Source organism: Elaeis guineensis, chromosome 1, assembly GCF_000442705.2.
Source record: "Elaeis guineensis isolate ETL-2024a chromosome 1, EG11, whole genome shotgun sequence".
Taxonomy (NCBI): domain Eukaryota; kingdom Viridiplantae; phylum Streptophyta; class Magnoliopsida; order Arecales; family Arecaceae; genus Elaeis; species Elaeis guineensis.
Window position 1 is genome coordinate 180,104,202 of NC_025993.2, and position 60,948 is coordinate 180,165,149.

Here is a 60,948-nt window from a genome sequence, read left to right on the forward strand (position 1 = left end):
TTAAGGATCGCATCCTTACCGAGCTGCTCATGCAGGGGAAAGTCCAGTTTACTTAGGCGCTCAATTATTTCGATCATGTACAGTACATGATCAGTGACTGAGGCTCCATCCCTCATCCGAGCATTGAAAATGGCACAACTAGTTTTGTACCTTTCAACATCGTCAGGCATGCCAAAGGGAGTCGTTCAATATTTGAAGCATCTCCTGTGGCTGGGCATTCTCAAACCTGTAGCTGAACTCATCATTCATTGCCGCCAGCATAATGCACCGAATGGTGGTGCGGTCGTTGAGCCACTTCTGATAAGTGTCTCGGACCGTCCCTCTAACGTTCGGGGCTGGCTCCTCAGGTGTCGGATCCGTTACTACATAAAGGATCCGCTCATGCTCAAGGATAATTTTTAATTTTTGATACCAGCTATCGAAATTAGGTCCCATGAGCTTGTCATTATTTAATAATGACCGGAGGGACAGGGTAGTGGCCATAGCTGCATAAAGGAAAACCAGACCTCTATTAGTACATAATTATAAATACTAAAGACTTGGACTTTAGTCTAAAGTTTCTCTCAGTATTTTTACGAACTGGTAGCCTCAACCTCCAATTCGAGGAATTACTTTAATTCTTTAGTGGGTACTAGAATCCACACAGACTACACACGAGCCCAACTTTGGTTGGTCAATCCATGTGTATCTATGGGTAGGTTCATAACCAGTTGTTTGTCTAAACAACTTCTAGTAATTGATTTTGCCCCAGAACCTAATCAGTAGGCTTTGGCCTCCACTGAAAAGATCTGGTTAGGTCCAACCATTAACATGATTTGATTTGGTGAATCGGATCAATAAATGATCAGGCCCGACTTTGGCCGGCCAACCTGATCACCATCAGAAAGACTCAAACCAAATTATCATATTATGAATGATAATTCTATTAGTCAATAAGCACCAGGCCTTTGGGCCTCCAATGATTATTAAACTAATGGACTCATTATCACTCACTTAATGGGAGGCTATGACTTAGTTATCATATAACTTAATCATTTTTAGGGACCTAATAATTTTTGAGGATTTTATTAAAGGATAGATGAGAAGAAATATCCAGCCAATTTCAATCCTCCTACTGACTTCACCAAGTCAGATTAAAAAGGATTTAATTAAAGCTGGCATTAGGAACACCTAAATCAGTCAAACTGATTTACCTAATGACATGGGTGAGCCCTAATCACCAAGTGATCTAATCAAAACCTAATTCATCAGGTTGGCCAGGTAAGTGAGATCAGTGGTGGGATAGCCATTAACTCGTCAGAGATCGAATCACTGCGAGTAGCTCCCGCTTAAAAACCACTGGTCAAACTGCCAAACTTACCTTAGACACTAACCGGTTTATTAGTTTTAATTTGATCAACTTAGTAAATAGGATTCCACCGTATAGCCATGATTAAGTCCATCTTGGTCTAGTTAAAGATATAGACCCATTCAACTACAACTATTGGAGTTGAGTCTAGAGTATCCTTGACCTAATCTAATTCAACTTTTGATTAGATTTGACCAATTACTCTAATTTAGTCTATTTCTTTAAGCTAACCTTAGGTCTAACCCAATTATGGACCTAATCCATCTAACCCATTGACCCATAGTTTATGCAATTTCTTAGGTCTTAATTCATAATTCTAGACCTACTAGACAACACTTAATTCTTTTAATTAAGTATTTGGGCTGATGGGTCAGGGTTTGGCATTTCAAAAATAATTTTCAAATTTAAAAAGTTTTATTTTTTTGTTCACCAAATATGTTGACTCATTTCACAAATAGATTAGCATATTTCATAAATAGCAATTCTATTGCTAATTACATAACAGAAAATAACTTAATCAAAATAAATCATGAATATTTCTTTAGATCTAATCTAACACATTCATGATAAATTTCACAATTGAACCTTTACATCTTAATTTCTTTCGCTGCTTCATCTGCATGGGATATAATTGCAGCGGCACCACTACCGTCATAGGAGACCCCATTGAATGGGAGGAGAGGGCTTTTAAATCCTACTTTTCTCCTATGACCGGACGGCCATGGCAACCAACCCAATTCGATTACTTGCTACTTGAATCAAGTATATCTAAATATACCAATTTTAAAATTTAAATTTTAAATTTTAAATTTTAAATTTTAAATTTTAAATTTCAAACAATTTCAAATTTTAAAATTTGAATTTTAAATTTTGAATTTCAAATTTTAAATTTTAAATTTTAAATTTTAAATTTCAATCAAATTTTAAATTTTAAATTTTAATTTTGAAATTTGAATTTTGAATTTCAAATTTTAAAATTCAAATTTCAAATTTCAAATTTAAACTTTTAGATTACAACTTAATCTATGCATGCAAATATATATATCATATCTAAGAACCCGCTCTGATACCATTTGTGGGGAGAAATTCAGTACAGGGGTAAAATGATAATTTTAAAATTTTTTCAAAATCATGATTTTACAGTGAAAAAATATTAATTAATTTAATTAATTAACATGAATTTATCTTACACTAGGATCTAAATATGATATATAGCATGCATGCATTTAAATTTGAAATTCAAATTCGAACAGTAAACACTTTACTGTAATGTGTTCAGAATACAATACCTTTGTGCGGGTAGTAGATCGCCGTAATCTGATTACCGTCGGAAGAGTCTGATCATCGTGACGTAGCCACACAGTATTTCTAACTTCTGCGGATCATCCACACGAAGCTCCCGGTCTGATCGACTCCTCACGAGTGCTAGCTCGTTGTAGAGCCCTTTTGACTGCCGATGCTTATCAAACTCCTTCGATCGATGTCTGTCAATTCTTTGGATGCTCTGAATCATCAACAGACGTGCTTGAGAGGATGTTGAAGATCTCTCTGAGATTTTGTGGGCTCACGACACTCGTAGCTCACTTTCTCACTTCCCGAACCCCAGACTAAAACTCTAGGGAACTCACCGGAAACCTTGCACCCACTTTTCTTTCTTTTCTTTCTTTTTCTCTTGAAAGGATATGGACTTCCTTCTCACGCACAAGACTTCTCATGCCCCAGAATTTTTTTTCAAAAATCTTCTTCTTGCACGCCCCACTCTCTCCTCCTTTTATAACAACGTCAAATATCTTATCCAAAAGAAAGGATAAAGATGAGTAATTGCACATTTGAATTCAAATCAAATTTTGAATTTAAATGGACACCAACTCATCCCTTATCCACTAAAGGCATGAGGCGTGACTTAAATTATGCATAGAGTGATTTCATGAGAAATTTTTTCTCATGTAATAAATGGGGCGTAAAAAATGGGATAAGGTGCAAAGATTGATTGCCCATTCAAATTCAACTTTATTTTGAATTTGAATGACCAACCAATCATCCTTATCCATTCATATGGCACATTAAAGTGGGACATGGAGAGGGCTTGGTGTGAGAAAAAATTTCATGAGAAGTTTCTTCTCATGAATTCAAATGGGTGTAATGGAAGTGAGGTGGTGCATGGAGATTGGGTCAAGATGGTTTAATTATTTAAACCAACCTAATTGAACCAAATAAGTTAGGTCTAATTAGACTAATTTAAACCCAACTAGATTAGGCTTAATTGAGCTCAATAAAATCCTAATCAAATCAAGAATTGACTAAGCCCAATCCTGATCAAATCAGGGACCACCATCTCGACGATTAGGTCAACTCTTAACCTAATCGGGTCAAATCCAACTGAATCCAATTCAATTAGACTTGATTCAAAAATAATTACTCAATCAAATTGAATTAATTAGTGATCAATTCACTAATTAAATCTCTCATAGATACCGAGTCCAAATCCGATGGACAATCAGGCATCAAAATTCATCGATATGTAACCCTGATCGAAAAGTCCCAACCAGTGGGACTCTTGACCTTGGTACCCATAATGTGTGGAACTCGTGATAAAAAAATCTTGATTCTCGATCACTGAGTCCCAAACATGTAGGATTTTACATCAACCATCAGATCAGATAGGAACCTCTAATGTGTGTGACCCCGCAGGTTCGAACCTAAGTCGGTAGCACAGGAATCAATTTTTGTACTAATCGAAGTGACCATCTAGCAATGGTATCCGACGTCCAGATAGGTCGAAGAGTCACAATCGCAACACTCAGAACCTACATGAATATGGTTACTGTATAATTCATCCTTTTGACCCCTGTGTTTAAGATGACTCAGGATTAAACTGTTAACCCTGATCAGATCATCCGAATCGTGCTCAACTCAAACAGTCCTGTGACTCCTCACAAGGACTACCCTGGTCAAGATTTTGCTAAATTGAAACACGACTGTACACAGCTCATAAACTGGAGTGGTCAATCCCATCTTGACACACGCACCGACAAGTCAAGTACTTGACTACACCCAGCAGCCTTCCGTCACTGAATTAAAAATTCAGGTAGTCCAGTGCCTAAGTGCAGTGAGTTACTTGTAAGTCACCATGGCGGTCTCAGGTCGGAAGGATATTTATATCCATATTCCATCGGAGCAAATCTTGACAGCAGAAATAGCTCCGAAATCGATCACGTTCAGTGCAGATGTACCTTTACATCTCACCTGTATGCCATACCAGTGTATCCACACTCATTGATTAAGAGGACAACTAACTTATATAGCACACAACGACCTATGCTTGATAAACGTTGTCGTCCTTGGTAACAACGTATTATTTGGTCGCGAACAGATTTAAGGACTAAACGATAAATCCTCTTTGTCGAGTCTAAATAGTCCTAAGGGCTTCACCACAACATAGGAGTTCATTAGAAAATGAAATATTTTTATGATGAAAAATACTAAAATAATTTTTATTAATTCATAATTCATGTACAAATACAAAAAATGAGCACAACCGTCAACAGACTGACGATTGGCTTTGGGATACTATTCCCAACAACACACACATACATACATACATATATATATATATATATAAAATATGTATGTATGTATTTATACATATGTATGTATGCATATATATATCTATGTGTGTGTGTGTGTATATGTATGTATATATATATATGTATATATGTGTGTGTGTGTTTATATATATATATATATATATATATATATATATATATATATATATGTATGTATGTATGTATATGTATGTGTGTGTGTGTGTTTGTGTTTGTGTTTGTATATATATATGTATATGTATATGTGTATTTGTATATATGTGTGTGTGTGTATATATATATGTATGTATATGTATATGTATGTATGTATATATATATAGACACACAAAATATATATATATATATATATATATATATATATATATATATATATATTATATGTATATGTATATGTATATGTATATGTGTGTGTGTGTATCGGATACGTGTGCAGCTCGAGCATCTGCAAATCCATGATCATCGGTAGTGGTGAATATCTATCCGTGTTAAGGTATTGAGATTCGATCTCATATTTTTTTTTTAAATTTCAGATTATATATTTATTTTTCTTCTGGACTTGGGTAGGATTGGATTTGATCTTATGCATGTGGGGTTAAAGGATTTAACCCGTTTATTTTCTGCTGCATTTCAAAAAATTTTTTTGAAATCTACACATGCTACCTATCCGATCTTCTAACAGCTGGTTACTCATAGCCACACACATGTCCGGCCTCTACAGAAAGTCCACTTGACACTTCGATCTGATCGATCTTTTCAAAAATGCTAGTTCACGTGAAGACCATCTTCTTGGCTGATCTGGATTCTTTTTTCAAATCTCTCAAACTTTTTCAGAGATTGAAGATAAACATTTGGAGGAGATGAAGAGGAGAAAGAAATGTGGAGAGAAAATAATTTTTTTTTTCTTATTTTTCTCTCTTTCCAAAATCTTAGGAAAAAACTCTAGAAAACTAGGTTTTGCGCTCATCCAAAGAAGAAGGACTCTCCTCATCTTTTTCATACCATGAACTCATGCCCCAAGCCTTCCAACGTGAAGAGCTCTCTCTCTTCTCTCTTACATGCATAAAAGTCAAAATAAAACCTTTTTATTTCAACATGTAAGGAGGTGGGATTGAAGAGTCCATAAAAAGTTGGACTCTATCAAGTGTTGTCACCACCTTCTAATAAAACTCAAGCCAAAATATTATGGGATGCCTCTTCTCATTATTTCTCACAATAAATCAGATCTTTATCTGATTTCCCATGATGAGAAACCTCCATATTGTCACACAAAATAAAGGAATAAAAGGCATGGGCGGCTAGGTCTTGTAGATAAGGTCAAACATTATCTTATAAGGTAACCAATTCAAATCATATTTGAACAAACCAAATAATACCAGATCTTATCCAATTTTGGATGTGAGAAAGGGAGGGCAGAGGGCCTTTTGGCATGGAAAAATCTCACACAAAAAATTTCTTGGCATGATGAAAAGTGGGTGTCCAATATTTGTGGCGCATGGGAGAAGAGTCCATTATTTCATAGACTCTTAGTTTTTTTATTTGATTTCAAACCAAATCACATCTGATTAAGCCCAAATAAATAGATGAAATCTAATCTAATTAGGTTCATAATTTTTTAATCAAATCTCAATCAAATTAAGAATTGATTGAATCAAAGTCCTAATCAAATCAGGGATAATTCTCTCTTAGCGATTAGATCATCTCATAACTTAATCGGGTCAAACCTAATTGAATCAAATTCAATTAGATTTTACCTAATCCTCTTTGCTCAATCAAATTGAGTTAATCAGCAATCTAATTGTTAATTAATTTTTTATTAATTTACTAACATTCAGTAAATAAATTCATTGCAATTTTTGCATAAGATTAACCATCAATCCAATTGACGATTAAATCCTTGAATGATTCTCAATCGTTGATCAGCCACATGATCAGTCAAAAACTTCTTTTGAGTATGACCCCATGGGTTCGAACCTAAGCTGATAGCACAAGAATAAATTTCTGAACCAATTGATGTAACCATCTAGCAATAGGACCCAACATCCGGATAAATCAAATGATGGCGAAGCAACATTCAAGAACCTACTGGCATATGGTTACCATATAATTCATCCCTTTGACTCTAATACTCAAGGAGACCCAAGGTTTGATCGTCAACCTTGTAATAAGTCATCCACATTGTATTTCAATCTTTCAAATCTATCACATGGATTATTCAGGCCCAAATTTTGCTAAATTAAAATATATAACTCCTATTAATTCAGAGGATATTGACTCACGCACCGACTTGATAAGTACTTGATTGCATCTAAAAATTTTTCATTACTGAATTAGAAATTCAGTTAGTCTGGCATCAAAGTATAGTGAGTTACTTGCAAGTCACCATGGTGATCTCAGATCGGAGAGACACTTATATCCATATCTTTCGCGAGCTACTCTTGACACCAGAGTGCTCCGCAGTTGGTTACATTCAGTGATAATGTACTCCTACATTTTACCTGCATGCTATACCAATGTCTCTACACCATTTAATTACGAGGACAATCAAAGCATATGGCACATAACGACCTGCACTTGATATCGATATTGTCCTAGTAATAACGTATCATTTGGTCGCAAACTAGTTTAAGGACTATGCGATAAATTCTCTTTTATTGATCAAAGTAGTTCTAAGGACTTCATCACAACTCAGGAGTCGATAGAAGATATAACCTTGTGATAAAAAAAGATCAAATAACTTTTATTATTTTTTAATTCATATATATTTATAATTAGCACAATCGTCAAACAATTGACTTTAGGATATATTTTCCAATAGGGTGTGCATCTACCATCCTAGGATGTGGTGTGCCAGTCGATCTATGATGGGGCCCTCGGGATCCAATCTCTACTGATTAGGAGAGAGGCTATGCTTTTCAGACATGCGGTCAGGTTTCTTACGTAGTCCGATTGTTTGTGGAGCCGTGTGATGAGAAATCGATACGATGATTAAAGCTAGGGGTCCTAGATCTGGAGTGAGCGGAGATGCTCCTTCATCTGGAGAGAAATTTGTACTCATGCCCCTACTGTGGTGGTCCAGATGAGGTGGCTGATTGGTGATGGTGTTTCGATCAATGTGACCCAGGAGGTCTGGATATCCAGTTTATCGCTTTTTCGATGGTCGACCTTTGTTAGCATTGAGGTGGACGACCATTTGCGGGTCTGCGACTTGATCGCTGATGAGGATAGATTCTAGAGGAGATAGCTGCTCACCTATCTGTTTAGAGGTCAGCTTGCCAATAGGATTCTCGACATCCCGATTCCTGTCCATCGGAGTTATGATGTGAGGGTGTGGGGGCAGTCATGTTGATCCACGATGCCGGCTAAGGAGCTTATCGACTTACACAGACCTATGCCATTGAGGAGGATCGATGCGGCGTGGATTTGGAGGATCGGGGCTCACCCCAGGGTCAGGCTCTTCCTCTAAAAAGTCGTTTGGAATAGACTTCCAACGCACACTCTTCTCAAGGATAGAGGCATGGAGATTCCATCCGACTGCCCCATCTGTGGCTTGGAAGAGGAGACCACGGAGCATGCCCTCCTCCACTATCCTATAAAGGACTTGATCTCGAGGAGGGCGGGCAGCCAGCTGTGGGGTGCGAGCACTAGCCTTTGGCTTCCTTTCTTTTTGGAGGCTATTCATCGAAGTGCTGGTGACGGGCCATCCGGAGCATGTCGGCTGATGTAAATTGCCTATCAGATCTGGCTATCCTGGAATAGCCTAGTCTTTGATGCTGAAGTTGTGTCTGCTAGACATATCTTGGAGAGAGCATGCTGCTTAGCTATTAAGTATCGCCACTTCGACTCTGCTGATCTGACCGCAGCCGACCTAAGTTCCTGGGGCTCCTTGGCTGCACCTCCAGCATCTCAGAGGACCCTGTTCATCTCTTTGGAGCCCCCACCCTTTAGGTTTGTTAAGGTCAACTTTGATGGTAGCATCAGGGATGACAGAGGTGGTTCAGAGTTTGTCATTCGGGATCCAAATTTGTGGATGCTGGCTGCAAGAGGTTCACCGCTTTATGAGACGCCCGTGCTCGGTGCTAAGCTTCGTGCTGCTTGGACTGGCGTCATCTGTACTATCCAGAAGCTGTAGGCACAGAGGATCATCATTGAAGAGGATTCTCTGACAGTCATCCGCTGGATTCAAGAGGGGACCAAGCACCGTGATGCTCACCCACTATTTGGCGATATCTGGAGGGCCACCAGTGAGTGCATTGCAGTGTCTAGTCAACATATATATCTGAAGGCCAACAGTGCGACGGACTGGGTGGCATCTTTTGTTGCAGAGCACATTAGAGAGTGGAGATGGCACCAGGGCGATAACTATTCATGGGGCTTGAGGGATATTCTATTTTCTGATTTTTTGGACTGCTCTCGGACTAGACTTGTCAAAAAAAAAAAAAAAAAATGACCGGCAATTAAATCCCACTTAAAAATTATATCCAGGCAACCGGTTCAGTCAATTACTTCCTCAGTTTTCTTATCCTACGAGTGTGGATGAGAACGAGAGGGCCGGAAGGTTATATATTAAAAAAAAAAAAAAATCTTTTTGAGAGACGATAGATTCCGTGGCCATTGTTATACGGAGTTTAGTTCCTTCAGCAAGATCAGAGGAGAGATGGCTGAGTATGTGGTTTCCAGTGTCGTGTCTCAGCTTACCAACCTTATCATACAAGAAGCTGCTTTCTTGCGTGGGACGAGGGATCAAGTCGAATGGGTCAAAACAGAACTGAAACGAATGGAAGTCTTCCTCCAAGATGCCGAGTCCAGGCGGAGGAGGGGAGATGCAAGAGTGGAAAATTGGATACGTGAGATCAGAGATGTGGCATATGAAGTGGAAGACATCATTGAGACGTTCAAGTTCACGGCTGAGAGGCAACGTCAGAGGAGAGGCTTCATGGGTTCCTTATCAAGGTACTCTCACAAACCTTATGAATTGACCGCGCTCCATAAAATTGGTTCTGAAATTGAAAGAATAAAGGAGAAGATCCGTGATATCTCTGAGTGCACAGCCAGATATAACCTGAGTGAAAGAGGAGTTGAGAGGAACAGGGACTGGGATGATAGCCTGCAGGCACTGAGACAATTCTCTCCTCATTTCTATGATGATGCTGACGTCATAGGCTTGGAGGATGATAGGGGAAAATTAGTGAAACGATTAGTTGATCCGGAGAATAAAAACCGCAGCGTAATTTCTATAGTGGGTATGGGTGGGCTTGGCAAGACCACCCTTGCAAGAAAAGTGCATAATGACCCCGCAATTATTTAACATTTTGATACCATTGCTTGGGTTTCGGTTTCTCAGAACAACCGAGTTACAGAGCTACTGAAGGGCATCGCTGAAAAAGCAATGGGAATCAAAAAGAAGGAAGAAACAACTAGAGGAATTACATTAGAAGACTTAAAGCGGATGGGTGAAGAAGAAGTGCGAGAGATGCTCCATTATATCCTTATAGACAAAAAGTATTTGATCGTGATGGATGATGTATGGACTGTGAATGTTTGGAGACAAATGGAACCAGTCTTTCCTGATGGAAACAACGGCAGCAGAGTGCTGCTTACTTCCCGTAACATCGAAGTTGCAAGACATGCCGAGCCATGGATTCCTCCATACGAACTGCATCTTTTGAATGACGCACAGAGTTTGGAACTCTTGTGCAGGAAGGCATTTCCACCAAGTCAAGATGTCCCCACCGAGTTGGAGGAATTGGCCCAGCAGCTTGCAAAGAGGTGTGGTGGACTTCCTCTGGCACTGGTGGTGTTAGGGGGCCTTCTATCCAGGAAAGATCGTAGCTACGGTACGTGGTTGAAAGTTTCTCAGAGCATGAAGGGGGAATCCACTGGAGATGGGCAGGAATGTCTCGATATAGTGGGTTTAAGTTACAATGACTTGCCGTATCCATTAAAACCATGTTTCTTGTACATCGCTGCATTCCCAGAGGACTCTATTATCTGTGTTTCCAAATTAGTTAGGTTGTGGATTGCCGAAGGTTTCATACCGCAAAAGCAGAGTCACACAATGGAAGACACCGCAAGGGATTGGTTGGATGAGTTGGTCCAGAGGTGCATGATCCAGTTTGCGGGGGGAAGCTCTACTCATGGGCAGGTTGGGAGGATATGCATCCATGATATGTTACGTGGCTTTGGCCTATCAGAAGCCAGAAGGGATGGATTTCTTCAGGTTTGCAGTGGTGACATGGAAGTACGTGATGGTATATCGAGTCGTCGTGCAGCTTTCCACGATCGTATGAGTGAAGAGGTTGTTGTTTCCTCATCACATCTCCGCACTTTGCTGGGCTTCCATTTAGTTTCGACTAATACGGCAAGATTTTTGAATGGGTTAAACTTATTAAGGGTGCTGGATTTGGAGGGCGCAGCAGATCTGAAGAAGTTACCGAAACGGATCGCCAACATGATTCATCTACGATACCTTGGATTGAAAGGGACTGGTTTAAAGAGACTTCCATCCTCCATAGGATGTCTCCTGAATCTGCAGACTCTGGATGTGAGAGATACAAAGATTTTATGGCTTCCAAAAAATTTTTGGAAAATTCGGACGCTGAGGTACCTATATATTAATAGATTTATGTTTCTAAGCGCACAGATGCTTGGTGATTATAAGAACTTGCGGACTCTAAAAATCACGGACTGTGAAGCTACAGTAATGGATGTCATCCGTTTTTTCAGCCATCCACCCATGAGATTCTTCAGAAATTGGGTTACTGCATCAGGCTTTACTAAGGAGGCGATGTACGAGACATGTGAAAGAATGCTTCGACAATCATTGGGAAAATCACTCGAGAAAATGGACAGCCTCGTCTCCTTGTCTATGAAATTCTTGCTCGATTATGAAATCCCCGCGGACATTCTTTTCACTCGAGCACCAAATCTACACCACCTCCGTTCGTTGGAACTGGGAGGACGGTTGTCACTTAAACAGCTCCCAGACAGCAGTCAATTCCCACCAAACCTCACCAAGCTCAAACTATTTTCTTCTGACTTGGAGCGAGACCCAATGCCGGTGCTGGAGAAGCTGCCAAACCTCATGGTTCTTGTACTAACTCGCAATGCATACCGGGGGAAGAACATGTCGTGTTCTGCTGTTGGTGGCTTTCCTCGACTAATGTTCTTGATGTTATTTAATCTGGAAAATTTAGAGGAATGGCGAGTGGAGCTTGGGCTGATGCCCAAACTCATCCACTTAGGTATCCGGGCGTGCTGCAAGTTGCAGATGCTTCTTGAAGGATTGCAGCACGTGACCACCCTTCGAGAATTGTTGCTGATTGTTATGCCCCCTGAGTTCAATGATAGACTCAGAAAAGAGGATGAATACAAGGTCCGACACATACCCTCCATCATATTTCAGGATCTTGAGGATAGGTCGTGGTATGATACCACCGTGTGTAAGTCACTCCACTCTCTTCTGCATTTGCTCTCTTATTTTTGAAAATAAACACATTCTAACATAATATCACCAGTACCCATTAGTCACTCCCTTTCCCCTACATTTCCTCTCCTTTTCTTGTGTCGAGATTGTAGTTGTTTCCATGTATCGAAGTTCCAATCATGACATTATCTATCTAATATTTATTTTTTTAAAAAAATGAATTCATTGGTGGAGAAAATAAAAAATTTGAAATATTCTATTCAATATATAAGCATTTCCTGTTAAATGAGAATGCAAGATTTGGCACAACTCTTCTTTTATAAATCATAGATAAGTTTGTAATTTCAAATATTATGCAAACTACTAACATATTGTCGGTACTATAATAATCACTCTAGATGTACCTTCATTTAGAATCCACGATGTGGGTAAAGATGAATACCATGGAAAGAATCTTGGTTTTTGCTTATTTTGAGTTTTTCCTTCATTAAATGCATCAAGAAATCTAATTCTATGTCCTTCTAAAACGTTGGGCTTTTATATATTCGTTAAATTTCCACTACGTCGAAGGTTGCACGTCTTGTGAACTATATAAAAAAGAATCCAGTGATTAACTTTATTATTTCCATCTAAGTAACGAATGTGTCGTTTCTTGTCTTGCAGGGAGATTTGTTTAATTGGCATTAGTTGAAGTAGTGATTCAGTCAATATGGTTCTCTGGCTTTCTTTGATATGTACAAGGCGGCATTCCTAGCTGCTGCTTATGGAAATATGGAACCTTGATTGTATTAGTTCTTATTGTTAATTTTTCCATTATGTTTCTTTAGATTTGATGAAGTTGTTAATTGTTTGTCAAGATCTAATAATGCTTTCGACATGAGAACTTCCATCTGCATTGGTAAATATTTGGCAATAATTTTAGATTCTGATGTGATCTTTTATGTTGTTTCTTTTTTTGGTAAACTTTTCTGTTGTTTCTTTGGTGGCATCCCTAAAACCACAGCTTTTTGCATTCTTCGAGTTAATATTAGCACATTCACTAAACCGTACCTAAGCCTCGCATAAAGTCCATGTTTCTCTCTTTTTTTCCCAAGAAAAGGAAGAGGAAAAGCCCCATCCAACTTCGTTAACATGATGATGTCAAGGTCATGTTCTCAATTCTTACACTTATTGCCAATAGCTTGGTAAAAAAAATCCTTGACATTTCGAAGGAAGATGCATGAGGAAACATTTAAAGTTCTTTATAAATAGGTCACAAAAAGAAAATTGTTTTAATCTGTGTCAAAAAAAAAATCTACACGCTATCACGCCCGTTGCAAGTATCAGCGACGGATCTATAAGAGAAAAGAAATTGAAGTGCTAGAAAACTCACCAAAGACGGTGTTGATGGGGTTCATGGCCACCCGGCTCTCGGCAGCTTCGCCACCCATTTCTTCCATCCGGTCAGAGATCACTCAACCAAAGATGCCCCTAATTTTCCCAATAAACTGTGCCATAGATTATATGTTATCTTTGAAGCAGGTGCTTTGTAACCTCATTAGGCCAACTTCAAATATTTTTTTTTATATTCCTTTAGTGTCTTTGCTCCTCCGATTAACTTTCTCTAAATCAGCTGGAGCTTTGTTGGCTGTGATTCATTATTCTGTGGAAACCATTGCAACCATCATCATACTTTGTTCTCTGTGCGTCCCTCAAAAATTAAAATGAGACAAAAAAGAAAAAAGAGAGAAACTTCTGTCAGATGAGAAAGGATGGGATGGGGAGGTTGAACTTTGAAAATTTTTTGAGCGAGGGGATGGGTGGAGAAGGGTACAATTGAGACTTCAGAGTGTGCAGGGATGGAATAGGAACGGCTGTTAGAGAAACAATAGCTCTGCGGACCGGCAATCACACGGCCGGTCAACGGGGAACTTAGGTTGACGGAATGGCCGGCAATTAATTAAATACCGGTTAAATATTGTATTTAGGCAAGCCGTATAACCGGTTCAATCAATTACTTGCATAGCTTTTCTTTATCTTACTCCTGTAATACGCGGATGGCAATGAGAGAGAGAAGTCATATATTAAAAAAATATATACGTTGCGTGTCTCAGCATAGCGTGGAGACGACAGATAATATTCCGTGGCCATTGGTGACAGATAGCATGCAGACAACATGCACCTTCTTCAGCAAGATCGGGGCTTACCAACCTTCTCACCAACCCTTTTCATGCGAGAAGCTGCTTTCTTGCGTGGGACGAGGGATCAAGTCGAATGGGTCGAAACAGAGCTGAAACGAATGGAAGGCTTCCTCTAAGATGCCGAGTCCAGGAGGAGGAGCGGGGATGCAAGAGTGGAAAATTGGATACGGGAGATCAGAGATGTGGTACATGAAGTGCAAGACATCATAGACTCGGTCAAGTTCATGGCTGAGAGGCAGCGTCAAAGAAGAGGCTTCATGGGCTCCCTATCAAGGTACTCTCACAAACCCTATGAATTGACCACCCTCCATAAAATTGGTTCCGAAATTGAAAAAATAAAGGAGAAGATCCGTGATATCTCTGAGAGCACAGCCAGATATAACCTGAGTGAAAGAGGAGCAGTGATTGGGATGATAGTTTGCAGACGCTTGAGACAAATTCCCTCCTCATTTCTATGACGATGGATGCTGACGTCATAGGCTTTGAGGATGGTAGGGAAATATTAGTGGAACTATTACTTGATCCGGAGAATAAAAACCGCAGTGTAATTTCTGTAGTGGGTATGGGTGGGCTAGGCAAGACCACTCTTGCAAGAAAACTACATAATGACCCTGCAATTAGAGAACATTTTAATACCCTTGCTTGGGGAAATTAAATTTTTTTTATCAATTTAATACAGATTCAAACTTATTTAGAGTAATGCAAAATAAAAAAATACCATTTAGAATGATATTTTTTACGGATAAAATACTATTCAAAATGCACAGCTCAAAAGAGCAGTTTGAGCACTCATCAAGTTCGCAAATTCGACTTTATCATGAGTAGGATCAAGACAGTGAATGTAGAAACTTAGAATTGACTATCTGAGTTGAAACCAGAGAAGTGGACATTGACACATAATGCCAGCATGCGCTATAGTGTTTTAACTATAAATTATTAGAGGTTTTTAACAATATCTTACGAGAAGCTAGAAATATATCAATTACAGCTTGTGTTCAAATAATATTTTACCATCTTATGAAATATTTTATTACGAAACGTGTCTAAGCTTCAAGATTTGTGCAGAAGAATCCAAATAGCTTTTTTGCTCCTTATGTTACAATTAAAATTACAGAAAATCAAGTTAAAGCTAACCAGCATACTATAACAGCATTTAATATCCAACAAAGCATATATGAAATGCTTATGAGGAGAGCAAATGCGAGGTAAAGAGCTAGAGAAAATTTTCAAACTATGACGTTAAGTGACAGAAAATATTCTTGTGAAAAGTGAAGTATCTATAGATATCCTTGTTCACACGTTTTAGCTGTGCATCAAGAAATTCAATTAATGTAACCATACTGTCAAGCAGATGGAACGTTGCATTCAATGTTCACCGTGTCGACAAAGATGGTGCGAGTTTATAGATATTAGCTGGATACATTGACTGATACACGTAGATGAATAATTTTAATTTATGTATAAATATCATTTTATAGTATTTATAGTCTATTTAAAAATGAGCTTACTAATCTAACTTTATTTTTAACTCTATCAATTTTTGTAGGAGCCATACACAGATCAGATATTGTCCATATTATCACAGATTTGCACGAAAGGATATGATATGTAGACTGCTAGGGTACCGTTTATTTATTTTGATGTGGTGGAGTGGCACTTTTCAGATCATGTGCTACAGCAGTTTGGTCGAATTCAAAACATCCCAGAGTAGTTTGATACCAGCCAGCGATTTCTTCGTATTGATCGACAAGGAAGAGCTCATATTGACTGGCGTATCAGACATATACAGTATATCACCATTTGGAATGCACGATGAGATCATATAGTTCATAATGATGACATATTGGGAGATCGTCTATATACCGAGGACTATATGACTTGATTTCTTAGCATTACAGTATCGATCATCAGGCAGCTTCAGTGTGTAGTTTTAGAATATGAGGGTGAGAGTTCTACTGTGTGCATGCTGGTAAAGCCTCAAAATTATGTCTTATGTCAATCTCATATTCAATTTCAATTTCATTAAGTCTTCATTTTACTTCTCATTGTTAATATAAAATATTTTATATAATTACATTATATCTTTGTTTTATGATCTATAATGTATTACTATTTTTTTTTGTTATATAGACTGATCGTTTGTCGAGTTTTATGTTGGACACTCGTCATGCTCTATCTACGATTGATAAGGACGAGCGGATCCGGATATTACGGGAGATAGAGAGATCATATTTAGAGACAATGACGGCGATTGGAGCATCCTATGCATCAGATATGAGATATACACTGTTACCACATGTTTCAGATATACCAGCACCATGTATTCCACAGATGTCATCACCACATGCTGCACATATGCCATTACTTTTTGATCCATAGATGTCAGGACCTTCATCTTCTTATATGCCCCAGATGACAGTACTGGGTCTGAGTTGGCATCATGATTCTTTATCTGAGTGATATGATCTTTTTATTACAAGCCCATCATTGGATCCATATGAGGAGATTAAGGGGGTCACTCAGCTCGTAGATGCTCCAACAGCACCTGTTATTCCTGATATGCATGCTCAGGAGACGTCCACTGATATAGGAGAGGGGCCATCACATGTGACACAGGAGCAGGAGTGACCGTTGAGGACCTTCGTGAGAAGGTCCAAGCGATCACGGGTACCACGACGCCCTTGTGGGACTTAGTATTTTTTGGATTTATAGTACTGTAAGATTTTTTTTGTAAACTTTATATTTTTGTTCTATCTTATATTATTAATTATTATTTCTATCAGAGTTTTAGATATTTTGCTTGTTTAATTTCAAATGTTAGGATATTATATGGCTTGTTATGATCTTCAAATGTGTCTCGAAAAAAAGTTGGGGAAGAAAATGTCATGTTAAAAGAGCTATCTAAATTAATTTAAAAAATAATATTATGCACCAAAAAAGTATAAATAATAATGAGAAAATATATCATGCATCCAAAAAAATTAGTTTAAAAAATATAAATAAAATATATTATGCATCGAAGGTTAAGGTGAAGAAAAAAATTACCTTAGAAACATCATTTGGACATATACCACCACTCTTTGATCCACAGATGCCAAGATCTTCATCTTCCTACATGCCCCAGATGACAGCACCGGATCCGAGTTGGCATCATGACTCTTCATTTGAATGATCTGATCTTTTTGTTAAAGGCTCATCATTGGATCCAGATGAGGGGGTTAAGGGGGTCACTCAGATCGTAGATGCTCCAGCAGCACCTGTTATTCCTGATATGCATGCTCAAGAGACATCCATTGATATAGGAGAGGAGTCATCACAGATGACACAGGAGCAGGAGTGATCATTGAGGATTTTCGTGAGAAGGTTCAAGCAGCCACGGGCACCACGACGCCCTTGTGGAACTTTTTTTTTTGAATTTATAGTACTATGAAATTTTTTTTGTAAACTATATATTTTTGTTCTATCTTATATTATTAATTATTATTTCTATCAGAGTTTTAGATATTTTACTTATTTAATTTTAAGTGTTAGGATGCTATATGGTTTGTCATGATCTTCAGATGTATCTCGAAAAAAAGTTGAAAAAAAAAATATCACGCTGAAAGAACTATTTAAATTAGTTTAAAACACAATATCATGCAATAAAAAAATACAAATAATAATAAAAAATATATCATGCATCCAAAAAAAATATAAAATATAAATAAAATATATCACAAACCGAAGGTTAAGGTGAAGAACAAAAAAAAAATTAATCTTAGAAATACCAGGTTGAATGGTGTTTTCTAGAAACGCATGTGAAATGGCACTTTAGAAGCACCATTCAGAATGGTGCTTTTAGAGGCACCGTTCGCAATGACGCTTTCAGATTTTTTTTTTTTTTTTTTTGGCGGGATTTCACGTAGATGGAGGGTATGGTGACTGGATCAAAAAAATGCTATTTGAAATGATATTTTCTCAAAAAAATATTATTTCAAATATTATTTTTTAATTTTTATATTATTTTTATAAATAAATTAAAATTTATATTAAATTAATAAAAAAAATTAAATTGCATCGGTACGGTAAAGGAGTCCTTGCTTGGGTTTCAGTTTCTCAGAACCACCGAGTTATTGAGCTACTGCAAGGCATCGCTGAAAAAGCAATGGGAATCAAAAAGAAGGAAGAAACAACTACAGGAATAATTACATTAGAAGACTTAAAGCAGATGAGCGAAGTAAGTGAGTGATACTCCAAGATTTCCTAGGAGACAAAAAGTACGTATGCGGCCGTGATGGATGATGTATGGACTGTGAATGTTTGGAGACAAATGCATCAATTCTTTCATAATGGAAACAATGGCAGCAGAATACTGCTTACTTCCCGTAACATCGAAGTTGCAAAAGGTGCCGAGCCATGGATTCGTCCATGTGAACTGTGCATCTTTTGAATGACACATGTGCACAGAGTTTGGAACTCTTCTGTAGGAAGGCACTTCCACCAAATCTAGATGTCCCCCCCGATTTGGAGGACTTGGCCCAGAAGCTTGCAAAGAGGTGTGGTGGACTTCCTCTTGCACTGTTAGTGTTAGGGGGGTTTTATGTCAAAGAAAGATCCTAGCTACGATACGTGGTTGAAAGTAGCTCAGAGCATGAACTGGGACTCCAGTGAAGATGGGCAGGCATGCCTCCGTATAATGGGTTTAAGTTACAATGACTTGCCGTACCCGTTAAAACCATGCTTCTTGTACGTCGCTGCTTCCAAATTGGTTAGGTTGTGGATCGCGGAAGGTTTCATGCCGCAAAAGCAGAGTCAGACAATGGAAGACACCGCAAGGGATTCATTGGATGAGTTGGTCCCCAGATGCATGGTTCAGATCGTAAATATTGAAATTAAATTTAATTTTTTTAAAAAAATTTATAAATATAAAAAAAAATTTAAAAGATCTTATAAATATAGAAAAAAATTTCTCTAAAAAATCCTACGAATATACAGGGACGACTGAAGGACAAAGCCACCGAAGCTCTTGTCAATGGCCCCCACCCTTAGGAAGCCCCCCGCTCCTGAGTCTCAAGTCCCGTCTCCGCCTCCACACTCCACCCCGACAAGGTCTCCCTGGCCCGACAAGGCAAGACTCCACCACACCTCTACCCCGCCCTGCCTCCACGGCTCCATGCATCCACCCCACCTCCATGGGAAGATGATTTTTTTCGTTTTTCGAAAGCCAGAAGGCCCCTCCCTGCCCCCAAGTCCCCCTCCCCCCCCACTCGTCTTGCCACTCCTGCGAGAAGATGAATGGTGCCGGGCCGCCAGTCACTGACGCTGCGCGTCAAACTCTTCCAAGGATGAAGGACCGAAGGCCCCTGCCCCTATCCTGGAAGATCGGTTTCTTTTTTTTTTTCATTTTTCAGAAGGCTCCTGCCCCAAGTGGCCAAGTCCTCCCTTCGCGCTTGGTCCATGAACGAGAAGATGAACGGCGCCGCTCACCGAAGGCCCTGAGCAGTCGCCGACGGCCAATCGGCCGGTCACAGTCACCGGTGGTAAGGAGCAGTGGAAGACGAAAGGTCTGTGGCGTCGGTCAATTTTTTTTTTTTTTTTCAGAGACCAGAGACACGTGGCAGATCATAAAAGGTTATATTAGCGGTAGCATAGGAGAAAATGAAAAAAATAGTTTTTAACTTTAGGCCTTCAAATGTGTTGAGCTGCCCCTGCGAATATAGAAGAAAGATTTCTCTATGGTCCTACGAATATAGTAGGAGAATTTTTCTATAAAAATCAAAAATTTTTATCATAAAATTTTAAAATATTCATAAGAATCATTATACAAATGCATACACTACCACAAATAAATGAACAAATAAATTGAGAATCAACAATGCATTTCATAACAAATATAATCCTTAAAATAATACCAATCTGCTATTATTGTGAAGTGCACATACCAATTATCCAAAACTTGAATTTTATTTCTACTACTCAACAGACAACAATATTTCAATGCATTATATGGAAGCCAAATGGTAATTATTTTCAATAGTGGTTTATTATAAACAATTTATAATCATTTCATAACATAAGATGCGAATTCGGCCGATATCTTGAGAGTAAAGTAATTTAATTCATTTCTAGTTTTAGATAAGTCGTGGTCATGTTTCCTTCCATAACGGAGCAACCGGTAATTTCATGCTTTCCATCCATGATGGAGCAATTGAGAGTATACCCTTCTGGTTCGTGATGGAGCAGCAACCAATAATGTCACATTTCTCATATATAATAGGGCAATTGTTAGGACCGTGCTCCAGATCATTCAAACTCTAATGGTATAGGAAACATCACATATCATTCAGACTCATGGTACAAGCAACTTCACACCATATCTTTTAACAAAACTGGAGGATATGATAGAATTGATAGCACTAGGATCAAATACACATGCACATAAATAGACCCTATCCAGATTATACCTGCCACAAATCATAATTGTTGACTACTACTTTATTCTTAAACTAAGCTAAAACCTACAAGTCATCGTGGCAATTATTGAGGATGTATAACATGATTGAAACAAAAAAAAAAAAAAAAAAAAAAAAAACAAAAAGTTATGTACAGGCATCCTGTAAGGTCAGATGAGTAATTTTTTGTGCAATACAGCAAAAATGACGTGAAGCACACCATCCAACCACATAATACAATTAATAATGGGACGGATATTTAATACCGTTCAATTTTTTTCTTCTCAAATATTTTTGGACAAAAATACTCTTTTTCTCTACAGAACAAACAAAGAACAATTTTATTACTTTCTTGTATGACTTCCTGCATAATATATATGACATCTTGAATAATATATATGATTTTCTGTGTATTATATGATTTTCTATAAATATATATGACATTTCGAACAATATATGTATGACTTTCTATAAATATATATGTCATATATATATTGTTCGGAATGTCATGTATATTCACAGAAAATTATATATTATTACTAAGGATGTCATATATATTATGCAGAAAGTCATACAGGATATCAAAAAGTAATAATACTATTTTTTTTTTGTTTTACGAAGAGAAATAATATTTATATCAAAAAAATTAAAAAAAAATATTGAATAGCATTAAATTTTTATTTTATTATTAATTATATTATGTGGTCTATATAATTGGATGATGTACTCACAATATTTTTACTGTACCACACATGGTACATAATGAATTTATCATCACGAGATATAGCTGGCTTATGGCTCTGCTGACCACATGTGAAACAGTTACCTTCAACTCACATGCATTCTCACATTCTCGTTAATAATAAGGCTCCCACATCTAAAACATCTGGTAAAACCTCAAGACACTAAATTCTACCATCCGAAGAAGCAGTTGTCGGCCTCTTAGCCTTTGCTTCAGTACCCTTCCATAAAGTCTAGTCTTCTTATTAAGATTTTTCTCTTCCTGCCTAGGATTCATTGAGCCTGCTCTCCACAATCAAATCTTTGTTGACCGACTCCTGTATGTGGTTAATTCAAGTGGATAATGCTGCATGATTTGGACTCCCAGGTCCATTCTCTTGTGACATCTGGAGTAAGAGTTTTTTTTATAAGAAATTTTAACAAAAAGGTATGAGCCCTCAATCCCATAGCAATGCATATATCCCAATGAAATACACAGCCGCCAGCCTGCCACCTGCACCAGGAAATCTATCAATGAGAAGCTAAAACCTACCGTTCGTTGAGGCTTATCTCATCCAGCATGGAAAGGGCACCGGGCCTAACTACAAATACAAGAAAAAAAAAAAAAGCAAGAAAGGGCCAAAAAAAAAAAAAAAAAAAACTATTTGTAGGATTACCTTCTTCTTCTATAAAGAAAAGGGTAATCCTAAAACAAGAAAAAAAGCCAGAAAGAGCCAACCTCCCAAGCCACAAGCCATGGCTCTCTCTTCCCATCTTTAGCCGGCCAGCCACTCCCTTTTGAGCCCTCAATCCGACAGCAATACCCACCCCAATGAAATACGTAGCCTGCATCAAGAATCTGTTAATGAGAAGTTAAAACTCTGTCGATTCAATTGAGGGTTATCACGCCCGATATGGAAAGCGCACAAGGCCTAATCACAAAAACCAGAAAAAAGAAAGAACCCCAAAAAAAAAAAAAATCCTGGATTACCCTTTTCTTCCATAACATCAATGGGGAAGAAAACCAGATTAAATTCAAAAATCTAACCCCGAAGCATAATTATGGTAAACAGAGGGATGTCATCAGATACGCAAGAAGTTAGCCTCAGACTCACCATATAAAAAGTAAGATGTCAGAAGGATAGTCTCTACAACTCCTGGAGGCAAACAACAGCCCCAAAGAGAACATTTACAGATTTGCTGGTAATAGAAGGTTGATTCTAGCAACCCTCGTGACATGATATAAAGCAAAATAAAAAATAAGAAAATATGTGGGCAACAACATGAACGAGGACATTCTCAAGTACTGCAGCCTGACGGATTTCCTTTATAACATGAAATGACCACATTTAATGATGATACTACGTAGAATATCACAAGTGTCAAATTTTAGATAAAGAAGAAATTTTGTAGAATTTGTATAGTGGCAGGATAAACTCTTATGTAAAGCTGAAATTACTTTTAATAAGGAATGAAGCATGCACCATATTTTCTTTTGCTGTTTATATTTGCATATGTTCCATGAAACTTCTTTAGTTATAGCAAATAAATATTGTTACAGGGGAAAGTTGGGCCACATCTTGGTTACAAAGACCAACTCAACCCTGAGCTCTTGGATTTTCAATGAATGGAAAGGAGAGCTGTTTTCAAACCTGAATCTGCATTTAAGTTGGCTGCAAGAATTTTCACAATATGCTGAATAGTTATCACCAACGTCTACCAGTTCCCTTTAAGAATAAATGAAGCCTAAGAATTGTTGCACCGAATCAGAATTATTTTCAAGACCATGGTCTTCAATACTCCACCACAAAGTTCACAACAAGACATAGTGTCTCTCAGGATGTCGGTCCATAAGAAGCCCGCAAGGATGAGAGCATTAATACTGGAACATAGAAAACGCTACTTGATTTTTTCAACAGTTAGAATAAAGGAAGAAAATGTGAGCGAAAAAATATTTATAACTATGAAAGAGACAATTGATGAACTTGAAAACCCTCAGCAGGTTTCTAAACCTGCAAAAGTAGTGATACTAGGACAACAAGATCTATTAATCCTCCTCATCAGAAGCATAGAACTCAACCATTTGCATGCCTCTTCCGCCTACTGCAATTTGATATCTGTTTCTTTTGCTGACCAGATAGCAAGAATCGATGATATATTAGCCAACCGAGTTCATAAAAGAAACATTAACCGAAAAGCAGGGAAGGAAGATCCTCAAAGAGCTTTACCTGTCAGAGATTATGGCATCCATTGTTTCAGGCTCTGGCATGCCAATGATCGAATGGGCATGCTCGGTTAGTTTACCACAATGGTCCAGCACCTGATCCATTGATCAAGACCACTAGAGAGCCTAAACACCATCTGTCCAGATACCCACATAACAAAGTGACCAACTGAGAGCCACATGCCCTTTTAAAGCCGCAGTGAGCACTCGCATTGCTGAGCATGATAAAAGTGGAAGGACTCCATGAGTCAGTGAAATAGCACAAAAACAGGAACAATTAGCACCAACTTTCACTTCTGAGCTGCGAACCGATGCAACTCTATCCTGATTTAGCATTTTACGCTTAGTTTAATTATTCAAACTGAGATGAGAACACTTCCTGGTGATGTTGGATCCTGCAAGAAATTATTTTCCATTTACTGAAATGCCAAGGAATGTAAGAAATATAATAGATAAATGCACATGTGCAATCACATACCTAATGGCTGGTGAACTGTCCCATCCAGCTTGGCACGAACTGAAACCAGGTCTATCAAATGCACTTCAAACTTAAAAAACCACAGGGCACTGCCTGATCATCTCCACCACTCAAGACACAGCAAGCTCCCTCAGATCTTGAATGAGAGCATTCCTTCATCTCTGAAATATGTAGACAATTGACACCTGATTGGGGAACAGAATTTAAGACACAGAAGGGTTGTAAGTTGCTTATTTCAGAAGCCAACGTATTGGAAACTCTTTCTGGCAGATGGCAGCCCCCCGTTGTTTGTCAACAACTTGTTTGACTGATCACAATATCACTTTCTTGCACCGATGAACCCTTATTTGCAATTTTATCTGGGCTTGGGCCATTAACACCATTGCCATCTTTAATTCTACTCAAAGCATGTTGCATACCTTTTTTGAATATTTGTCATTGATCCCCACCATTGCCCACCCTGGCTACCTTTTACTGTTTGAGGTTGTCTTCGACAATCAATAAGCATTTGCAGTTGAATCTCCAAAGCTAATTGCATAAAACATTCAACAATTTCAGTAAGATCCCAGAAAGTAGTGCTTCCAACTGTAGATCCACTAATGACAATATACACATCTCTGCCGTGAGCATCATCTGCAAACGGGCAAAGGGCATAGAATGGTTATGGAGAAGCAGTATGCAGATAGCGAGAGGCCCAAACATCATGGTTGATTCTGTATTTGAAACATTTTAAAATTTCATGTTTAGATGAACCTGGCAGCATTATTTCTTTCAAATGAAAACAGAAACCTGTTGATGCGCTCAATTTTCCCACATCTACAAGCATTCCCAGAGAAAGATGTTTAGGATGCCAAATAAATCCCACTATGGCCATATATGAATTCACATCCACAATTAACTTCAAAACATATCTAAAAAGAGCATAGACCTTTAATTGAAATACAAATACAAGAAAATCCCATTTGACTTTTGGTTCTTTGGGGCTCATGCTTTAAATATCTTGTCATATGGCTGAATCAAGGGCAGTACCATGGTGATTATCAAAGTTTAAATAAGCTGCTTTTTGACAACAAGGTGATAGCATCACAGATATGATAAATAGGAACATCATTTTATGGTACAGGACACTTTAGGAAACAGTTCCATATTGGTGCCTTGTATGACAAGTGGAGTACCATATGCAGGCCTTGACAAGTAGTCAAAGGCCAACACAGATCCCCCACATTACCTGATTTTGAAGTGAATTCTGATGGTATCTTTTGGTCACCACGACGACCTGTGTTCTAGTACAAGAATAGAGGTGTAATACCTCGGGCCATCTGTTCACGTATTAATTCCAGATATACAAAGAAATGATTGTGCACTTGTTTGTTTTCTTATCATACTATCATAAAAAAAAGGAAGCAAGGTTTTCCTTGTCATCCCACATCACTTTACCTCCACAATTCTTGGGCTTAATAATATATAACTAGAGAAAGGAGCTTGGAGATTGCAATTATAATTTGAGCGTCATCAAAATGTATGATGTGTTTATGCATTCATGATCGCACATCAGCACAGATTTTGATATGTTATGAGTAAAGCTTCACAAAAAAACCACAAGAATAAAACTACAGAGCTGCTTGCATATGTCAAACAAGAAAAACAATAACAATCCATATATGCATTTATCAAGATTAAAAGGGGAAAAAAAACCGAAAATTAAAGACAGTATTCTAGGTATCACATAAATTTAGTATCTATAAGCAACCTTGTATCTGTGACAGTGGCATTCATCCACACAGAATTTTGGTACCTAGCAACCTAGCATCTCACAGAAATTATTGATTAAATAAGTGAAAATTTCAGTGCAAAACACTCTTAAGGTAATATAATATACACAATGCAATGACATGATGACTTTCTGATAATCATATAAATGCATGTCTTCAAATAAAAAGATATTTTAAATTCCATCTTCTGCAGTAACTTACGGTTCTCAAAAATCTAACCAAGAATAACTTCATTAAAGTTAAAGGTCGGTGTCATACTGCTTTAAGGTAATGTAGTCAGGATTTTGCAAGACCGTACCCTGTGACCCCCATCTCATTGTACTTCCCATGTGCTCCTGAACCCAACATGCATTGCTGAAATAATAAGCTCAAGTTTTGATTTGCTCCAAAACATATTAAGCCATGCTTCACTAGCCAAATACCTCAGGCATGAAAATTACAACAGGATGTGGTGTTCGAGAATCAAACTCTTCATTGTTTGCTTTTTCCAAACCAAAAACCTAAAAGTGTTCCACCGAATAAAGAGAACAAGAGGGAACAGTGGGGGAGGAGGCAGGCCTGGTAGGCTTAGCATAACAACGCCAAAGAGAAAAAGAAGTTACGGATAATATACAATAGGTTTGCCATACCGTGCCGAACCGGCCGGTACACCCCATCTTGTACCGGACCGGCGGGGAACCGGCACGATTCGGCCGGTAAAATCGGTACACCGGCGATACCGAAGAAAAAAGAACGGAAAGTGAGAAAGAGAGAGAGAGGGGAGGGGAGGGAGGGAGGTGGGAGCCGCCGGAGGCCGTCGGTGGCCGGCTGCGGCCGTCGGTGGCCGGCTGCTGCCGTCGGAGGGCTTCTGAGCCCCGTATCGCCCGATAGGGCTTTCAAGAGAGCAAAAAAGAGATAGAGAGCACTCGGAGGGGGGACGGGGAACCTACCGGACGGACGGTGCCTCCATTGCAAGGCTTCCGGTGGCCGGCGAGCCGACGTCGACGGCCTGAGGGCGGTCGAGCGGGCGGAGCCCCTCCGCGGCTCCGTCCCCTTCTTTTTCGAAACAGACGACGTCTGTTTTGATTTTTCTTTTTTTTTTGTTTTAAACTTATGAAGTCGGCAATTGGGTTGCCGACTTAAGAATTTTTTTTTAAAAAAATAAAAATCGTGAAGCCGACAAATCATTTGCCGACTTCACTTAAAACCATGTTTTTTAAAAAAAATTGCGAAACAGGGGCAATGCCCCTGTTTCACGCCTGCGGCACCGTGCGCGTGGACTGCGCCTTCCGACGGCCACGACGTCCAGTCAGAGGCCGTCCGGCAGCCCCGCCGGCTCCTTTCTCTCTCTCTTTTTTTTTTCTTCCTCTTTCTCTCTCTCTATTTCTCTCTATTTCTCTCTTTTTTTCTTCCAATTCGGATCTTCGGTTCGGTACGGTATGAAACCATACCGAACCGTACCGACGGTACTGGTTCAGCATACCTTATACATATATTTCGAGAAAGTTCAATCACACAAATCTGCATCCCCAAGCAAATGCCAAGAAATGGAGCATTGTTTTCTGGAGCATGTTTTGCAGCCAATGTCATTCCTGGCACTGCATGGTTGCCAAATCCACCAGGCACCAAAATGCATGAAGAACTCTAGAAAATTGGATCATGTAACTGATTATTTTCTTTTATAGAAGCTTTGTAGGTGTTATTACAAACAAAAAGATGCCTTGGGAGTTGAGATATTTTCTACAGAATGTTTGCAATCATGAAGGTAATTGACATCAATCATATTCTGACCTTCAGAGCTTCCCATACCACAGCATGTGCCTGTGGTGTCGGTATTTGAAGAAAAGACCCAGCAAAAGGCATATTAATTTAAAAACGTAACACCAGATATCCTTTATTAAAAATGGCCAGTGAAATTTATACCGCTTTTGCATTTTTCATCTTTAAGATCACATGCTGCAATCCATTGAATTGATAATCTCAATGAGCAGGAAACGCATGCATGTAGAAGGGCCTGCCAACTGAAGTACAATGCAAAGCATACAATTAGACATCACTTTTCAACCTCAGTAGTCTTAGCTCAAATAACAGCTATATTCTAAAAGTTATTGTTTCATGAAGAGCCCTATCCAGATAAAACTTGTGAATTTGACTGAGATGAACGAGAATGAAGATGATAAACACAGTTGTAGCTAATTAGTGTGGTTTATAAAAAGAAAAAAAAAGGGGTAAACTGGTTTTGCATGTGGTAGAACTGATAAAAATTTTAAAAGTATGAAACAAATGTGATGTTAGGGAGATGTGAAGATAAACCTCATTTCCTTATAGTTCCCCCTATTTGTTTCAAAATTCTTTTCTTTCATGGTCTTTTCCACTTGAGAAACTATTCAAGTTATTGTTTCAGATAGATAGTTCAGCTTGTCATATTAGAAATATTGCCAATACCATCGATGCCATAGCATGTGAACCTGATTCAAACAGAAAATAAATAGATAAATAAATAGAAGTAGAAATTTTAGTGGCTGAGTTTTTGACAGATATGAAAAGCAACATGAGCAAATCATGTGTGCGCACATTCATTTGATTCCCAATCATATAGCCACTCGCTTTGCTGCAGGAACATGTGCTACTAATTTTTAACTAACTTTGTGAGATCACAAAAACTAAAAAGATTGAACCTGCAGCCAATGTTATTAGTTAAAGAAGAGTCTTAAACCGGGATTGAAGGCTTTGAAAAGGTGGGACTACAATAGATTTGATGGAACTAGTGAAATATGAGAACCCACTCCATCCTCAGACTGACAGGACTGGTCATCTCAGTATGTTGTGATTTTGTAAAATTATAAAAACAACTACTATATTGGTTGTGGCACTGGCAATGATGTTAAGTTCACAATTTTTATCCACCCTAATGCACATTACAAAACTCTTCACACACAAAAGTTGCAGTTTTAGGCTTTTAGCATCTCAAAACTGCAGGCTGCCATAATGATAGGTGGCAAGAGACCTTTCCACAGAAAAACCAAGTTGAAACATGAATTTACATTGTTGAAGTTGCAGCATCACTACAGACAAGTAAGACTGTAAGAGTCTGTCAGGCCAGCATACTTTCCAAACATAGCAATTTCAACCTGCAGAAAAATGGTGCCTCCGTCAGTCATACAACTAGAAAATAAAAATATCAGCACATAGCATGACAGGTTATTGATAATACTAACAGATTTGATGAGGTTTTCATATGCCTCTGCCATTGTTGTCCACCCTCTTAAATTTGTAGCAGCAGCAATACTGAAACCAAGATTCAAAATTAATGTTACAAGTAAGGTTTTACATCTCAACAGGACGAGGGGTGTCTCGGCCATCCCATCCAATTCCTATGAGAAAATAAGACTGGGATGGGCTCGAGACTCCAAAATACATTCATGCAGGGAGAGAAGAAGAAAGAGGAAAGAAGGAAAGGGAGGAAAGATAAAGAAAAGGAAAAAAATGAAAGGAAAGAAGAAGAAAAATAAAAAAAGAAAGGAAGAGAGATGAAAAAGAAGAAAAAAAAAGGAAAGAAAGAAAGGTAGAGGAAAAGAAAGAAAAAAAGGAAGAAAGAAAAAAGAAAGAAAGAAAAGAAGAAGAGGAGAAAGACAGAGGATATCCACGAGGATGCATGACTGAGATAATTGTCGGGACGGGATGGGATGGCGAGACGGCCCGTTCCATGGAGAAACCAAGACACCTTTGTCCCAAGGGATTTAAAACCTTGCCTACACGTTTATTTGGTGCTTAAAGATATCATCGTTGTGGTTGTAGAGATTATAAGTAATAGTTAAGACTAAAATATGTGTCTCACCTGAGACAACCCAACTACTATAGGACAGCTTCATGTGCATTTTGGTTCTGGAGAAAGGCTACGAGTCAAAATCTTGATCAAAAGACATATAAGCATTTTCAGGTCTACATGACGTCTTTTGAGTATTTGAATTTAGGTGATACATATCATTTTATTAAAAGCATTAATTATGTGAAATTTGGACAACAGGAAATTGAACGCACCCAAAGTAACAGAGGAACATGCCAAATGTTTGGAACATCATGGATTTTAAGAATATTAGCAACCTATTGAGTACAAGTAGAATTCCAATGATGAGACCACTGAAGATTAAAGAGTCACAAAGCACTTGTAAGCACAAAAGCTCACGGGGACATAACAATATTGTGAAAGTTTCTCTTTCATGCTTTCCTGTAAAGGCTGAAAATTTATAGAAAAGTAGATTCTTCTGGGGCTAAAACTTAAAATAAAATTCAAGAAAAAGAAAAAGATCAAGCACGGAGAGAAAGAAGTGGCAACTTAAAGAAATTTCTAGATTCATGGTGTCTCAGGACCTATAAGATTAAAAGCTAAGAAATACTAAAGATGGCATCATTGACTGCAAAAGATATGTGGCAATTAAGTTTGAGACAAAAAAACAAAAAGGAAGAATTTCAGGGAGGCAAGTTAACAGGATCTAGAGATCAATATTCGATAAATAAGCAGATGATAAGTCCAAAAATGCTAAAAGTAGAGTCAGCTATCAGGCAATCCCAAATGGAAGAATCTATATCTATATGGAAAAAACTTATGCACAAAATGGAGGTCATAAATAAATTGCTCAACCATGACCAACATAAGAAAACAGAAACACATTATGCATTCTTTCCCATGGAATAACACCTAAATTTCTATTAAGAAGCTGAAATTACAAATTTGATGATGACATACTTAAAAGAAATTTTAGAAAATGTATAATATCTGCCAGCTGAATGCATCTCAAGGTAAAGCAAGTGTGAAAGCCACCTTTCTAAAATGAAATTCAATAAAAATATTTAAAAAATTAGTGCTGAAACAATTTTTAAAGATAATTTTTCTATTTTAAAAGTGGTTCATTTTCTGACAACAAACCAATTGAATTGGAATTTATCTGAGACTATGGCAAAGAAGTCAACATCCTGCAATCAACAAATCATTGACAGTCCTTGAATTTATGAATGATCAAAATTCCTGTTCTGTTGAGAATGACGTAGTATCAACTCAACCTGTATGTCAAAGCCCATGGTAAGAATAGTGAATTAAAAACATTTTTTTTTATCTGTAAAAAACATGATGTTTACCGCAACAAACATGCAGTCCAGTTTAACGTAATACTTCCTTATCAGAGACATGAAAACACAAAAGAAATCACGCATGAGGTACACAGCATCCAGATTCTCTTGTCAATCAAGCCAAAAGTGCTCACCTGAGCTGAGCAGCATGCTAATAGCTCACAAGTCAAACCTAATACCCTTAATTCACAAACATTACGTTCTGTTGGCTTAGTTTCATACAAAATTAAAGCTCTAGCATTGGGCGTTACATTCACAGAGAGAACAGAAAACAGGTATTTAGTAAAAAATCTAAATTTGTGCTAGATTAAAGTTTAGAAATTTGTAATGTTCTCCAAGGAGAAAAACAATTGCCTATACATTTTCTCTACTTCCATTATCATGTGAAATTTGATTTTATTCTTACTTCCAACTTTATAATTCATTTTGTGGAACAAAATGCAGGAAGGAATATGTACTTGCTCACCAACTACACCCAGTACTGGTACAAGGCTCACGTGAATGAGGCAGAAGTTTTTCTTTACCTGATTAGGAACCAAAACCATTCATGAGACACAGAGAAGCAGTCTTATGCTACACAATTCAGTTTATATATTTAACTAATAACAGCACATGCAAATGAACACAATATTGTTATTATACAAAATCAGTGCAATAATCAACTACCGATGGAAGGGACAAAAAACACATTAAATAAAAGATGCTATACTGCAAAATCAAATGTTTGGTTTTATAATCCTTATGAAAACTTAGAAAATGCTTCACAAACACCTAAATCAGAAGCTGTGGAACATATAAACCAACAAAAATACTCCTCAGCAACAATTGATCAGTCTTATCTATATTGGTTTATTTATAGGATAATAATTTTATTTCAACAGTGGTACCACCAGGAGTGAGTCTATTTTCATAAATATATGAATGTTGAGAGCAGGGTTTGCCGCACCGGGTCGAGCCGCCCGGTATGGGGCGTACCGAGCCGGACCGGTCCGGTTCGGACATGTTTTTTGGAAAATGACCCCGAACCGCACCGAACCGGACGGTTCGGTGCAGTTCGGACCCATACCGCCTGGATAGCTCGATTCGGGATGAACCGAACCGTACCGCCCGGGAGACCATTTCACATGGGGGAGGGGGAAGGTGGAGGCCTTTTCATGTGGTTGGGGGGGAGGGGGGAGAGAAATGGGCATGGCCCACTTCACATGGGGGGGGAGGGCCTGGTGCTTTAATAAGCACCAGACCTTCGGTGTTCTCTGAGAGTTCTCAGAGAACATCCGTGGTCGTGGGCAACTTTGGTCACAACAGTTTCGTTGAGACCTCCAAAAAATTAAAAAAAAAAGCAAAATTTCATGAAATTGGAGGAGTGATTTGAGAAGAGGCTGATCTTTGATTGGAGATAAGATAATCTGTTATTTTGTTAGTAAATTTTTTTTTATTTTTGTTGTTAGAAATAGGATAAAAATGAGGTAAAATGAAAATAGGAGAAAATCATGCCAAAATCTTATGATTTTGGTATGATTTAATTATATGTGATAGATCTTTGGAAGATCTACACGATGACATCAAAATTGTTAATTTTTATTAATTATATTTTTTAAATATTTTTATATATTTATTCATTTAAAAATTAATAAAAAATTAAATTTAAGGGAAAAAAATCTGAGTTTGGGAATCATGTTTAGAATGATTCAAGCTATTTAAATCTAATCTCAAAATTTTTTTTGAAATATTTGAAATTAAAAAATATTTTTTAATTATTTAAATAAAAAATTAATTATAAAATAAAAAATATATAAAAATAGTGTTATATTTTAGTTAATTTAAAAATATTATTTGAAGCATATAACATATTTATTTTAAATTTATAAGTTTTAAAATAATTATTAAAATTATTTTAAAATTATGTATAATTATTTTAATTATCATTAAACTATCGTATTTTGTTATACTTGCATATATTTATAAGAAAAAAATTTAAAGCATGACGTTCGTTCACTTTAATTAATCAGTTATTTTATAGTATATATTTATTTATATAAAAATTATTAAAAAATAAAAAATCAGAGTTAGTTTTGAAATTGAGAATAATATTTAGAATGATTCAAAACAATTAAAATATTTGAATCTAACTTAAATTTTTTTTGAAATTCTTTTTGTAAATATTTAAATAGTAAAAAATATTATCAAATAAAAAATATATGTAATTAGTGTAATATTACAGTTAATTCGAAATAATTAGTATTTTGTGATACATGCAGAAATGAGTAAAAAGAAAGATCCAGAGCGTGACATCGGTTGGGATCATGGCGAGATGCTTTCGATTCGGCATCATTGGAGATGTAAATGGTACAACACAGAGTTCAAAGGAGGAGGGGTGACTAGATTGAAGCAGCACTTGGCTGGTGGTTATCCTGATATGTCCATGTGTCGAAAATATCCACAAGAGGTCCGATAATTGATGAAAAAGTACTTTGCTGATTCGAAAGCAGCTAAGGAAAGGACAAAGCAGAAAAGAACCGAAGTAGACCGTCGAGCTGTAGAGCCACCTTCTTATCACTCTAGAGAGTCAAAGGAGGCTTCTGCTTTAGATGATGAGGAGGCACAGATTGAGGCTGCCATTCAGACGAGCCTGACGGATCAGTACCGGTAGGAGGAGATGGCCTGATACAGAGAGCGATTTGGACCATCATGCTACGAATCAGGGTCTGGATTAACGACTGATGGGAGAGAATTCGAGTTAAGAAAGACTACCTCAGTCAGAGAGTCTGGTGGTAAAGGGAGCAGACGCAGCATGTCTTCTTTGTTAGGAGCTTTTAGCAATAAAAGGAGGTCCTCCAGAGATATTCCAGTAGGAGCCAGCATTCAGAATTTGGATCCATATGCTTTGCCCAGCAAGGATTCAAAGCAGCAGAGAATTGACAGTATGCTGAAAAAAGATAAGAAGAAGGATATATGGCGAGCTATTGGATCATGATTTCATTTCAGCCATATTCCAGTAAATGCAGCAACCAATCCTTACTATCGATCTGCTATTTCAGCCATAGAGGCTGCCAGCCAGGATGTAAATTCTTCAGGATCTAAGGACATCTATGGTCAGCTTCTTGACAGCAACAAAGAAGATCTGCAGAGATGGATTGCTTCTTACAAAAATAAATGGCCTACATACGGTCTGACAGTGATGTGTGATGGTTGGACAGGTCCTACTAGATGGAACATCATTAATTTTTTGACATACTGTGATGGAAAAATATTTTTCATAAATCAATTGATGCTTCAGATAAGATGCACGATGCCACATATATCCTTGATCTGATGGAGGAGGTGATTGATTCAGTGGGTGAGCAGCATACCGTGCAGGTCATCACAGATAATGGACCACAATATAAGGCTGCCAGAGAGTTGCTGATGGAGTAGCGACCGCAGATATACTGGACCCCATGTGCTGCACATTGCATTGATCTTATATTGATGGATATTGGAAAGATTCGTAAGGTGCAGCAGGTAGTGGAGATTGCCCAGACCATTACTAATTTTATCTACAACCACACATGGGTTCTTTCATTGATGCGGACATATACTGGGAGGAGAGATCTTACGACCGGATATCACACGGTTTGCTACCAACTACATAGCACTTGATAGTCTTCTTTAGAAGAAAGCAGCCCTACATCAGATGTTTGTCAGTGTCGAGTGGCAGGAGAGCAGATATGCGAGGGCCGGCACTGATGGAAGTCATGTGGAAAACTTGATGACGAGTCAGTCATGTTGGCAGCGGGCTGAGAAGGTAGTAAAGGCTATCAAGCCTTTATATGAGGTGCTTCACGCTGTGGACAGCGAAAGATACCTCCAGATGAGCTTCCTATATTACATGATGGAGAGGACAAAGAAACAAATCAGTGAGAATGATCTCAAGCATGCTAAAAAATTCATTAATATCATTGAGTGTCGTTGAGACTATCAGATGGGTAGAGATTTACATCTAGCGGTAAGTTTGGATTCAAGAATGTTTTAAAATATTTTTTCGAAGCATGAAAATAAAAGTGTGCTTAATCAGTCTTGAAATTTATCTGCAGCTTATTACTTGAATCCGCGATTTCAGTATACCATTTCGGGGATAGATATGGACAACGAGCTTCTTGCTGCTCTTCGTAATGTCATATATAAGATGGTGCTCGATCCAGAAATCGCATCGTTGTGTCTGCAAGAGGTATGCTAGTTTAAAATAGATGTAATTATTCAACTGAATTCGATCTGATATATTTATAAATAATAAATATATTTTATTTCAGACGAAACAGTTTAGAGAGGGATCAGACAGTTTTGGAGTTCCATCAGCTATCGTAAGTAAAAAAACAGATGAATCCAGATAAATTACATATCAATAATGATTAACATAGATTGATATGTAATTTTGCTTAATAATATCATCAAATTTGATATGTAATTTTATTTTTGCAGTTAAATGATGGATTCATTTTGGAACGTCAGCAGAAAATTTGAGACATATGGCTGTCCGTATTCTTTCTCAGACGGTTTCTGCTAGTGGCTGTGAGCGTAATTGGTCCACTTTTGTCCTTATCCACAGCAAACAGAAAAATCATCTGACACAAAAATATCTCGACGATCTTATATATGTTCACTACAATCTGAGGTTAAGGCTAAAATACATTCAGAAGAAAATTCAGTTGAAGTACACTGATCCGATGTTGGATGATTATGCCGACGAGGATGACGATCCATCAGCAGCAGGAGCCAGAGCTTGATGAGCCGGGATCCCCTCCACGATCAGCCAGTATGGTGGCGAGGGAGATCAGGGTGGATCCAGGGCAATGGGCAGAAAAAAATATTCCACAGAGTTCCAGCTGATCAGTCACAGCCTGAGGGGACACAAGGAACTCATTCATCACATGACTCGCTGTCCGATACATCTTCCAAGAGATTCGAGCAAGAGATATATAGACGATCCTCCCGACAGCCAGTAAGAAGGCATCCATCCTCCCATCACAGGAAACTCAGTCACAGAGGGGCACAAGGGGGAAAAGAAAAAGACAGTTGCACGTGCATCACTCTCGAGAGTATAAGAGCTATCTGGCTCAGATACGGATACCAGGAAGAGTGATGATGATACTGTTAGTAGTAGCCATGGATCTGATGATCAGAGAGGAACTGAAGAACAGGAGACCACCGTTTATAAGACAGTCACAGGATGATATTCGATTCATTGGTGAGTCTCAATTTACACATGTCACACAGAATAGGGATCATGATGGACGAGTCGGTAGAGACCGTGGGGAGTCGATTTCATATAGAGTAGAGATCGTGGGGAGTCGATAGAGACCGTCCAGCACATGATGCAGCTGCGGATGATCTTGCATGTGGAATAGGATCCATGGATGTATCTGCATCATCCTCGCATTATGGATCCTATTATCCGCAGCCACCTTATGATCCATATGCATATGTTGCATCCGAGGCATCGTCTTCTAGTGGTTACTACCCTATGTAGCCTAAAGCATCTTACGGATCAGATTTTGCTACTGATATATTTGGATGGGCTCCTCCACAGTCGTACCATCATCCTAAGGATACTTCTCAGAGCCAGAGTTTTAGTGAGAGGTCTGAGATGTCTTACAATCCAGAGAAGATATCTTATGGGATGAATATTCGAGAGTACGGTACAACTTGATCAGAGGATTGGACTGATGTCCCTCCAGACTATGTTAATGATTCAGACATCTACGAACATCACAGATACTCGACAAGAAATTAAATGCAGAGTACATCTTGAGATTCGTATATCAGTTATTGCGCTTTGTACTTAAATATTTAGATATATTTTAATGCATATTTTATATATTTTTTTTTAATTTTAAGATGACATAGTTGAAATATAATGTAAATAAATATATGTTTAAAATTTTGGATCAAGAGTCTTTGTATCGTTACCTAACTCCAAATTGAACCCAAATATGTCAATAATATGCAATATAATGCCATTTTGAGATTGTATTTATCAATTATTAACTTCAACATCCAAAAAAAAAATTATGTACCGGTACCGAACCGGTATGCTTTGGCATACCATGTGTCGGTATGGTACAGTACCGATACCATATCGTACCAGGTCAGCACCGGCACGCTGTCTGATATCGGTACAGAAAACCTTGGTTGAGAGTATATATTGGCCTTTATGTATTTTATGCAACATAGAACATAGCATCTTCTATAATCAAAGGTGATTAGCGCATTGCAGATTTTATCCTAGAAATTCACTTACGTGGAGGAGGATTTTTTGGGGGAGGGAGAGGAGGGTGGGGTGTGGGGGAGAGATAGAGAGATGCTGATTATTACTAAACAGGAAGGGGAGAAAAAGAAGAAATTGCTTAAGGTGAGGTTACTTATCATTGTGTGGTAGAAGAAGAAATTGCTTAAGGTGAGGTTACCAATCATTGTGTAGCAGAAGAAAAAATTACCTATGATGAGGCTATGAAGTACAGATACTCCTATTTCAGGCATGTACCAGCATTGGATACATTTCTAATGTGGGTACATTTCTGGTATGGCACCAGTACTTCTATCTCTGCATTCTTAAAATTGCAAGTTTGTCCCTTAATGAACCAGATGTAGAAAAGAAGTTTTTTGCTGATGATGCAGAGAATAAAGCAGCTGAAACTATTATTATTTGATTATCAAGACTTACTATTTTGATTTCTTCTATTTATTTAAACTGCTAGTTTTTTTCTTTTCATTAATTGTAAGTGCTTGTTTGTTTTTTATGATGATACTTATAAATTTAGTTGAGATTTGATAACTTAATTTTATTAATATTTGAATATTATATATATGATTCAATTTTTTTATATATTTTTATTAATATTGAAATATTATATATTCAAATATTAATAAAAATATAAAATATCTAGCCGTACCAATATCATGATTTTTTCAGTTTTTGCCGTATCGGCGTACCCGTACCATAAAGTACCCGTATTGCGTACCGGTATCTATGCTTCCTAGAGGTGAGGTTAGTGATCATTGTGTAGCAGAAGAAGAAATTGCTTAAGGTGAGGTTGCTTATCATTGTGTGGCAGATGTGCATAGCTGCTTGAAAGGATTAAAAGATCTTGAAAAGGCCCATCAATTTTAGATTCCAGCATATGTAGATTTTGGCTTAAAATTAACTCAGGTGTCAGATTAAGGAGGCATGCTGTATAGAATAAGTAAAATCACAATAAACATACATAAATAGCTTGTTGCAAAACAAAACCCAGGGAACCAATTTGTGGACCAAATTTGTATGCAAAACCAATGCAACCTAGATCAGTATTCAGTGTGTCCATGTGTAGTTGAGGGTACTGCACATGTAATCATATTCATAGCCGATGGAGGTCAATTGATTCCACTAAACAGTAATATAAAACCCAAGGTGACAGTAGACCTAGATGTCAAGTGACTTTAAAAATATAGAGCAAAAGGTGATGGTAGATCTAGATAAGTGTTGCAAACATACCAACGGAAAATGACAGCTGTTCAAGGCTTCATGGAAAGGCGTTGATTTAATATCAGCTGGTCCACCCAAGAAATTGAGTTAGCTGTGTAAGGACATCTTTAGTGGCTCAAGCCTTTGCAATAACACTTGCTATTATAGATGTTGCATTAAATCATACCAACAGTCCTACCATACTCTATTACACACACATCAGCTGAGCCCCTTTTACCATAAACCGAAATAGATGATACCTTCTCAATCCAGTTCTTTATGGCATGTGCGATATGAGGGACAACCAGGGATCCAATGTAATGATGAAGCAACTCTTCATTCGATAAACAGCAACAAAGTGACCTGTTGATGAAATACACAGATTTTATCTGGCACAAGCGCCCTCCATGGTAATACCTGAAAAGTCTTTCCAAGATAATCACCCTTCCTTTCCTTGTCACTTACAGATTGAAACAGCATAGATTATATTAGAAATTCTAAGAAGACTTGGAGTTGGAAAAAGTGTTATTGCATAGCAGGAACTTACCTGATATATCTTCCCCGTAGTTATATTGTTGTCTCTAGTAAGGGTAACATCAGAAGTGCTCATAGTTTCCCAAGTCCAAATCAACCTATCAATGAAGCACATTCACAGTGAAACATGACATAGAAGTACAATAGATACTGGAGATAAGTGGGTAGAAGGTGAAAGCAAATAACAGCAGGAACAAGAAAATAGCAGACTCAGTCTCGCAGTGGAGCATATGATTAAATATAAACCAGGAACACAAAAGTTTCTACAAGTCTAATTGCTCCAATTGAAGAATCATGGTTCATTAACTTGAAAATAGATCAAAAATTAAAAAAAGAAGGGCGGAAATCAGTCCTGTCTGTATTAGTCATAACTTAGGCTAACATAAAACCAATCACTGACAAATCTTAAAGTCCCGCAAAAACCAATCACAGACGGATCTAGATTGCAAAGAGGTTTGTTCCGAATTATGTTTTTCAAGAGTTTATTCTGGAGTTTTTTATGTGGGTGTCAAGATGATAAGTTGGAAAAGGGGTGTTGACCAGAATGTTGTAAAAGATTTGGAAGATCCAAGATTAACAAGGAGGACACTTCACATTCACGTCAAAATCGCATGTATCCAAAGCTAAACTGGACTAGGTTTCATAAAGAAAATAATTTCAAGAACAATCTACGAATGAAAGAAAGAGAAGACAGGTAACCAAGGAAACATTTGTGTTCCAAACAAACCTAATAAATGAAAACCTTAAAAAAAAAAAAACTTAGAAATATATACCAAAAAAAAACGTTAGAAACCAAAAAGAAACAGCCAAAAGATGCTCATTTTAAAAAAGAAACCACAGAAAAGGCAAGGGAATACAGGTGACAAAAGAAAATACTACAGATTCCAAAGAAAAACCCGACAAGTTCATCTTTGAAAAAAGAATAGAAGCCACAGAGGGCAATACCACAAAGGGGCTTTTTGTAAGAAGAACCATCCAAATTGATAGGAATACAGGTGATTAGAGGAAATATTTCACATTCTTGACAAAAACCCAGCGTATGTAATGCTAAAGGAACAATCACAAGAATCTCTTGTAACTAAAATTATTCCAGAAAGGGCCATAATTTAGATGTTCCAAGTAAATTCATGCTCAAAAATACCCAATAAAATCCAAAGAAAAAAGAAGAAAGCCATCCACCACAAGAAAGTCTCTCAAAGTAGACCCCCCAAAAGAGAGATACGGAATACGGATGGCTACATTTCCATTGAAACTAATCAATCTACAGTTAAAGAGACCAAAAACCACATAGAAACAATTAAAAAGAGTCCAATCTAAAACAAGAGTGTGATTTAAAATAAAGTAAATACAAGAAGCTCTTTTTAGGAACAATCTATCAAATAAAGAAACGAAATAAAAATGAAGAAGTAGCTACATCCCATTCACAACAAAACCCAGTGGCGGAGCCACATATATCTCAGGGGGTGCGTATGCACCCCCTAACTTAAAAATTTTTTCCATGTACATCTTGTTAGTTCACGTAAGAGTGACCCCCCTATTTGTCTGGTAGAGCTCATCATGACCCAATAAAAGAGAAAGACTACATGAGTGGGCCCCTTTCTCTTATATGTTGTAGTTATGGCCTCCTAGGCAATTTGCATTCATTTCTAGTGGACTATATATATATATATATATATATATATATATATATATAAAAAGAAAAAGTCAAACAATAATAAATGGATAAGAAGACAAGAAGACAGCTTTGTATATTTAAAAAATAAGATATGAAGAAACTTTCAAGAGAAGATAAACCCAAAATAAAAAGTGATCCCATTCTCAAAAAGCAAACACAGAAGCCCACCGGCCACCGCTCTACTCTCTAATTCGGCATCTTCATCTTTGGTGCTTCGCCGTTCACCATTGAGGCATTGAGGACTCAGGACAGCAACAAGTAAAATTGTAAAAGGCAACAAGGATTAAAGTGAAGGGGACCACAACAAAGGGACCAAATAGGAGGTAAACAAATTTTTTAATATATCTCTACTCTATTTTGTTTATTTGTACTTTTACTCTTACAGAATTTTTGATCTATTTGTTTATATTCTTTTGTTTTGATTTTCCGTTCTTGTACAATAAAAATAATAATTGCTTGTTATGGTTTATTTTTTTACTTAAACTTGAATAATTTCTATTTAAAAATTTTAAAAAATATTATTTGCCTAGATTATTAGTTTAATTTTAATTTTAATTATTTATTTTCTATTATGATAGGGTTTGAAAAAAAATTTCTTTAAAAGAAAGCCAATTTCTGAACAACAAACTTCTTCACAGTCTAATGAAATTAGTCTTCATGTTGATGCACCAAATTGCTCAAAGCAACATCGAGTTGAAATTAACTTAGAAGATCTTCCATTAGATCCTGGGTTACGTCCTAAACTTTCATATTATCATCCTAATGATCGGGATAGGATACGAAGATACTACTTGCAAAAGGGACCTTGCCAACCTCGTCACCATGATTTTCCCAAGAGAAAATTTGGAGATAAGTTTCGACGATTTTGTCCCTCTTGGTTTAATGAATTTGGCAATTGGTTGGAGTATAGCATAATAAAAGATGCTGCATATTGCTTGTGTTGTTAACTTTTTAAGCCTGATGTTGGAAAGCAATCGGATGGAGACATATTTGTTACAGAGGGGTTCATCAATTGGAACAAAAAAGATAAATTTAACCATCATATTGGAGGTCCAAACAGTGCTCATAACAATGCTAGAAAGAATTGTAAGAATTTGATGAATCAAAATCAACACATTGAAGCTGCTATTTTTAAGCAATCTGAGCAAGCTCGTGACTTATATCGAAGTCGACTAACTGCATCAATTGATTGTATTCGATTTCTTTTACAGCAAAGATTGGCTTTTCGTGGTCATGATGAATCAAAAAGTTCAACTAATCAAGATAACTTTCTTGAACTTCGCAAATTTTTTGTTGATCATAATGAAGGTTTGAAAAGTATAATTTTGCAAAATGCTCCTGAAAATAATTGGTTAACTGCTCTAGAAATTCAAAAAGATATGGTCAATGCTACAGCAATTGAGACTACTAATGCTATAATAAATGATCTTGGGGATGAATATTTTGCTATTATTGTTGATGAGTCATGTGACATATCAAACAAAGAAGAAATGGCTGTTGTTTTGCGTTATATGAACAAGAAAGGATGCATTGTTGAGCATTTTCTTGGTATAATGCATGTTAGTGATACCACTGCTTTATCACTAAAAAAGATAATTGAATTATTATTTTGTAAACATGGTCTGAGTATATCAAGAATTCATGGACAAGGCTATGATGGTGCTAGTAACATGCAAGGTGAATTTAATGGCCTGAAAAGTTTGATTTTGAGAGAAAATTCATCTGCTTTCAATATTCATTGCTTTGCTTATCAATTGCAACTCATACTTGTTGCTGTTGCCAAGAATCATATCTGAGTTGCTTCTCTTTTTAACATGATTGCTACTGCACTAAATATTGTTGGAGGCTCTTATAAGCGACATGACATACTTCGTGAAAAGCAAGTTGCTAAAGTAAAAGAAGCATTAGAAAAGAGAAAAATTCATAGCAGACGGGACTTGAATCAAAAACTTAGTCTCAAACGAAGTGCTGATACTCATTGGAGTTCACATTATGACACTTTGATAAATTTAATTCTTATATATTCTGAAGTTATTGATGTACTTGAGATTGTCAAAGAAGATAGGTTGAATCCAGATCAAAGAGCTGAAGTAAATGGCCTTTTAGACACCTTACAAACATTTGATTTTGTGTTCACTTTGCATATGATGAAAACAGTATTGGGAATCACTAATGAATTGTCACAGGCATTGCAAAGGAAAGATCAAGATATCATTAATGCCGTGAAATTGGTTAATATCTCAAAGCAACGGCTACAAAGTTTAAGAGATGATGGATGGGAACCTTTATTGATTGAAGTATCTTTGTTTTGCACAACTCATGATGTTGACATTCCAAATATGGATGACATGTTTCTATCCAAAGGGCGATCAAGACATAGAGTTCAAGAGATCACAAATTTGCATCATTATCGTATTGATTTACTTTATATTGTTGTGGACATGCAACTTCAGGAGCTTAATAACCATTTTAGTGAGACAAGTACTGAATTGCTTCTTTGTTTAGCATACTTATCTCCTGATAACTCTTTTTCTGCATTTGACTAGCAAAGGCTAATTCAATTTGCTAAGTTTTATCCATATGATTTTTCTCTTACTGATTTGGTAGTTCTTGATGATCAATTGGAGACTTATAATATTAATATGCGAAGTAGTGATGACTTTTCAACTCTTAAAGGGATTGGCAACTTTTCATAGAAGCTAGTCGAGACTGGAAAGTATATTGTTTATCCATTGGTGTATTCACTTATCAAGTTGGCATTAGTTTTATCCATCACCACAGCAACTGTAGAGAGAGCATTTTCTGCAATGAAGATTATAAAGAATCGATTGTGTAATCGAATGGGGGATGCTTGGATGAATGATTGTTTGGTCACTTACATAGAAAGAGATGTATTTAATAGCATTGATCATGAGCTAATTATTCAACAATTTCAAAATATAAAATCTCATCGAGGACAATTACGAAAGGTACTTTAAGTTTTTAATTATAATGATTTTTTTTTTTTTGTCGGCTTTATATTTTTAGATGAAATTACTATATTGCTATTATATAATTTAAATTTTTTATTTTATATTAAAAATATAAATTTAATATAGGATCCCCAGGCCCCAAGTTCTTGGCTCCGCCACTGACAAAACCCCATCAAATCCAACGCTAAAGAAAACCATTAAACAGGAGAAATTATTGCATGCACCAGGTGCAAGTGAACCAGGGCAAATCACGGAGCATAGGCACAGTGCATAGCGCGCAATCGGGAATACAACGGGTAGCATGGCGTGCTATCCACCGTGGGATTTGACGCGGTCCAATTGGACCTGGTGCAGTTTCTTTTTGCAAAGAATTGATGAATGAGAGGAGAGGGGTGGGAAAGAACCGATTTTGATGGAGGTGACGCGGTGGCCGCAGGGCTTAAGGACGACGGCGATGTTGGCAGCCGTGACGTCCATCCCGAGGTCGCTGGCCACGCCGCCGGACACCACGACGTACTTCATCTGGCTTATCCTCACCGCCAGTTACCCGACTCCTATTCCGCTCCCTCGTCTCTCTACAGCTTGCTCCCAAGCCCTTCCCAAGGAGGCGCGACTACGAGCGAGCGAACATAAAAGAATACGAAGGGCTCACGTTATGATGCTTCGCTGGATAACTAACAAGCTTATTAGCTATCATGCATGTTCCTCATGGTAAGCAGCATCAGATTGCTCCAACCAAAGTAGTTCATTCCCTCCTTATTTTTGATGTCACCTCTGCGTTGGGTTTGGGGTTGGAGGGGGCCGAGGGGAAGAAAGAAAGAGAAGCGAAAGCCAGGTTTTTTGACTTCCCCTAAAAAAATAAGTTTTCAACTTTTCATCTTATACAAATATTGTTACATAATATTATCAAATACTTATTTTTTGCGGAAAATATTTTTTTAATTTTAAAAATAATAAAATAGTTATTTGTAAATAATACTAAATATGGATTTTTTTTTTTTTTCCAGTTCAAATTAAATGAAAGAGAATCGGTTCTCCGATCACATGACGACCATGATTAAATGGGCCTAACATAATATATGGGGCTGGGTTTCTATACCGGGCCTATCCAATCATCTTAGTGGCATCCAAACTACAAGGGATCCGAACTTTGAATCAAGCATCAACATCACTCTTACAACTTAAATAAGCTCAAACAACCTCCAGCTCAGCCCCAAGTAGCATGTTCTGTTCACAAGGAGGATGGACTATGGAGGGGTGGTGCAAGCGAGCCAGGCAGCGGGAACTCTAACTCATGTCCAACCGTAGTTAAAACATAATCCGCACCTGAAGTTAAGATCCATGGACCAGCCATGAATTCTACATCACGCCCAGACCTCCTATAAAATGAGGTCTGCATCTCAAACTCGAAAGTTGAAACCAAGTCTTTCTAACAAAAGTTTGAAAGTTGAGAACGTGGCAAATCAAAGCAAGTTGTTTGACAGCATTGGCTGATGACAATTTAGAAATGATCCTTTTGACTTTCTTATTATAGTTTCGAGGTCAATTGGCCCTGTGAAAGCTATACTAGTGTCAACTTTTCTATAGCAAATAATAGCTTAACGTTTAATTGGAACGTTTTACAATGGAACAAGCAGGGAGGATACGAGATATTTCAGTGCGCCATTTAGCAAGGCTCATAGGTAGGACTAAAAACACAAAAATACAGAGAGGGAGACTGGGGGACTTTTCCTCTCACTAGAGGGAGGAAGCCAGATTGAACAAAGAAATGGACGCGAAGCCAGTACCCAAGAATGGTCCTCCCGCAACGAAAAAGAGAGAGAGAACAAGATAGAATGTAGAGAATAGATCTGTGCTTTTCTTTTCGAGGTTGTTGGAGTGAAACGACATGCGAGATCGATCGCGTGGTCCTGTCAAGAAGAAACACACCGCCACAGCAACAATACAGCTCCTTGCTACAAACGTAGCGGTTAAACCATATACTCCAATAAGAAAAACCACCCCCAAAAAAAAAAAAAAAAAAAGATTTTATTGGAAACTAAGGTTTAGGGCCAGCACTCACTGGTTCGCCTCAGTAACGGTGACCATAAATAAGTTCTGAAACCACCAGTACAACAAAATTGGCCTCCTTTGCCTCCTTCACCACCCACACATGAAAACAATTTACGCAGATTTCAGGCAAACTCGACACCTTCACCAGTAATAACCTCCCCAATGCGAAAAGCTGGACTAGATCCCTGACATTCTGAAAGTATTCTATCAGCTGCCTCCGGGCTAACAACAAGAACCATCCCAATACCCATGTTAAAGGTCCGCCTCATCTCAGAATCCTCAATTCCTCCAGCCTGCAGGGAAAAAAAAAAAAAAAAAGAGTAATGATTGGGTTGAACTAGTACGTCCTAAAAATTACCACCGTATTTCATTTTGTTTCTTAAGGGAATGATGGATCTATGTCCGCAAAGGTTGCAAAGTGAGCTGGCTTCTTACTTCTTGTATCCATCTGAATACAGCAGGGACTTCCCAGGAATTTGCTAAGATTTTAGCTCCAAGGCCCGAAGGAAACACTCTTGGAATGTTGTCCGTAAAACCACCACCAGTTATGTGGGCAATTCCTTTCACACCTCCCTTGCTGATAATATCGATCACCTACATATTTTTCACCCATAAGGCTAAGACACCTTGATATGCTGGTTCACTTAATTTTGATACCAAATACAAACGATTTTATCTAAAAGCTAACCTGTTTGACATAGATAACAGTAGGTGCCATTAAAGCTTCACCTAAAGTAATAGGTTCGCCATTATTTCCAGGAAGCTGATCGTTCAAAGATAGACCACTTTGTGCTAGAACCCTGTAAACACAAGTACATCAAAATCAAAGACATAACCCATTAATGTAGACATAATTTACTTCAAAAACTAAAAAGTTTTGAATAAACTTAATCATATATATTTCATTCTAGCAAGATGATGAAAAGCTGGCTGCAAGCAACAGATGGTTACCAACCTTCTCACAAGAGAAAACCCATTCGAATGAACACCACTTGATGGAAGACCTATGAGAACATCTCCAGCCTTGATATTCTTCCCATCAATTACTGAATCCTTTTTAACAATGCCAACAGCAAAACCACTAAGATCATATTCTCCTCTTGCATAGAAATCAGGCATTTCAGCTGTCTGCCAGAAAAATCACATTATCCATTACAAGAGGTAATTTAAGAGAGACACATGCAGTTCAAGTTCTCAGAAGTTTCAACTGAAACGCCAACATTTTATTAAATGCCAACAGCTTACCTCCCCACCTAACAGAACACAATCAGACTGCTGGCATCCATCAACAATCCCCTTTATCACCTACATGATAAAAACAAGAAAATGAGTTTGCCGGTTCCTTACGGTCCTGTTCGTGTATATGTCTAGAGTTCAAAACAAATCTAGATTAGGGGAAATTTTAATTTTCAGCATTCAAGTGTTATTTATAGGGCAAAGCAGACAGTGTTCCTGAATACCTTCTCCGCAAGATCCACATCTAAATTACTTGTTGCAAAGTAATCGAGGAAGAATAATGGTTTTGCTCCAGAGGTTACAATGTCATTCACACTCATGGCCACCTATCAGAAAGCACAATTAATTTTTAGTTACCTCCAAAAACAAAAAACTAAATTTAACTATGTAAAGCAAGGCATGGATCATACCAAATCAATCCCAATGGTATCATGGATACCAGTTTCAAATGCAAGTTTCAGTTTGGTGCCCACACCATCCGTACCAGCGACAAGGTATGAATCTCCTGTCCAAGAGAACATAGAGGTAAAATCAGAAATTGGTAATGTATTAGGAAACATCCACTAAACCACATTTTATCATCAGGATAAACAACTAATATGCTGAAGAATAACTCTTTATGAACCACATATTAGACTTCGATGTATATGTTATACATGTCTGGTACTTGAAAAAAGAATAAAAAACTTTGCATATTAATGAATAAAAGATTTTGCTGTAATATCAACATAAATTATGAAATGTTGAAGCACAATACTAAACATGTAAAATATATATTACTTAAGTTTTGGTCCAAAATTCTTCCAATGTTTTATGCTCATTATACTACTGGAACAGTAATAGGCATCACCATACAGCCATTCATATATATTTGCATCAAAATACAAAGTGATATTATATGTGCCTACTGGTATCAGTGAGACAATACAAGGGTGATGCTTAAGATACGTGAAGCATAGAGATCCTAAATTATGGGAAGTGGATACTGAGGATGGAGAAATTCAGTTTATAAGAAAAGTTACCTCAGTTAGATTGCGGTAACACTCATCTAATTGGTTTTATTTTGATTTCATCCATATAACTATAAACTAGTTACATGAAATGGCGCGATTTCATAGTCATTGCATTTCTCTCCGGTTACCTCATTCGACAGAGAGGTGTTACTTCAGTCTGCCGGTTTTGAGTGACATTAATACACAACATATCCTTGTAGATATTTACAATCAATAAAGAAGGTATGAAAACTGTTTCAGCATTGCTCAATATACATTGATCTGTCGATTAGAAAACTAGCTACCACTATTTCCTTTTATGTTCATTTTAGAAAGACAATCAAAGTGCTTTTTCTTGTCTTGGGATCTGATTGCCCTCCACAAAAGGTTCATGAGGAAGTTAAGACCAGCTTAATAAAATGTTTTATGTATGAATATTAAAAAGTAGTGGAATAAAAACAAGATGAAAAGTGATTTTTTGCTGACCATGTTCCTTGGAACTAAAAGTGTTCCTTATTTACTCAGCACGGACTAATGTGACAACAATGGAAAACAGGGAAGAGAGCTGTGATTTTCTTCTCTTTTTTTTTGTTTTTATATAAAAGAAGAAAAAGATTTCTGTCATCAAAGAGACTCTCCCACCTATTTGTTTGGGTGTGTCAAATATTATTTTAAAATATTCATTTGCATAATTTATAAGAAAAATATTTGGGCGAGAAATTTTCTTGCAAGCCTGGAACATACATGCACACTTGCATTTGTATGTTTCCTAAATGTGTGCTTACAGTTTTTTCTGGCAATAAATTTTGCATTCCAACAATCAATCAAATAAGTTGCTCATTAAAATATTCTAGCAAATGTTTTATTTGAACCAATCACCTTGTTGCTAATTTAAGATGCAATGAGCCAAAGGCTCTATTAATCAAAACAATCACCATGAACCAATCACCTTGCATTGCAACAGAATCTTATCAATGATCAAAATGACTTGCAGAGTCTTGCCAAAATGACAATTTTGCCAGCTTTTTTCCTTAGAAACTTATTTTTAATGCGTAAAGAAAGGGTTCAAGAGGAGATTGGCTTCCACTTCAATAACATGGTTAAGGAATGAATACTGGAAAGCAGAGTAATAGCTTTCATTCGTAGCTGCCAAATTTATGCATTATATATAGGAGAGTTGTGTTCATCATATGAAATTAGTTATAAAAGAGGAGAACATACAGATGGACATCATCATAATACGGCAAAGTGCATCTAGGGCATTTTGTGTAGGTATCAAGCCCTTTATACCTATGGTAAAGTCTACAACACAGCAAAGCAGTAGAAGCTGCGACAACAGAATGAAGAACTAACAATGAGCTCCCTAGCTCCTACACACACAATTTCATAGTTTCTTGCCTGCCAGATATTAAGGATCAAACTTCTTATTTGATGGACGATATTCAAAAAAATTGCTTAAACACCCTAGAATCACAAATTGCAGCAACATGTTTATCATTGTACCAGGGAGGGGAAAAAAACTAAAAAATATGTTACCTACTTAAAATAGGCATTTCCTAATAATTAGAAATCATTTTTAATAGCAACATCCATCACACTTAATATTATAAAATAGTATATTAGTCTAAATCCAAGAATTTAAATTTAGCATTTCATATTATAGAACATAGTACATTAGTCTAAATCCAAGAATTCAAATTTATCAGTCTCCAACCCACCAATGACCATAATTCCACTATAATGAAATAGGCCTCCTCTCCATCTATATTTCCTTTTCAGCATGTAATGGCAATTTACCCTCCAACATAATAAATAACCAACAATCTGAACGTAAAGGCCATCAAATTGTAAAGTAACGTAAACCACAACCGGAAGACAATCCAAAATAAGAATTAAAAAAAATATATTTTTGATTCTTATATATATATATATATATATATATATATATGTACCGAATGCTTCAAAAACCAACCTTTATGCTCCCCCCCCCGCCCCCCCCCCCTAAAAAAATAATAATAATAATAATAATAACTTTATAAGAAAACATCAAAAAAAAAAACTCTGAAGAAGATAAAATTACATATTATGGAACTAAATTCTACTCAGTAACTAAGGAAAGAGAGATACCCAAAGGGAAGAGGCCACCAAACCCTCCGATCCCGGGGGCCATCTTGGCAATCCTTCGAACCAGCTCCGTCCCGGCATCGATATCCACTCCGGCGTCCTTATAAGTGAGACCTCGACCTCCCTCGCCGCCCTTAGAACACGAGGTTGTCAAGCTTCCGAGTCGTCTCCCCTCCTTCCAGTCCTTCGCCGGCACCACCATCCGCAGCGACCCCCGGGGGAGCCCAATCCGGTTGACGGGAATCACGCCTTCGGCAGACAACCATCGATCGACGGGCCTTCCCGCCCCCGCCGCCGTGCCGCGGAAAAGCTTCTTCGCCGATGCTCCGAAGCTCGTGCTCATGGAGATTTAGGGGTTCGAGGCAGGAAAAAAAAAAAGGTATGGAGGGATCGGTGCGCTTGGTCGATTGTTATATTTTAGTAGATCTCCGCACGCGATCTCCGGACGCGCTTGGTCCGATTCGCTTAGCCTTGCTAACAATAAACCAGCTGCATCACAAAAATTGAAAAATAAAAGATCAATTTGCCATACCATCAGCACCTCTCAAACACAGATGAACTAAACACGGCTAGCTGATCATGTATAAATTAGATACGGATCCAGATTCTTCAAAGCGACTAATTTCCGGGGGTAAAGTAATGGTTATCAAAGAAAAAAAAGAAACTTTTTAACGAAAAATAAAATGCCATCTGACCAATAGTTAAAATCCAGTGAGACGTATAATGGCACTGCACTAAAAAAAAAAAAAAACCTTAAATAGAAACCGATTTAACTTTACATTGAAACGCCTCAATAAATTCCCAGATCATTCCATACCATTAGATAGAAACCTCCATAAAGGCAATAACAAAGAGCATTTTGAGCAGCCAAAAGGAACAAAACTAGCTTAATTGCAGCGAATCAACCACATTCCACTCAAATTTCCGCAAAGCCCTAATCTCCAAGCCCCAAACGAGATATTCAGAAGCGACAAGACCAAATCGAACTGATCCATAAAAACTCGGTTGCAACAACGACACTTAAACCCTAAATCGAGAGAGAGAGAGAGAGGGCTCACGGCGTCTGAAACGATGCAAGCGCTTCCACAATCACTGGTCTCACCTCCAATTTGGCTCCTACGAGACGATTCGCTTAGCCTTGGTAACAAGGTTAGGGTTAGGGTTACGATTTCAGTAAAGGGGAACCGACGAAGGAGCCGCGAAGGCAAAAGTGGACGAAAAGAAGCGAGACAACCGGACCGTACGACTCGCCGAATTACGCCGATAGTCAGAATAGTGGAGGGGGGACAAGGGCGAAAGCGATATCCCGACTTTTTTAGTTTTTGAGGAGGAATGAGGAAAGAAGGATTTCGAATTCCGAATAGTGGCGTACTAGAAATTGGGGACGATCAAACAGAAAGGTTATCTAACTTAGGAAGGCCTGAGATATATTTTGGGCCTACACTTAGTCGTTTTACTTTAAAGTGGGACCCGTCAATGTTATCAGTCTCATGCATCAAGCAGGACACTGGGATGGGAGAAACATGACATTGTTACTGTAATTCGGAACTAGCTATCCTTGCCCCGGTCCACCTGCAACAAAGATCCCAATAATTTGGGAGAGTAGCAGCTTCTTTCATGGACTACAAGATCACATATGAGCTTAACATGGTTGGGGAGCAGAGGTTAAACCTTCTTGTCCAGAGGTGTTAATTATCTAACACTTAGTGCAGTTACTGTGTTTTTTATGGATTTTACCTCAAATAATCTTTCATACCCGGATTGTATATTTTATGCCAAAAAATGATTCACATTTTTTCTTCTTTTTTCCATGACGTACGTCATTAGATTGCATGACAACCGCTATAGGATATGTACCGTCAGATATAAAAGAGGATTCCAAGTATTTTAAGATTTGTGCAAAATATGATTCAATATCTAATGTTGTGGAGGAAAAAAAAAAGGATTAATTATTCTCCGCCAAGCTTAAAAAACCAATGGTGTATGCATAATCAAATACTTCCAAAATTACTTTTATAAACTAATTACTGTACCAAAAATTGAAGGTGGTTCCCATTTATTTGGATGGATGCAGAAGAAGACATCACAGTGGTAAACCGGCATATGTTTTGATAGGGACAGAACAACCGTGAGACAATTAAATCAGTATTCAGTGGTTAAACGGCATGAATGCGGATAAGGACAGAGCAGAGCCACGCCACACCACACCACACCACCTCTTTGGCCTTCATTGCCGCAAAGGCGGTCACACACAGCTCAAATGGTTATATTTTAGTAGATCTCCACACGCGATCTCCGCACGTGAAGGTTTAACCTCTTCTCCCCAATCATGTTAAACTCACATGTGATCTTTAGTCCACGAAAGAAGCTGCTACTCTCCTAAATTATGAACATTTTAGTTCCCAAATATAGAATACACAATATAGAATACACGTTTCAAAATTTTGAGTTAGATTAAATTATTTTTGATCAGGCCAAGCAAGCTTTTCCTTGATCCAAATTAAATTCAGATGATACGGGGCCATGGAGTCCAGCCAGTTCAAAGATTATGAAACCCAAATTTGGCATGGTTTTTAAATGGGATCCAATTTTTGACCTCTACTCGACTCGACTCACAGATCTTGTCTGATCATGGGTCGACCTGACTCATTTTCAGTCTTAATCGGACACAGATGGTATTTATGTAATTTTGAACGCGAAAGAGCATCACAAAAATAGTGGAGTTCCTATTTGTGAACTCCAAAATGCATCTAGGGTTAGGGCCGTAGAGAGAGAAGACGAGCAGCGACAGCCATGGTTCTCAAGTAGGTTTCCTCTCTATATGATCCATTGCGGTTGATGTTTCCTCTCATCTTTTCATTCTTGTTGTAGAAATTTTTTGTGGGTTAATTTTCACAAATTCTGCGGTGGATATCGATTTCTGATTTTTTTTTTCAAAAAAAATCTATTTTTTAGGGTTTTTTTTTCTTTGCAAATGATTCGATTGTAGTCAAATGTTCGAGTACATCTTAGTTTTATTTGGGGGTAAGTTTTAGCTTAGGTTAGCTGCGATCTTTCTCTTCTTATTGAACTATTTGAGTTTGAAATTTTTCTTCTGTGTAATGAGCATATGGGATTTTCATTTTAATGGATGGAACAAATGGAATATGAGATATGGAGTGGTTCTATGGGTGTCATTTGTAGTTTGTTTGGGCGATGTTTGGTCTTTGTTCTAGCTTTTATTCTATATTTTATTCTATATTTTAGTCCCCAAAATAGTGCAGTTGTGGCAGGTTTTTAAAACACAGTAAAGCAGTAGAAGCTCCGACAACAGTATGAAGAACTAACAATGAGCTCCCTAGCTCCTACACACACAATTTCATAGTTTCTTGCCTGCCAGATGTTAAGGATCAAACTTCTTATTTGATGGACGATATTCAAAAGAATTGCTTAAACACCCCAGAATCACAAATTGCAGCAACATGTTTATCATTGTACTAGGGAGGGGAAAAAAACTAAAAAATATGTTACCCATTTAAAATAGGCATTTCCTAATAATTACAAATCATTTTTAATAGCAACATCCATCACACTTAATATTATAAAATAGTTTATTAATATTATAAAATAGTATATTAGTCTAAATCCAAGAATTTGAATTGAGCATTTCATATTATAGAATATAGTACATTAGTCTAAATCCAAGAATTCAAATTTATCGGTCTCCAACCCACGAACGACCATAATTCCACTACAATGAAATAGGCCTCCTCTCCATCTATTTTTCCTTTTCAGCATGTAATGGCAATTTACCCTCCAACATAATAAATAACCAACAATCTGAACGTAAAGGCCATCAAATTATCAAGTAATGTAAACCACAACCGAAAGATAATCCAAACTAAGAATTTTTTTTTAAAAAAAAAATATTTTTGGTTCTTATATATGTACCAAATGCTTCAAAAACCAACCTTCATGCTCCCCCTCCAAAACCCCAACCTCAAAAATAAAAATAAAAATAAAAATAAAAAATAACTTTATAGGAAAAAATAAAAAAAAAACTCAGAAGAAGATAAAATTACATATTATAGAACTAAATTCTACTCAGTAACTAAGGAAAGAGAGATACCCAAAGGGAAGAGGCCACCAAACCCTCCGATCCCAGGGGCCATCTTGGCAATCCTTCGAACCAGCTCCGTCCCGACATCGATATCCACTCTGGCATCCTTATAAGTGAGAACTCGACCTCCCTCGCTGCCTTAGAACACGAGGTTGCCAAGCTTCCGAGTCGTCTCCCCTCCTTCCGGTCCTTCGCCAGCACCGCCATCCGCAACGACCCCCGGGAGAGCCCAATCCGATTGACAGAAATCGCACCTTCGACAGACAACCATCGATCGACGGGCCTTTTCATCCCTGCCGTCGTGCCGCAAAAAAGCTGCTTCTCCGATGCTCCAAAGCTCATGCTCATGGAACATTACAAGAAATATCACTTTTTGCGACGAATTTATTTGTGACGAAAATATACTCCATCGCAAATAAGGATATTTACGACGAAAATCAAAATTCATCGCTAATAATTATTTATTTACGATAAAAATTATTTTTCATCGTAAATAGATGTATATTTGCGATGAAAAAAAATTTCATCGTAATTACACATTATTTGCGACGAAACTAATAATCACAAATAATAAAATATTTATTTTAATTTTATATTTTTAAGTATTAACGATGAAACTAATTTCATCGTAAATAATGAAAGTATTTGCAACAAAAATAAAATTTTTATCATAAATACTCTTTATTTACGATGAAAATTTTTCATCACTAATATCTAAAAAAATAAAAAAATTTAAAAATTCAACAATTAAATATTACTTGCGATGAAATATTTACGTTGTAAATAATAAAGTATTGATGACAAAAACTTAATTTTCATCGTAAATATTCAATTATTTACGATGAAAATTTTTATCTCAAATATGTGAAAAAAATAAAAAATTCAAAAAATTTAAAAATTAGAAATTATTTACGATAAAAATTATGCATCATAAATTATGAAATATTGATGATAAAAATTAAATTATTTACGATAAAAATTTTTCATCTCTAATACATGAGAAAAAATAAAAAATTTTTAAAATTCAAAAATTACTGATTAGTTACGACGAAAATATTACGTCATGAATAATGAGTATTTACGATAATTGCTTATTATTTATGATGAAAAATTTTTCATCGACAATAATAAAAAAAATTTACGACGAACAAGGCTTTTTCGTCGTAAATAAATTTTATTTACGACTAAATTTTTTCGTCAGTAAGAAGATAAAAAAATTAAAAATTTTAAATTTTTAGATATTTACAACATAAGTTTGTGTCATAAATAATTCAACTATTTGTGACAAAATTTGATTTTATATCACAAATAAAAGTTATTACCGATAGAAATTTCATCGTTAATACATTAAAAAGTTAGATAAATTAAAAACTTAAAATATAAAAATTATTTGCGATGGAAAGATTAATGTCATAGATCATCAGAATATTTGTGATGGAATACAAATTTTTCATCGAAAAATATTGAGAAATTACGTTGAATTTTTGCATCGCTAATAATTGAGAAATTAAAAAAATATAAAATTTTAAAAAGTTGATATTTGCGACTTAAGAACAAGTTTCGTCTCTAATAATCGACTTTTAACAACAAAATTTTTAGTCACAAATAATTAAAAGATGAAAAATTAAAATAAATTATCAAATATTTACGACAAAAATACTTTCTTCGCTAATAGTTTCAGTATTAGCGATGCAAAACTATATTTTCATCGTCAATAGTTGATTTTTTTAAAAAATAAAAATAAAGATAATTTACAATAGAAGTTATTCATCGTGAATAATGAATTATTTACGATGATAAATCATAATATCATCGCAAATCGTTGGTTATTTATGATAAAAAAATTTTATCGTTAATAATTAAAAAATATAAAATTTTAAATTTGAAAAAACTAAAGCATTAGCGACTTAGAAGGAGTTTCCGTCATTAGAAGTGGTTTTAGCGACGTAAAATTTCATCGTTAATGTTTAAAAAAAATTTTAAATCTTCATTAAGTTTTCATATTGAAGGATATATATTATAATAATTTTTTTTATATTTATAAAAAAATTATAAGATAATTTAAAAAAATAATATGTTCAAAATAAAGAAATCTTGGTGCAAATGGTGGGGCACATGAAAAGTCATATATAATGTAACTTCAATCGAGAAATATTCATGCATCTAGTTATGTAAATATTTTACTATTAGACTCTTGAAATTTATATAGGAATCTTTGCTTGATTTCCTTCATATATGAGCTCTGCAAGCTGGGGAACGTAGTGCCCTAATAAATTACATGATTTGATTTCGATGATAATCGATATTTACATGATTTAATTTTGATACCATATGACTAATCAAACGGGTAGGATTAATTTAGATTCCCAACTAAAAGAATAATCGCAAAATCGGATCAAATTTAGAACAACCCCAAACCATAATAAGATTAAATTAGAAGTGTTTTGGACTTCTGGACAGATCTAAGATATATGCAATCAAAGAACAACTTACTGATCCCTACGCAATGCTCTCATCTGCGGATACTTGTGGATTTTCGAAAGAAAATAGAGAAAACGACCGCATCACCGACGACAGTGGACTCGACGACCTAAGCTATCATGAAGCTTCGATTTTCACTGACTCGACGGTCACCGGTTCCATCTCTGCCAAACCCAGCAATCGGAGCTTGGAGAGAAGAGAGGCAGGGGCGGCAGCGGCGGTGGAGTGGCAGACAAACCCCAGGAGTGGACACGATTTGGTCTTGTTCCAGGAGTAGGCATTGAGTGTGAGATTGAGATTGTTGCTTCGTACCAAGAATGTATACACACATATATACACACACACATATACATACATATATATCTACATCTATATATATATATACACCCGCACGCGCGCGCGCACACACACATATATACATATTATTATTGCATTATCCAAATTAAGAGATGAATGAAAAATAAATGAAAAAAAATAATATGAAGAACATGACATATTTTAAATTTTTCATTTAAAAAATTCTTCTTTGAATGAGAAAATTTTTTTTGTTGATTACTAGCGATAGAAAATAATTTTCATCACTAATTATGTAATTCATGATGAAATAATATTTTTTATCATAAATAATAATTTTTCAGGGCATTAATTTTTCAGTGAAAATTTTTTTTATGGCGGAAACTATTAGCGACATAAATCTTTTAATTTTCGTCGCTAGTAAGCTAAATAGCGACGAAAATAAAATTTTCGTCGAAAATAATAATTTTCGGAGTATAAATTTTTTCAACAAAAATTTTTTTATGGCGGAAACTATTAGCGACAGAACTTAGTTTTCGTTGCAAATAATTATTCACTCAAATTATTGGCAACGAAAAGGATTATTAGCGACCAAAATTTTCATCGCTAATACCCTACGTCCTGACAAGTCCCATCGAAAATCCATTTTCCTTCCTCTTCCCACTCGGGCATTTTCTCTTCGCGCGCGCATCCCGAGCTCCTTCCCCTCCAGCGACCCGAGCTCCTTTCCCTCCTGCGTCCCCCGTCCCCATCCCGACCTCCATCACCGCCACCATCGGTAAGTATCTTTTTTTTGGGGGGGTGTGCCATGGCCGGAGGCCGGTGATTGCGTAGGGCCTGCGGGCCACCGCATGTCGCTGCCTGAGTGTCGGGACCGCCGCCTGGCCGGGACAGTGGCCCGCGGTTGCGTGGGGCCTGTGGGCCGCCGCGTGCCACGGCCGGCCGCATGGGCCAGGACGGCGGCCCGCGACTGCGTGGGGCCTACGGGCCGCCGCGTGCCGCGGCCGGCGTGCCGGGATGGCCGGCATGTCGGGACGGCGGCCCGCGACCGCGTGGGGTCTGCGGGCCGCTACGTGCCATGGCCGGCGTGCTATGACGGTCGCCTGGTCGAGACGGCGGCCCGCGGCTGCGTGGGGCCTGCGGGCCACCGCGTGCTGCGGCCTGTGTGTCGGGACGGCCGCCTAGGCCAGGACGACGGCCCACGGCCACGTGGGGCATGTAAGCCGCCGCGTGCCGCGGTCGGCATGCCGGGACGGCCGCCCGTAGCCGCGTGGGACCTGCGGGCTGTGTGTCGAGGATGGTAAATTTGAAGCGACCGCGTGGGGACTGCGGGCTTGCATGTCAGGCCTGGATGGGCCCGGTCAGGCCTGGGTTGGGGTGGGTCGGGCCTGGATGGGGCCGGTCGGGCCAGGTCCGATCGGGCTGGTGCGGGTCGGGTCAGGCTGGGGCGAGTCGGGTGGAGCCAGGTCGGGTTGGGTCGGGGCGGGTCGGTGGAGCCGGGATGAGTCAGGCTGGGGCCGGTGATGGCAGAGTTGGGGCGAGGTGGGTCGGGCAGGGTCGGGTCGGGCTGTGGCTGGTTAGGTGGAGTCGGGTCGGACTGGGGCTGGTCGGGTGGAGTCGGGTTGGGTCGAGTCGGGCTGGGATGGGGCGGGTCGAGCCGGGTCTGAAAGGTTGGGGCAAGTCGGGTGGAGTCGGGTTGGGTCGGGCTGGGGCTGGTCGGGTGGAGTCAGGTCGGGTCGAGTCGGGCTGGGATGGGGCGGGTCTGGTCGAGTCAGGTTAGGGCACCCGAATTATTATGATTGTTGCATATTATTATAATTGTTACATATTATTTTTTAGTGTTACTGCTGAAGTTAGTTAATTATTTGACTGATTATTTTTCTACTAACATAATGCACATTACTGTTACTTATTATAATTAAATTATTTTATTTACTATTTTGTATGCTGCTGAAATGATAAATAAAAAAGATATTTCTATTTTAGAGAAAATTCTATTGAAATTTCTGATCAAAAAATTTCAATACGAAGTTATTCTTTTTTGATAAATTAGAAATCTATCTTCGAATGCACGTTCAGAAATGGTATTTAAATTACATTGAGCCATAGATTTCCATTTAAGTTTCGATCTTCATCGAGATCGAAACTTGGATGTCCCGTATTTGAATTTTTTAAAAAAATAATAATAATACTATTATTAATAGTTGATATTTCGTTTCATTATGTGATATTCAATAGTTATCTGTCCATTATTCTCCGGGTATGTAGTGGATAGGGTGCGTGAGCACCATATCCACATCATATACGTGGAAAAATCCGTATTGGAAGCAGCTACTACTTCGTCATAATCTAGATGTAATGTACATTAAAAGAAATATTTATGATAACATCATCGGTACTATCTTGAATATTTTAAAAAAAATAAAAGATGGTACAAAAGCTTGTCTTGATCTGCAAAAAATAAAAATTCGATCACAGTTGCATTTAGTTCATCGAGGTGAGAGATTTTTTATGCCACGTGTATGTTATTCGCTTTTTAGAGAGGAAAAGAAGAATTTCTATGGATGGTTCAAAACTGTAAAATTTTCTGATGCATACATTTCAAACGTATCGCGGTGTGTTGGGAACAACGACGATAATATCTCTGGTATGAAAAGTCATGACTCTCATGTGATGATGCAATGTTTGCTTCTTGTGGTCATGCGTGGCTATTTGGATGGTGATGTTCAAACCACATTGATTGAGCTGGGAGTGTTCTTTCGAGAACTATGTTGCCAAAAATTGAAGATTAACTTACTTGAGAGATCAGAGAAGGATACCGTACTCATTCTTTGAAAGTTAGAAAAAAAATTTTCATCATCATTTTTTGATGTTATAGTGCATCTGGCTGTCCATCTTTCAAAAAAAGCTCTTTTAGCCAGACTGATATATTATCGATGGATCTATCCTATTGAAAATTAAAGAAGTTATACGTATTTTGTCAAATTAGTTACATAATGTAAATATATTTCTAAAATTAAAATTTATTTTTATTTGCAGATTCTTGTGCACCTTAAAAAAATATGTGCGCAATAAAGCAAGGCCTGAAGGCTCTATAGCGGAAGCATATGTAGCTACCGAGTCTGTCACATTCTGCTCAATATATTTTGATGATATCGAAATAAGATTCAATCGTACAGATCGTAATGCAGACCATGAATGGGGTGACAATGAGCCAACGTTGTCTATATTTAAAAAAATAGTTCGACCTATTGATGCAAGAAAATTTGAATTTATAAATATGAACGAGCTATCCAAGGCATACTTTTACGTTCTAAATAATTGTGAAGAAATTGAAGATTTTATTGAGTAAGTATCATCTTATGATACTGTTTAATGATCAAAAAATTTTTTCATGTCGGTGTAAAATTAAAAATTATAACTTCTTGCAGTGAGCACAAGAGTATACTATGTAGAGAGAATAATACGGATATCAATGATCGACATAAAAGATATAGAGAGAGATTTAGGGGTTTCAAGACAGAAAAAAAAAAGGTATGGAGGGATCTGTGCGCTTGGTCGATGATTATATTTTAGTAGATCTCCACATGTGCGAGGCCTGTGCTTTGATTAAATTTATGACCCTCGAATATATCCGATGGACTTGGGGGAGTGAGATGGTTACATTGAAACTAGACACCAAAGCTATTTCCTAATCCGAATCTAAAATAACTTGTTCCTTT

General features: G+C 37.4%; 4 protein-coding genes and 2 pseudogenes across 5 annotated transcripts; 3 read left to right on the forward strand and 3 right to left on the reverse strand.

Annotated features, from left to right (window-relative positions):
- The first annotated feature begins 9,532 nt into the window (after positions 1-9,532).
- On the forward strand, positions 9,533-13,317 carry LOC105039908 (putative disease resistance protein At1g50180; annotated as a pseudogene).
- A 1,268-nt stretch (positions 13,318-14,585) lies between these two features.
- Positions 14,586-23,334, forward strand: LOC114913515 (disease resistance protein RPP13-like; annotated as a pseudogene).
- A 313-nt stretch (positions 23,335-23,647) lies between these two features.
- Positions 23,648-27,122, reverse strand: LOC114913156 (uncharacterized). Its single transcript, XM_073250582.1, has 4 exons — positions 25,163-27,122; positions 24,829-25,042; positions 24,410-24,594; positions 23,648-24,326 (listed from the first exon to the last, which is right to left on the reverse strand). Exons 1-3 carry the CDS (start codon positions 25,395-25,397, stop codon positions 24,540-24,542), a joined length of 504 nt encoding a protein of 167 aa, XP_073106683.1. The 5' UTR covers positions 25,398-27,122; the 3' UTR covers positions 23,648-24,326; positions 24,410-24,539.
- On the reverse strand, positions 26,421-34,149 carry LOC109505373 (CTP synthase-like). Its single transcript, XM_073256582.1, has 10 exons — positions 34,039-34,149; positions 31,746-31,811; positions 31,088-31,134; positions 29,379-29,448; positions 29,269-29,291; positions 28,084-28,181; positions 27,905-27,981; positions 27,676-27,804; positions 26,604-26,681; positions 26,421-26,516 (listed from the first exon to the last, which is right to left on the reverse strand). The coding sequence occupies exons 1-10, from the start codon at positions 34,147-34,149 to the stop codon at positions 26,421-26,423; spliced, it is 795 nt and encodes a 264-aa protein (XP_073112683.1).
- A 686-nt stretch (positions 34,150-34,835) lies between these two features.
- Positions 34,836-43,954, forward strand: LOC105040048 (uncharacterized). Its single transcript, XM_073256587.1, is given in 3 exon segments — positions 34,836-34,899; positions 35,361-35,494; positions 41,615-43,954. Coding segments are annotated over 3 exon segments (2,538 nt in total).
- A 1,832-nt stretch (positions 43,955-45,786) lies between these two features.
- LOC105039909 (phosphoribosylformylglycinamidine cyclo-ligase, chloroplastic/mitochondrial) lies at positions 45,787-51,726 on the reverse strand. Of its 2 annotated transcripts, none has more exons than XM_073250580.1 (9): positions 51,411-51,726; positions 50,356-50,841; positions 47,647-47,741; positions 47,461-47,562; positions 47,246-47,305; positions 46,956-47,128; positions 46,689-46,800; positions 46,436-46,594; positions 45,787-46,293 (listed from the first exon to the last, which is right to left on the reverse strand). In XM_073250580.1, exons 2-9 carry the CDS (start codon positions 50,693-50,695, stop codon positions 46,123-46,125), a joined length of 1,212 nt encoding a protein of 403 aa, XP_073106681.1. In that variant the 5' UTR covers positions 50,696-50,841; positions 51,411-51,726; the 3' UTR covers positions 45,787-46,122. The 2 variants fall into 2 exon arrangements, with proteins under 2 accessions (XP_073106681.1, XP_073106682.1); XM_073250581.1 differs by lacking the exon at positions 51,411-51,726 and adding an exon at positions 51,170-51,308.
- Positions 51,727-60,948: the final 9,222 nt, after the last annotated feature.

Coding starts and splice junctions, on each gene's coding strand:
- LOC114913156 (XM_073250582.1), bottom strand. CDS start 25,397: ATGAGCCCCAAAGAACCAAAAGTCAAATGGGATTTTCTTGTATTTGTA. Junction 25,043..25,162: donor GAAAGAAATAATGCTGCCAG/GTTCATCTAAAC, acceptor GCCCGTTTGCAG/ATGATGCTCACGGCAGAGAT. Junction 24,595..24,828: donor ATGACAAATATTCAAAAAAG/GTATGCAACATG, acceptor TTCCCCAATCAG/GTGTCAATTGTCTACATATT.
- LOC105039909 (XM_073250580.1), bottom strand. CDS start 50,695: ATGAGCACGAGCTTCGGAGCATCGGCGAAGAAGCTTTTCCGCGGCACG. Junction 47,129..47,245: donor GTGTTCTGTTAGGTGGGGAG/GTAAGCTGTTGG, acceptor TTTTTCTGGCAG/ACAGCTGAAATGCCTGATTT. Junction 46,801..46,955: donor GGGTTTTCTCTTGTGAGAAG/GTTGGTAACCAT, acceptor TTGTGTTTACAG/GGTTCTAGCACAAAGTGGTC.
- LOC109505373 (XM_073256582.1), bottom strand. CDS start 34,149: ATGCTGGCTCCTACTGGAATATCTCTGGAGGACCTCCTTTTATTGCTA. Junction 31,135..31,745: donor TGGGTGTAGTTGGTGAGCAA/GTACATATTCCT, acceptor TGTTGATTGCAG/GATGTTGACTTCTTTGCCAT. Junction 26,682..27,675: donor GCTTGGGGATGCAGATTTGT/GTGATTGAACTT, acceptor GAACACTTTTAG/GTTTTTGGTTTGGAAAAAGC.